Source organism: Salvelinus namaycush, chromosome 6 (assembly GCF_016432855.1).
Source record: "Salvelinus namaycush isolate Seneca chromosome 6, SaNama_1.0, whole genome shotgun sequence".
Lineage (NCBI taxonomy): Eukaryota > Metazoa > Chordata > Actinopteri > Salmoniformes > Salmonidae > Salvelinus > Salvelinus namaycush.
In genome coordinates, this window is record NC_052312.1 from 40089853 (window position 1) to 40149420 (window position 59568).

The following is a 59568-nucleotide window of genomic DNA, read 5'->3' on the forward strand; positions in this document are numbered from 1 at the left end:
TACTCTCCGTTTATAATCTATGCATAGTCACTTGAACTCTACCTGCATGTACATATTACCTCAATTACCTTGACTAATCGGTGCCCCCGCACATTGACTCTGTACCTTTGTATTTTACTGCTGCTGTTTAATTATTTGTTACTTTTATTTTCTATTTTCTACTTATCTATTTTTTACTTAACACTTTTTTACTTCTTAATTGCGGATCAGTGGGACGCTAGCGTCTCATTTCGAAAACTTCCGGTGAAATTGCAGAGCTCCAAATTCAAATTAAATTACTATAAATATTAAACTTTCATGAAATCACAAGTGCAATACATCAAAATAAGCTTAACTTGTTGTTAATCCAGCCGCCGTGTCAGATTTCAAAAAGGCTTTACGGCGAAAGCAAACCATGCGATTATCTGAGGACAGCGCCCAGGACACAAATGCAGAACAAATTATTTTCAACCAGGGAGTTGCGACACGAAAGTCAGAAATAGCGATATAATATATGCCTTTGAAGATCTTCTTCTGTTGGCACTCCAAAAGGTCCCAGTTACATTACAAATGGTCCCTTTGTTCGATAATGTCCTTCTTTATATCCATAAAAACTCAGTTTAGCTGGCACGCTTCAGTCAATAATCCACTCGGTTTCCCTCCTTCAAAATGCATACAAAATTAATCCCAAACGTTACCAATAAACTTATCCAAACAAGTCAATCAACGTTTATAATCAAACCTTAGGTACCCTAATACGTAAATAAACGATACAATTTAAGACGGAAAATCGTTATTGTCTTTACCGGAGAAAAATACCAAAGAACGCGCTCTCATTCACGTGCTTGGAAACACTACAGCCAAAATGGGAGCCACCTAGAAAAACTACAATTTCTGGCTCTTTTTTCCCAAAAACCAGCCTGAAACTCTTTCTAAAGACTGACATCTAGTGGAAGCCCTAGGAACTGCAATTGGGCACGATTTCGCCCTATTATAAAAGTGCCAGCCATTGAAATCAGTGGTAGGATGACATTTATTTTTGGGGGGATGGTTTGTCCTCGGGGTTTCGCCTGCCATTTCAGTTCTGTTAGACTCAGACATTATTTTAACAGTTTTAGAAACTTTAGAGTGTTTTCTATCCAAATCTACCAATTATATGCATATCCTAGCTTCTGGGCCTGAGTAGCAGGCAGTTTACTTTGGGCACGCTTTTCATCCGGACGTCAAAATACCGCCCCCTATCCCAAAGAAGTTAAAGCATTGTTGGTTAAGGGCTTGTAAGTAAGCATTTCACAGTAAGGTCTACTACACCTGTTGTATTTGGGGCATGTGACAAATAAAATTTGATTTGATTCCTCCACCAGGCTGAAGGGGACACTAGAGCGTGGAAAGGAGGAGCAGGGGGAGTCGGAGATCATAAAGGATTCTCCTGACTCGCCAGAGCCTCTCAACAAGAAGCCCCGTCTGGAAGAGATCCAACTACCTGAAAAAGCCAAAGGTGCATGCCCCCCCCCCCCTTCTGGTTGGCCTTGACCTTATTGTCCTCAGATCCATGGTGTGAACTGGCATATTTGTTGAATGCCAAGTTCATGGTTGTCATTGCAATGAGTAGTATTCTATTATTATTATTAGTTTTTTGTCTCATCACTGCATTAATTACCTTTTTTATTCAGAGACAATACATTGATAAGGTGTGCCATTACATGTATTTTTCCTTTTCATTGATTTCTCTGCCTCTGTGTGTGTTTTCGGCCTGTGGTTACAATGTAGGTCCGGTGTCCCTGCTCACCATGTGGACTAACAGAATCACTGTGGCCAACTCCAGGAAACACCAGGAGTTTGCCGGAAGGATCAGCTCTGTGAACAACAAGGCAGAGTTATACCAGCACCTTAAAGATGAGAATGGGTGTGTGATAATGTACTGTATATAACCATTCCCCACATCACAGTGTATTATAGCCTCTAGTTCTAATTAAGCAATAAGGCCCAAGGAGGTGTGTTATATGGCCAATATACTATAGCTAAGGGCTGTTCTTATGCACAATGCAACGCGAAGTGCCTGGATGCAGGCCCTTAGCTGTGGTATATTGGCCATATACCACAAACCCCTGAGGTGCCTTATTGCTATTTTAAACTGGTTACCAAAGTAATTAGAGCAGTAAAAATACATGTTTTGTCATACACGTGGGATACAGTCTGATGTACCACGTCTGTCAGCTAGTCAGTATTCAGGGCTCGAACCACCCAGTTTATAATGTTTGATAGAGATGTTGTAGTTTGTTTTCTTGACTGAAATCTGATTGTCCAGTGCCTGTTATGGAGTAGACGGTCTTATGATAAATAATCAGTTTACTTTTTTCCTATTGTTAACAGAATGGACCTCCACGAGAATGGGAAAGCCACCAGATGATGTGACCTGTCTCTATACAGGATGCACCCACTCCACCGAACACCTTACCACAGCAGGAATATGAGCTTGGACCAGACATCATGTCAATCTGAGGTGTATGGACTGTCCTCCCCTACTCTGTCCATACCAGGCATAGATTAAATGGGTAGCAGTCAGACTTTGTAATTTTTAGAGTGATTTTTGTTTTTCTACCCACGTTTGTATGGATAGGCTCACATATTGTGTGAAGCAATAAAGTTGTCAACAGGCAGTATTTTTTTTCTGTGCCGTTCTATTTTTCTCATGGTTAGGTTAATGGTACGGTGACCGCGAATGGTTGGCATCAAGTCTCATATATAACAAAATGCAGTTTTGTCAGTTTGGAAGGTTTTTGTCTGAAATATAGTAAAATCCAGCTATGATGGATATTGTATCTTAATTCTACTTTAAGATTCCTCAATGAAATGAAAAACGACAATTTTCATGCTTTATGTTGTACGTTTTGGTACATAGAAGTGCAAATGTGTGTAGATTATCACAGCAATACAACGTTCCATTATAAAAGGTACATTTATAATTGCCCTCCTAAGATCCATTAATACTTTGTCTTCCAAAACGGTTGTGCAACACATTTGTCTCAACAACCCTCGTAGTGACATGACTAGTGTGTGTATGAACATGTCACAACCTCACTTCCAAGAATGGATTCATTTGTTTGTATGCTTTTCTTCTTGGGATTTGTGTTCCCATGGTCTTTTATGTGGGTATTGTGGTGGGAACTGGTATTGTGGAGTTGGGTGAAAAGACACTTCTCTTTGATAAGGCTGTCTGCCCTGGAGATATGTGGGAGAGAGATGCTCTCTACTGGCTGGTGAGGCGTTACGCTACAACCTCGGGGGAAGTGGGGGTACTTTTGGTCGGAACAGCAGGGGCATCCTTGGCCTTATTGTCCTCAGATCCATGGTGTGACCTGGGACAACCCCCTCTGAGGGCCAAATCCTTACCCTCACACGGCTTCTATAGAAAACTGTAAATGTAAGGGTGACTGCCAGAAAGAGGCAGCAGACCACTAGCAAAGCTGTCAACACACTGGCCATCCAATGATAGGGGTCTGTCTGTCGCACTGATACACCAGTGGGATCCGAGGCTGAGATGGTGTTGACAGAAGTGGGATATGGAGTACTGGGGGAAAGAGTGGGACTAGAGGCTATAGTTGTGGCAGTATTTGGGGCTGGAGAAACAGTCACGTCTGAAGCTCACAGGGCCTACCTTGCTGATGGGGAACTCGGGGAGAATCGCCTGGCTGAACGCAGGGCTACTCTGTCTGGCCTCTGAACTAATTTCCTCCCACATACGCCAGACCCGACCCACAGGGCACTGTCCCTCGACACCATCACCCCCCCACCTGGCATAGGGTGAAGTTGTATCAAGACACAATAGTGGATCCAGGTGCCAGGGACAGCACGGCAAGGTGGTGGCTGCCAGAGTCATTGAAGAAGCGGGACAGCTTGTCCAGGAGAAGCTCCACCCTGTGGCGCTGGCTGAGGATGGAGTGAAGACTCCGGTGAGCCGTGAGGCTAAAGCTATGGCAGGGCTCCGCATGGCTGCGGTGGAGGTCCAAGGTGAGGGGGAGCCAGGCAGCCAGGCCCTGATTGTCCCGAGCAGCCAGCAGCAGCTGCAGAGGGGCAAACTGCAGGTCCATTTCCAGAGAGACACCGTGCAGCTCAAGTCCATCCAAGACCACCCAGGACCCCAGAGTCACAGGAGGGCCATCTATGAACGTCAGCTCCAGGGAGAGGGACTCTCTGGATCCAGAGGATGGAGAAGCAAAGGTCCTTGATGGTATTGTGTGGTGGAAAGGGAAGCCGACTGGCTTCCAGAAGTGGGATGGACTGCAACACTTTGGGAGGGAGATTGGAGGGCCCTGGAATAACATCAGTACGTATTTAGAAAGACCATTACATCATGCCAAAGTTCATACAGAGAGGAAGTTATGCATGAGAAATGTGATGTGAAAGTTAGTAGTAAACTAACCTGAGGAGGCAGCTGAAGGAGACATGGGCTGGGAAGATGCTCTAAGTACTCCAGTTGGAGCAAGGCCCAAAGAAACCTCGCGTCTCAATGACCTGATGAGAAGCTTGAAGTTGCGTCATACTCTCCAGCCTGGTGCTGAGAATGGTTTGATTCTCTGGACATACTAACAGTTGATACCGTCTCCGTTTTGGTGGCTGTGTGAAATGTAGGCCTCTTCAGTGATTGTGTGAAACATTCTGGGGTGAGTAGGGATGGTTTGAGAGGCATGGACAACAAATCGTCTCTCGTGCCAGATGGTGGTGATTGCAAAACACCCTCACAAGCAACAGGATGTTAGAGGGTAACTTGAGGCCTGTGTTAGTTCTAGGTTTGGGGTCCCAGTGTGTGTCTCCAGGATGGCTGTGGGGTATGACATCATCAAACTAGTAGAAGGCTCCAGAGCAGGTATGTGTGAAAGCTCCAGTCTGACTGACTCTGGCACCTGCGTTGGTGGTGGGAGAACTGCATTTGGGGTGGCTGTATGACTCAGAGGTTGCAGGCCCCTCCTGATCCTAGAAAGCAACCCCTTGCAGAGAACCCTCCACCCTAGTATGGGGACTCCCAACATGGTGGTCAGCAGACCTGAGGCAGTGCTATGCACCAAAATCAGGACTAAGTCTGATAACTGCTCCCCCACCCCACAACCGACCGGTAACAAGAGCTCGGCAGCCTGCCCTCTTCCCAAGGTCCCTTTCCCCGAGTAGCGCGGGCAGTCGGGATCCTGCTTACACACCCTGGTTTTCTCTCTTTGCAGTGCAGTGGGGCCCCTGAGCGAGAGGAGGTGTACGGAGCCAGGAGCCATTCGCAGATAGTCAGCCAGTCTGCTGGTCAGCTGTTCACGTTGGTCTGCGTCCAAGCTGCCAGGGTCCACTTGAAGCATTAGATCAGCCCAGACAACAGTCTCCCCCACAGGGCAGATGAGACTGGCCCTGTCAAACACACCACCAACCAGGATTAGGGGCAAAATAATTATTCAATTCAGTCAGTTTATGAAGTAAATTTAAATACCTAAATTGGAAATTAACAATTAAATTCATAAATTGAACAGATCAAATTTATTTAAAGCTGGAATCCTTAAATGCAACATCCATTTTTTTAAAATGTATAAATTAATTATACCTATTGAATCTTGAAGAATATAACTTATAAATACCTTATGGGCTTAGTTCAACTGTCGTACCCCATCAGAACCCAAAATACAAACATGTTTTACTCCAATGTTTGTAAACAATATAAATGTAAACAAAGTCTGTATAGCCTTAAAATATGGTTTAAACTCTCATTTTGATATAATGGATGGTCACTCCTTGCATCTATAGCTCTATGAATTTGAGAGTGGTTACATTTCTCCAGGCCCATCTCTCAGCTTTTTACCAGTTCAATTTAATCAATCGATACATACAATGCACATGATGAATATAAAATGATCAATGTCCTCTTTATGTGTGTAGAGCATATGCTCCCCTCTCCCGCTGTTCCATTAAGGACATGAAGATGAAAGTAGGTAATGGTTACACAGTAGCCTGCGACGGACACTTTAAGGGGGTACTGCCAAGCCAAATAGCTTGCCAGTCTTCTCAGTGAACGCCAACCACCTTGGTATTGCATCATCATTGGCCAAAGAGACCTGAAGGAGTGGATGAACTTTCATTCAGTAACCCTTTTCCTCCATGAGTTACTTAATTATTCTGCCAGGCCTATATGGCCATATTCCATTGTAGTTGTGTAGTCCATAACTCCCCAGCCAAATGAGTAAACAGTGTTCCCCACTTGTGTTTGAAATAAGCATTTGCTACCAAGCTATTGAAATATCAGCCTCTAGTTGACATTATTAATGGCCTTGGATTTACATGGCAACTTTCAGTACAGTCAGCTCACCTGATAGTGCTGTAAAGGTCCCCGGATGGCTGGCAGGGGGAGTGGAAAGTAGAAAGCTGTCCCAGCTTGGACTGCGGTTTGGGAGGCCCTGCTGCCGTCCCACTGGAGGACAAGAGTGCGGTTTCACCAAGCCCTGGGACTTCGACACACATCCCAGCAGCATCAAGATACAGAGGAGAGGGGAGAAAAGTTCAAAAAGCATGGACTCTACTTCCTCTGTACCTTCGTATCCAATAAGGAACGACACCCGTTGCACCAGGTATCCGTTTTGGAGGGTGAATACACCGTATCATGTCTCTTGGTCACCCCTCTCCCATTTCCCCCAGTCATCCAAACCGACAAATAAATACTTATTCCAATTGAAGTTGTGCGAGGATCCTCAGGCTTATGAATACATCTGGTTCAGAAGAAGACAGTAATCAAGGTCTAGGAGAGCAGTGGAATGTTCCTAGCAGGAAGCACCAGTTGAACATGATCCTTCAAGTCGTCCTCCGCGTTGCTGTCATACCATGTCATTATGTGTCCAATTACTAGGCTGCCTGGTTACTAGGAAACCAGAAATGCTACCAGGCAGGGACCCTCCAAAGGCTTCTATGACACATTCAAGGCTGGCTGAACACATTGCTTTCTATAGTTTTATATGTTCAGAGTTCCACTTTACTATCATATAGAAAATAATAGAAAATTGCATTACATTATAACTGTAACTCAAGTTATGTAGTCTACATATATGAAATGCACCTGTCAGCTCATTTATGTAGACAAAACCCTGTAGCAACATGCACAAGATACAGCCAGATCAAAAAGCAGCCCCATCCACCCCTGTTCTTCAGCCATGTCATATTTCATCCCCCTCTTACAGTTGTGATGGATACAGTGGGGGATGTTGACAAACCCAGGGGGTGACATCAACGAGAGACTTTCGAAAAAATAAACTATCACTGGGTTTCTCAATGCCGCTAGGCTTTAGTTGCGCTGTCCCTTATTCAGCTCTCCACTGTGAAAGAATGTGGTCATGCAACAGGACGTGGAGGACAGGACAGTGGAGAGCTGAATAAGAGACAGGGCAACTAAAGCCTAGCGGCATTGAGAAACCCAGTGATAGTTTATTTTTTCCGAAAGTCTCTCGTTGATGTCACCCCCTGGGTTTGTCAACATCCCCCACTGGTCAGTTGTTGCTCAAAGTCTCTCAACATTTCCCTTTTGCCTTTTTCTTTACTTATGGAGTTGAGTAACAGAGTGTTACTTAGCTTAGATTTTAATTGACCCAGTTTCCCTGCAGTGAAAGAATGCTTGGCTTGAGTTGCAAGCTGACCCTTGACAAAGTGACCACCTGGTCCCGCTGGGTTTCAGTTTATGCTGTGGGGTCACACCTGAACTAACTTGTATTGGGGGCCACCATGTCTCAGCAGGGTGTCTGTTCAGATAGCTACCTGGATATGGGCCAGGCAGTTTAAGGATTAACATGAGGAAATTGGCGCACTGGAATCCCAGACCATAATGATTCCTTATAAAGGGATGTAACTGACGATGACAGAATACAGATCAGTGTAGTAGTGCAAAGCTAAAATAAATCATAAATTCCACTAATATATTTTTCACAGTGTGGTCAACACATTGCACATTTTGCATTTTAGTCCACATGAGTGTACTGTAATGATCAATTGTTAACTTGTTATATTGACTACACTAATAAACTCTTAGGACTAGAGGGAGGAGGGAAGATATTCTCAAAGTACATTTAGGTTTTTCCTCAGAGGATCAAGGAAATTGCACATCGAGGTAAGTTTAAACAGTTCTTAGCATCTTATATTTGTTTTGTCATATTAATCGTACTTGGGAGTACACTTTGGTATGTCTCAATGCTGAAACATCAATCAAATAAGTATCTACTGAACTTGAAGAGAAATACTACAAAGTATATAAAACCAATTAAATATGTGATAGTATCTATTGAATATTGGAACATTAAAATAGGATTAAATGTATTTTAAAATGTTATACTGTACTTGCATAATTGACTGACATTTAGAAATATAATAACATTTGAAGGGTGTACTGTACTGTCTGGTCTGTTTTATGAAAATATTGCGAAGACATATTACAGAATTGTACAAGATCCGTTTATTTACATAAAAATATGATTGTCTCATAGTTTCCATATATGAAACCACAATGAATTTGAATGCAGAATGATATAACAACTTTTGTGTGTAGTAATTATAGTGTAATGCTACATTTATGACAAGTCAGAAACTCGGGAACCTCTGAGTTAAAATTAACGTAAGTTGTTTGCGTAGAGCTTCCTATTGGTTGATTCTGATACTTTCCAAGTGTGAAACTTGGGTATCATCTTTCTACAACAAGTTTCCAAGTTTGACATTTCCGAGTTTCCTAGTTCTGACTCAATCAGCCTGACTAACCGGTGTCTGTATGTAGCCTCGCTACTTTTATAGCCTCGTTACTGTATATAGCCTGTCTTTTTACTGTTGTTTTATTTCTTTACTTACCTATTGCTCACCTAATACCTTTTTTGCACTATTGGTTAAAGCCTGTAAGTAAGCATTTCACTGTAAGGTCTACACCTGTTGTATTCGGCGCACGTGACAAATAAACTTGGATTTTATTTGACATGCAGCATAACTATTTTGTAATTATACAGTAAATACATTACCATTTTCTTATGTGCAAGACCATCCACATATTTCCATCCACCTCTAGTATGTGGTTCCAGTGTAATGCCTTTGTAAAGAGATTTTTTGGGTATTGGATGCGTGTGTGTGAGTGAGTTCAGCATGTTAATGAAACCGACTGACTGCATATCTGCTCTCTCTTTACTGGTTGCCTTGGTGACTTCTTGGGCTAAGGTGAAGATGAAGATCTACGGCAACATCTCTGACCACAAATCTCTCCTAGCTTTACCCTTATTTGGGTTTCACGTTCATTTCTCCCATATATTCCATGTGGTGAAGACTCCTGTGGAGTGGACTCCTTTCTGTTGTTCTAAATGCTGGTGTTATGCAAATTAGGTTGGAGTTCACCCTAACAGTATATTTATACTGGGCATTACTTTGAGAAATCAAACAACCAGAAATAAGTCATTTCCAATTTTTCCCATTATTTTACCAGGTAAGTTGACTGAGAACACATTCTCATTTACAGCAACAACCTGGGGAATAGTTACAGGGGAGAGGAGGGGGATGAAACGACCTCCACTCATCACTGTCAAACGCTCCCTGAAACACTTCAGCGAGCAGGCCTTTCTAATCGACCTGGCCGAGGTATCCTGGAAGGATATTGATCTCATCCCGTCAGTAGAGGATGCCTGGATATTTTTTAAAAATGCCTTCCTCACCATCTTGAATAAGCATGCCCCATTCAAGAAATTTAGAACCAGGAACAGATATAGCCCTTGGTTCTCTCCTGACCTGACTGCCCTTAACCAACAGAAAAACATCCTATGGCGTTCTGCATTAGCATCGAACAGCCCCCGTGATATGCAACTTTTCAGGGAAGCTAGAAACCAGTATACACAGGCAGTTAGAAAAGCCAAGGCTAGCTTTTTCAAGCAGAAATTTGCTTCCTGCAACACAAACTCAAAAAAGTTCTGGGACACTGTAAAGTCCATGGAGAATAAGAACACCTCCTCCCAGCTTCCAACTGCACTGAAGATAGGAAATACTGTCACCACCGACAAATCCATTATAATTGAGAATTTCAATAAGCATTTTTCTACGGCTGGCCATGCTTTCCACCTGGCTACCCCTACCCCGGTCAACAGCACTGCCCTCCCCTCTGCTACTCGCCCAAGCCTTCCCCATTTCTCTTTCTCCCAAATACAGTCAGCTGATGTTCTGAAAGAGCTGCAAAATCTGGACCCTTACAAATCAGCCGGGCTAGATAATCTGGACCCTTTCTTTCTAAAACTATCTGCTGAAATTGTTGCCACCCCTATTACCAGCCTTTTCAACCTCTCTTTCGTGTCGTCTGAGATTCCCAAAGATTGGAAAGCAGCTGCGGTTATCCCCCTCTTCAAAGGGGGAGACACTCTAGACCCAAACTGCTACAGACCTATATCTATCCTACCCTGCCTTTCTAAGGTCTTCGAAAGCCAAGTCAACAAACAGATTACCGATCATCTCGAATCCCACCATACCTTCTCCGCTATGCAATCTGGTTTCAGAGCTGGTCATGGGTGCACCTCAGCCACGCTCAAGGTCATAAACGATATCCTAACCGCTATCGATAGGAAACAGTACTGTGCAGCCATATTCATTGACCTGGCCAAGGCTTTTGACTCTGTCAATCACCACATCCTCATCGGCAGACTCGACAGCCTTGGTTTCTCTAATGATTGCCTCGCCTGGTTCACCAACTACTTCTCTGATCGAGTTCAGTGTGTCAAATCGGAGGGTCTGTTGTCCGGACCTCTGGCAGTCTCTATGGGGGTGCCACAGGGTTCAATTCTTGGACCGACTCTCTTCTCTGTATACATCAATGATGTCGCTCTTGCTGCTGGTGAGTCTCTGATCCACCTCTACGCAGACGACACTATTCTGTATACTTCTGGCCCTTCTCTTGACACTGTGTTAACAACCCTCCAGGCGAGCTTCAATGCCATACAACTCTCCTTCCGTGGCCTCCAATTGCTCTTAAATACAAGTAAAACTAAATGCATGCTCTTCAACCGATCGCTGCCTGCACCTGCCCGCCTGTCCAGCATCACTACTCTGGACGGCTCTGACTTAGAATATGTGGACAACTACAAATACCTAGGTGTCTGGTTAGACTGTAAACTCTCCTTCCAGACTCACATCAAGCATCTCCAATCCAAAGTTAAATCTAGAATCGGCTTCCTATTCCGCAACAAAGCATCCTTCACTCATGCTGCCAAACATACCCTTGTAAAACTGACCATCCTACCAATCCTCGACTTCGGTGATGTCATTTACAAAATAGCCTCCAAAACCCTACTCAATAAATTGGATGCAGTCTATCACAGTGCCATCCGTTTTGTCACCAAAGCCCCATATACTACCCACCACTGCGACCTGTACGCTCTCGTTGGCTGGCCCTCGCTTCACACTCGTCGCCAAACCCACTGGCTCCAGGTCATCTACAAGACCCTGCTAGGTAAAGTCCCCCCTTATCTCAGCTCGTTGGTCACCATAGCAACGCCCACCCGTAGCACGCGCTCCAGCAGGTATATCTCTCTGGTCACCCCCAAAACCAATTCTTCCTTTGGCCGCCTCTCCTTCCAGTTCTCTGCTGCCAATGACTGGAACGAACTACAAAAATCTCTGAAACTGGAAACACTTATCTCCCTCACTAGCTTTAAGCACCAGCTGTCAGAGCAGCTCATAGATTACTGCACCTGTACATAGCCCATCTATAATTTAGCCCAAACAACTACCTCTTTACCTACTGTATTTATTTATTTTGCTCCTTTGCACCCCATTATTTCTATCTCTACTTTGCACCTTCTTCCACTGCAAACCAACCATTCCAGTGTTATTTTTTTACTTGCTATATTGTATTTACTTCGCCACCATGGCCTTTTTATATTTTTATTTATTTATATATATATTTTGTTTGCCTTCACCTCCCTTATCTCACCTCACTTGCTCATATTGTATATAGACTTATTTTTCACTGTATTATTGACTGTATGTTTGTTTTACTCCATGTGTAACTATGTGTTGTTGTATGTGTCGAACTGCTTTGCTTTATCTTGGCCAGGTCGCAATTGTAAATGAGAACGTGTTCTCAATTTGCCTACCTGGTTAAATAAAGGTGAAATAAATAAATAAAATGAATGAGCCAATTGTAAACTTGGGATTATTAGGTGACCGTGATGGTTTGAGGTCCAGATTGGGAATTTAGCCAGGACACCAGGGTTAACACCCCTACGATAAGTGCCATGGGATCTTTAATGACCTAAGAGAGTCAGGACACCCATTTAACATCCCATCCGAAAGACTGCACCCTACACAGGGAAGTGTCCCCAATCATTGCCCTGGGGCATTGGGATATTTTTTAGACCAGAGGAAAGAGTGCCTCCTACTGGCCCCCCAACACCACTTCCAGCAGCATCTGCTCTCCCATCCAGGGACTGACCAGGACCAACCCTGCTTAGCTTCAGAATCAAGCCAGCAGTGGTATGCAGGGTGGTATGCTGCTGGCCGCAATGGGAGGAAAAGACACAAGGAGACATTGTCAGAGGTTGTCCACTATATGCGACAAATTGCAGAAGTCATTATTTTTCAAAGGAAGGAAACACCTTCTGTTAACCCTCTTATTATGTTGGGGATCAACTTGACCCCTAAAATACTAGTTAACCTCTCTTTTTCTCCATGAAATGAAATACCTTGTCCTCGTTTAGCGTCATGAACCCAACTCAAAATGTGGACACACTGATGTGTTGTAGAATGTCTGTAGATTTTGTGTACAAACATGATGTTGTTTGTCATTTTGACCCAGAGGCTTTCATGTGTATAGATATTTGCACAGGTCCAAAATAAACAAATGTGTGATGTATTTTGTTTTGACTGGTTGTGGTTGCACTTTTATCATTCTGTTTGGTTGAAAAGGAGCATTCCCAAGCTTCTCAGCGTGAGAGCAGCCGATCTCTGACAGACACTCCAAAATGAGCTCCAACAGAAAATGCTTGTTTGTGAGAAAGAAAATATGTTTAACAAATAGTACTTAAATATAGAGTTCTTTAAATCAAATGTTCTTGCATTTCTTCTTTCTGAAAGGTCTGACAAGACAAAATAAAGTTTTGGTTGTTTTTACGTGATTCTTTGACTGTCTTGAGTGTATTTAAACTATACGGGTCAATCTGACTCATACCACAATGGCCGTACATTGTTTTCAGCAAAGCACCAGGGTTAAATGAGTGATGCAAACCAATTCTGGTGAACAGAAAGAGGCAAAAAGTTAGGCTGAACTTTATGAAAATCACAGAAGAAAACCACTGTGCGATTAACCAATCGGGGGAGGGAAGGTCTCGCTAGCTTGAACACCGGGCTAGATTGGCTATTGATAAATTCCCTACCTGTGTGAATGTTGTTTGATACCACAAGCTACATTTCTTTGGAAATAGCAAACTGAAGTGATCCGTCACTTACCGGGCATGTCCACTAGCAAGAGATGCCTCCGACAAAAGTTACGGAGCCCATTCATTTTCAGTGTAAGGAAGTAAGTTAGCAAGGCAAGAGAAGCTCGCTGAACAGACCCTGAACAGGGCAGAACTTAAGTTGGGGAAAGCTTGATATATGTAAATTATTGCCAATATTGCACAACCAATTAAAGCTTAAAATAGCTTTCAGCCCCTACTGGATTGGCAGTACCTATCATGTTGTTGGCTTGCTAGCACCCACATGGCAAGCTACTCAGGGCGAAGCTAGCGTGGCTAGGTGAAGCATTACTTGCTGGTGGATATTGGCCATTTATAGTAGACAGCCTCTGAGCGATTTAACAGTTTGCATCAAGAGGCAACCAAAGTTTTGCTAAACATTATGCAAATTATAATTAGATGTACATAAAAAGTAAGAATTAGTTGAACTTTTGATGGACAAAATGGACAAAACTATATAAACTCAGCAAAAAACGAAACGTCCCTTTTTCAGGACCCTGTCTTTCAAAGATAATTAGTAAAAATCCAAATAACTTCATTATCTTCATTGTAAAGGGTTTAAACACTGTTTCCCATGCTTGTTTAATGAACCATAAACAATTAATGAACATGCACCTGTGGAACGGTCATTAAGACACTAACAGCTTACAGACGATAGGCAATTAAGGTCACAGTTATAAAAAATTAGGACACTAGAGGCCTTTCTACTGACTCCGAAAACACCAAAAGAAAGATGCCCAGGGTCCCTGCTCATCTGCGTGAATGTGCCTTGGGAATGCTGCAAGGAGGCATGAGGATTGCAGATGTGGCCAGAGCAATAAATTGCAATTTCCGTACTGTGAAACGTCTAAGACAGCGCTACAAGGAGACAGGACGGACAGCTGATCGTCCTCGCAGTGGCAGACCACGTGTAACAACACTTGCACAGGATCGTTACATCCGAACATCACACCTGCGGGACAGGTACAGGATGGCAACAACAACTCCCTGACTTACACCAGGAACGCACAATCCCTCCATCAGTGCTCAGACTGTCCGCAATAGACTGAGAGAGGCTGGACTGAGGGCTTGTAGGCCTGTTGTAAGGCAGGTCCTCACCAGACATCACCGGCAACAACGTCGCCTATTGGCACAAACCCACCGTCGCTGGACCAGACAGGACTGGCAAAAAGTGCTCTTCACTGACGAGTCGCGGTTTTGTCTCACCAGGGGTGATGGTCGGATTCACGTTTATCGTCGAAGGAATGAGCGTTACACCAAGGCCTGTTCTCGGGAAAGGGATCGATTTGGAGGTGGAGGGTCCGTCATGGTCTGGACTGAGCTTGTTGTCATTGCAGGCAATCTCAGCGCTGTGCATTACAGGGAAGACATCCTCCTTCCTCATGTGGTACCCTTCCTGCAGGTTCATCCTGACATGACCCTCCAGCATGACAATGCCACCAGCCATACTGCTCGTTCTGTGCGTGATTTCCTGCAAGACAGGAATGTCAGTGTTCTGCCATGGCCAGTGAAGAGCCCGGATCTCAATCCCATTGAGCATGTCTGGGACCTACCTGTTGGATTGGAGGGTGGGGGCTAGGGCCATTCCTCCTAGAAATGACCAGGAACTTGCAGGTGCCTTGGTGGAAGAGTGGGGTAACATCTCACAGCAAGAACTGGCAAATCTGGTGCAATCCATGAGGAGGAGATGCACTGCAGTACTTAATGCAGCTGGTGGCCACACCAGATACCAACTGTTACTTCTGATTTTGACCCCCCCTTTGTTCAGGGACACATTATTCAATTTCTGTTAGTCACATGTCTGTGGAACTTGTTCAGTTTATGTCTCAGTTGTTGAATCTTGTTATGTTCACACAAATACTTACACATGTTAAGTTTGCTAAAAAATAAATACAGTTGACAGTGAGAGAACGTTTCCTTTTTTGCGTTTACGTTTTCGTCCATCTCTGTGTGACATTGGCCTAAGTCTCGATGGTCTGTCGTCAATATTCATGTATCTTATAGAAATTCCCTCTCCTCCCTGAAGATGGCGCTTAACTGGCCCGGCCTGCTGTCGATCGGGGTGTTCTACCTTATCGTCCTCGTGACAGGCGTCTGGGCGTCCAGGAAGTCCAAACACGAGGAGAGGAAGTGCACTGGAAACCTTAGTGAGGTTGCCATGGTTGGAGGGCGGAACCTCAACATCTGGGTCAGCATCTTCACTACCACAGGTGTGCAGTCAACCTAACTAACGTGTAACATAAGATCACCCAGATTTGAAAGTCATTGAGTCTCTTTCAAAGTACTTTAGTGTTTTTCAATGCTTAGTGGTTGTTCTGTGTTACCACCCACTCTCTACAGCTACATGGGTGGGAGGAGGTTTCATCTTAGGCAATGCTGAGGTGGTCTACGACCCTAAAAGGGGCCTGGCTTGGGCCATCGGACCAATAGGCTTCACCCTTAGCCTGGTTGTAGGTATGTATGGTTATGTTATCATAATAATTGGGCTGTGGAGGCTGCTGAGTGGAGGATGGCTCATAATAATGACTGGAATGGAGCGAATGGAATGGCATCAAACACATGGCAACCATGCGGTGTAAGGTAAGTAATTCACAGTAAATGGATTTGTGACTGCAGGTGCGTTGTTCTTTGTGAAACCGGTCCGAGAGAAGAATTACGTCACCATAATGGATCCGTTCCAGGAGAAGTATGGAAACACGTTAACTGCTATTCTCTTTGTCCCATCACTCCTTGCTGACATCTTCTGGATAGCCTGTGTGCTCGCTGCATTGGGTAAGTCAGTTGTTCTGTCAGCAAAATAGCCATCACAGCACCTTTTAGCACGTACCATGACTAGAGCCACATTTACCTGGTTATGTCACGTGGAAAAACTGTCTCTAGCTTAGATTTCTCTGAATGATTCTTTGATGTAATTTATTGAAGAATAAGCATTTGTTTTCCACCACCACATTATCTGGAAGCATGAGAATGAGTCTAAACTCTTACATTATTAGCTGGTGATGTTGGCCAACTTCCTGATGCATGAATGAGTGCCTGAACCTGCATGGCATGTCTGTAAGTTATACATTGGGTGAATGGTTGAGGCCTTCTAGCGACATCATGACACTAGATCTCAGGGATGTTGTTGGCTATAGGCTACACACAGAAGCTTGCAAGCTACTACGCTAGCTAGAATGTGTGAACAATCTGTACAATGCTTTGCTCTAGGGGGAACGGTGAGTGTGATCATGGATATCCCATCACCCTTGGCTGTGGCCCTGTCTGCTGCCGTGGCAATTCTCTACACATTGCTGGGAGGGCTGTACTCGGTGGCCTACACTGATGTCATCCAGCTCATCTTCATGTTCCTCAGCCTGGTGATAAAACTTTGTCCTGCACTCTTAGAAAAAATGGTTTCAAAAGGGTTCTTTGTCTGTCCCCATAGGAGAACCCTTCATTTAACCCAAAAGGGTTCTACTTGGAACCAAAAATTGTTCTTCAAAGGTTTCTCCTATGGGGACAGCCCGAAGAACCCTTATTGGTTCTAGGGTCAACGTGTTATAGTGAGTGAGGCACGTGTGGTCTACTGTATATATACACGCTAAGATTCACTTTATTTACGTGTCAGAGTTTCTGTATGGGAATTGCTTCAACTTTTTTTTCCTCTTCCCTTTCAATGGTTTTGTGGTTTAGTTTTTTTTCCTTTCAGTGATTTTGTGGTTTTGTTTTTTTCCTTCCAGTGGTTCTGTGTGCCCTTCATACTGATGAGCCCCGCCTCAACAGACATTACAGTCACAGCGGTGACAAAACTGTATCAGGAGCCATGGACCGGCAGGCTGAAGTTGGCAGATGCAGGGCGCTGGCTGGATGACCTGCTACTGGTGGTAATGTCAACTTAAAGTCACATTTCACTCCAATTTCACAGTTTGTCAGAGGTGTTCAGACCTCAAACATGGTCTAATATCTAGTTGATTCCACATCACAGACCATCTGTTGTATAGATCTATATCTAAATGTCTCAATCCCAAACAAAGACCCTATAATTTTCATTGTATTGTGTTACCTTTCTATTTTCTGTGCTGGTTGTTTTCTCATTTAGGTCCTGTCACTTTTTTGATTTCAACATTTTTACGGTCCATTTCAATGTCTCGCTCTCTCAGACTCTAGGTGGAATCTGTTACCAGTCCTTCTACCAGAGAGTCCTGGCCACAGCCACTGTGGCTCAGGCTCAGTTCACCTGCTATGCTGCCTCTGTCTTCTGCTTCATCCTCGCCATACCACCTCTTCTCATTGGTGCTGTGGCAGCATCCACAGGTACAGCAGTGTGTTCATCAAAATGGAGGAGTAGGCTTCATGGGAGGAGCCGACTCTGTCCCAATAATGTCAATCACTGGGAGTTCTGTAAATCTCATATGCTTGCTTTTTTCTCTCTCCCTCACTTAGATTGGAACCAGACCAGTTTTGGTCTACCTACTCCCTATGAGCAGGGCAAGGCGGGTATGATTCTGCCCATCTCCCTGCACCACCTGTGTCCACCTTTCGTCTCTCTTGCTGGAATCGGCGCCATTGCTGCTGCTGTGATGTCATCGATTGACTCTGCCCTGCTGTCTTCTGCGTCCCTTTTTGCCCGAAACATCTACAAAAACATTTTCAGCAAAAGGGTGAGAGAAAGTTTGAGAATCTACTTACAAACATCTTAGTTTATTCTATGTAACTATTTATTTGTAAATGTTTCCCACAAATTGACTGAATAGGGCACTGCGATTGATTTTTGTTCTTCATTTTAGGCCTCTGAGAAACAGATTCTACTGGTTGTAAAGGTGTCCATCCTACTGTTTGGTTTGATGGGGGCGGGCTTGGCAATGACGACCTCCTCTGTGTATGTCTTCTGGATTCTCAGTGGAGATGTGATGTACACGGTGGTGTGTGCACAGTTGATCTGCGTCCTCTTTCTGCCTGGGAAGGTCAATGGGTATGGTGCCTTGGCAGGCCTTGTGGTAGGGCTACTGCTGCGGTTCCTAGTAGGAGAGCCCCTGCTTGGTGTGCCTGGACTCATGCCCCTTCCCTGGGACAGCCTACACGAGGACGGGCGTCTGCTGCATGTCTTCCCGTACCGCACCGGCATCATGTTGGTCTCTCTGGCCACCATCCTGATTGTGTCACGTTTCGCAGCCTGCCTTTTCCTTAAAGGGCTACTGCCTGACAACTGGGATGTATATGAACTTGGTCAAAAAAGGAGGATTTTGATTAAGGATATGGTAGCTAAGGATCTGACTGAGAAGATTGGACTGAACACAAGGCAGATGGACCCATCTCCTCATGCTAGCACAGAAGATATGAGATCTTTACAATGACCTGGGGTCCCATCATGTAGATAGTTACATACAAAGGCCAGGAACAGGCAGGACTCAAACACCACAGCACAGTCAAGACTCTTAATCTTATGGGAAGGTGGGACAGTAGCGTCCCACCTGGCCAACATCCGGTGAAATTGCAGAGCGCGAAATTCAAAAATACCAAATTCAAATATTTAACATTCTTGAAAATATATGTGTTATACATCAAAATAAAGCTTAACTTCTTGTTAATCCAGCCACTGTGTCAGATTTCAAAAAACCATGCGATTATCTGAGGACAGCACCCCGCATACAAACGCATGAAAATCATATTTCAACCAGGCAGATGTGCCACAAAAGTCAGAAATAGCGATATAATTAATGCCTTACCTTTGAAGATCTTCTTCTGTTGGCACTCCAAAATGTCCCAGAAACATCACAAATGGTCCTTTTGTTCGATAATGTCCTTCTTTATGTCCCAAAAATGTCAATTTATTTGCCGCATTTGATTCAGAAATACACCGGTTTCAACTCGCCCAACATGCCTACAAAGTATCTAATAAGTTACTTGTAAACTTGGTCCAAACATTTCAAACAACGTTCCTAATCCAACCTCAGGTACCCTAAAATGTAAATAATCAATAAAATTTAAGACTGAATAAACTGTTTCTAATACCGGATAAAAACAACATAAAGCGTGCTCCAGTTTACGCGCACCAAAACAGTAGTCCACCTGGAGTGACACTTACAATGAATAGGACTACTTCTTCATTTCTCAAAAGAAAAAGATCGAACAATTTATAAAGACTGTTGACATCTATGGAAGCCATAGGAACTGCAGCCAGGTTCCTAATAATAAGGGTATAATATAATAAGGGTATCACAGGGTACCCAGGGTATCACATAAAAAACAACTGGAAAATCCTATGACCTCAATTTTTTCCCCCCCTGGATGGTTTGTCCTTGGGGTTTCGCCTGCCATATCAGTTCTGTTATACTCACAGACATTATTTTAACAGTTTTAGAAACTTTTGAGTGTTTTCTATCCAAATCGACCAATTATATGCATATCCTGAGTAACAGGCAGTTTACTTTGGGCACGCTTTTCATCCGGAGGTGAAAATACTGCCCCCTACCCAAGAGAGGTTAATTCAATAAACAATGTTACTTTTTCAAAGAAATGAAGCTTGTGGAAAGTACTGTTTCCTTGTTCTTGTTACTTGTATGTCATCTTCATGTTTATGGTACATTTGTATGAATATCCTTCAAAGTCTGTTTGTTTAGAAATAAATAAAAATACAAGCTAAATAACGAGTGATCATGCATGAATAACACCACCCTAGTTAGATGGAAAAACAAGGTAAAACGGTGAACTGTCACTTTAAGAGTTTGTCTCCCAGACACATATTATCCCAGTTCTGGACTAAGTAACATTTTCAATTGAGATTATTTGTGTGCACATTCTGGATCCTGAGTGTCTATAATATCATATACACAGTGGTGTTAGCCCAGTTAGCTATCCTATTTCTGTCTGACAGGTCAATGAATATGGAGTGTGTTTGGGATAGGGCTTTTCCTCTATGGCCTGTTTGATGTGCCCACACACACATACCTCTTCTTTGCTCTTTCCCTTACTTCTCTCCTCAGCCACAATCCTTCTTGTGTCACGTTTGGCAGGCCACCTTTTCCTTACTGGCTACTGCCCCATAGATGGGATGTGTTAATTAGGTCTGTCAGAAGGTGATCTTTAACGGCTGTGGCTGCTAAGGATCAGACTGAGGAGAAAGGACTGAATACTGTCAAAGAAAATCTAAGGCCTTTCTTCTGCCTGTATCTCATTTACAGTTGAATTAATTTGGTATTAATGAACTGATCATATTAGTTGTCAATTAATCAATCCATTATTTATTTAAATGGTATTCAATTCAATACACATGTTTATGTTTTTGTTAGTTACTTCCACCTCATAAAAAAAAGAAACAGCTTCATGAATGATGTAAAGTAAGTTACTTCATGATCAAAACACGTGCAGCGAAAAGGACTTTTATTTTGACAATTTTGTGGACGTTCCCACCCGGAAGTAGCTAAATACTCGAGGACACGTTTTTTTCCTTCTGTTTTGTTCATGCATTTTAGAACAACATCTAATAATAATACTGCTGTTTTACAGCAGAATGCTGTAAACAGTTTTCAGCATTGATACAGTCATTTAGCAGACTTATAACACAGCAAAAGATGGATGCTATGGGTATGTAGCAAACAGCCTCCTGTAGCTAGCCTAGTTATATATGTCTTCAAACTTGCTGTAGCTATTTTAGCACACAGTTTATTTTTGTATGAGGGATTTATATGTCTATATGGCCCCAGCTAGCTAGTTTTGCAACCTGGTGTCAGAGCATGTCGTATTATTCTGTATGTAAATCAGTAACCTGCCGTTAACTATGATATGTTAAGTTTCGTATGGTATGTAATAATTTGTGGACGTCCATCAGCCATTTTGTATGATATGTAACGAAGTACAATATTCGCTTACAATGAATAGGACTACTTCTTCATTTCTCAAAAGAAAAAGATCGAACAATTTATAAAGACTGTTGACATCTATGGAAGCCATAGGAACTGCAGCCAGGTTCCTAATAATAAGGGTATAATATAATAAGGGTATCACAGGGTACCCAGGGTATCACATAAAAAACAACTGGAAAATCCTATGACCTCAATTTTTTCCCCCCCTGGATGGTTTGTCCTTGGGGTTTCGCCTGCCATATCAGTTCTGTTATACTCACAGACATTATTTTAACAGTTTTAGAAACTTTTGAGTGTTTTCTATCCAAATCGACCAATTATATGCATATCCTGAGTAACAGGCAGTTTACTTTGGGCACGCTTTTCATCCGGAGGTGAAAATACTGCCCCCTACCCAAGAGAGGTTAATTCAATAAACAATGTTACTTTTTCAAAGAAATGAAGCTTGTGGAAAGTACTGTTTCCTTGTTCTTGTTACTTGTATGTCATCTTCATGTTTATGGTACATTTGTATGAATATCCTTCAAAGTCTGTTTGTTTAGAAATAAATAAAAATACAAGCTAAATAACGAGTGATCATGCATGAATAACACCACCCTAGTTAGATGGAAAAACAAGGTAAAACGGTGAACTGTCACTTTAAGAGTTTGTCTCCCAGACACATATTATCCCAGTTCTGGACTAAGTAACATTTTCAATTGAGATTATTTGTGTGCACATTCTGGATCCTGAGTGTCTATAATATCATATACACAGTGGTGTTAGCCCAGTTAGCTATCCTATTTCTGTCTGACAGGTCAATGAATATGGAGTGTGTTTGGGATAGGGCTTTTCCTCTATGGCCTGTTTGATGTGCCCACACACACATACCTCTTCTTTGCTCTTTCCCTTACTTCTCTCCTCAGCCACAATCCTTCTTGTGTCACGTTTGGCAGGCCACCTTTTCCTTACTGGCTACTGCCCCATAGATGGGATGTGTTAATTAGGTCTGTCAGAAGGTGATCTTTAACGGCTGTGGCTGCTAAGGATCAGACTGAGGAGAAAGGACTGAATACTGTCAAAGAAAATCTAAGGCCTTTCTTCTGCCTGTATCTCATTTACAGTTGAATTAATTTGGTATTAATGAACTGATCATATTAGTTGTCAATTAATCAATCCATTATTTATTTAAATGGTATTCAATTCAATACACATGTTTATGTTTTTGTTAGTTACTTCCACCTCATAAAAAAAAGAAACAGCTTCATGAATGATGTAAAGTAAGTTACTTCATGATCAAAACACGTGCAGCGAAAAGGACTTTTATTTTGACAATTTTGTGGACGTTCCCACCCGGAAGTAGCTAAATACTCGAGGACACGTTTTTTTCCTTCTGTTTTGTTCATGCATTTTAGAACAACATCTAATAATAATACTGCTGTTTTACAGCAGAATGCTGTAAACAGTTTTCAGCATTGATACAGTCATTTAGCAGACTTATAACACAGCAAAAGATGGATGCTATGGGTATGTAGCAAACAGCCTCCTGTAGCTAGCCTAGTTATATATGTCTTCAAACTTGCTGTAGCTATTTTAGCACACAGTTTATTTTTGTATGAGGGATTTATATGTCTATATGGCCCCAGCTAGCTAGTTTTGCAACCTGGTGTCAGAGCATGTCGTATTATTCTGTATGTAAATCAGTAACCTGCCGTTAACTATGATATGTTAAGTTTCGTATGGTATGTAATAATTTGTGGACGTCCATCAGCCATTTTGTATGATATGTAACGAAGTACAATATTCGCTTACAATGAATAGGACTACTTCTTCATTTCTCAAAAGAAAAAGATCGAACAATTTATAAAGACTGTTGACATCTATGGAAGCCATAGGAACTGCAGCCAGGTTCCTAATAATAAGGGTATAATATAATAAGGGTATCACAGGGTACCCAGGGTATCACATAAAAAACAACTGGAAAATCCTATGACCTCAATTTTTTCCCCCCCTGGATGGTTTGTCCTTGGGGTTTCGCCTGCCATATCAGTTCTGTTATACTCACAGACATTATTTTAACAGTTTTAGAAACTTTTGAGTGTTTTCTATCCAAATCGACCAATTATATGCATATCCTGAGTAACAGGCAGTTTACTTTGGGCACGCTTTTCATCCGGAGGTGAAAATACTGCCCCCTACCCAAGAGAGGTTAATTCAATAAACAATGTTACTTTTTCAAAGAAATGAAGCTTGTGGAAAGTACTGTTTCCTTGTTCTTGTTACTTGTATGTCATCTTCATGTTTATGGTACATTTGTATGAATATCCTTCAAAGTCTGTTTGTTTAGAAATAAATAAAAATACAAGCTAAATAACGAGTGATCATGCATGAATAACACCACCCTAGTTAGATGGAAAAACAAGGTAAAACGGTGAACTGTCACTTTAAGAGTTTGTCTCCCAGACACATATTATCCCAGTTCTGGACTAAGTAACATTTTCAATTGAGATTATTTGTGTGCACATTCTGGATCCTGAGTGTCTATAATATCATATACACAGTGGTGTTAGCCCAGTTAGCTATCCTATTTCTGTCTGACAGGTCAATGAATATGGAGTGTGTTTGGGATAGGGCTTTTCCTCTATGGCCTGTTTGATGTGCCCACACACACATACCTCTTCTTTGCTCTTTCCCTTACTTCTCTCCTCAGCCACAATCCTTCTTGTGTCACGTTTGGCAGGCCACCTTTTCCTTACTGGCTACTGCCCCATAGATGGGATGTGTTAATTAGGTCTGTCAGAAGGTGATCTTTAACGGCTGTGGCTGCTAAGGATCAGACTGAGGAGAAAGGACTGAATACTGTCAAAGAAAATCTAAGGCCTTTCTTCTGCCTGTATCTCATTTACAGTTGAATTAATTTGGTATTAATGAACTGATCATATTAGTTGTCAATTAATCAATCCATTATTTATTTAAATGGTATTCAATTCAATACACATGTTTATGTTTTTGTTAGTTACTTCCACCTCATAAAAAAAAGAAACAGCTTCATGAATGATGTAAAGTAAGTTACTTCATGATCAAAACACGTGCAGCGAAAAGGACTTTTATTTTGACAATTTTGTGGACGTTCCCACCCGGAAGTAGCTAAATACTCGAGGACACGTTTTTTTCCTTCTGTTTTGTTCATGCATTTTAGAACAACATCTAATAATAATACTGCTGTTTTACAGCAGAATGCTGTAAACAGTTTTCAGCATTGATACAGTCATTTAGCAGACTTATAACACAGCAAAAGATGGATGCTATGGGTATGTAGCAAACAGCCTCCTGTAGCTAGCCTAGTTATATATGTCTTCAAACTTGCTGTAGCTATTTTAGCACACAGTTTATTTTTGTATGAGGGATTTATATGTCTATATGGCCCCAGCTAGCTAGTTTTGCAACCTGGTGTCAGAGCATGTCGTATTATTCTGTATGTAAATCAGTAACCTGCCGTTAACTATGATATGTTAAGTTTCGTATGGTATGTAATAATTTGTGGACGTCCATCAGCCATTTTGTATGATATGTAACGAAGTACAATATTACGTATTATATTATATTACGTCTTATATGTTACACATTTTCAAACGTACAATATGTTACGAATTTGCCAACGTAGGATATGTTACGAATTCTAGCTTGGTGGCTAACGTTAGGGTTAAGTTTAGGAGTTAGGTTAAAGGGTTTGGGGAAAGGTTAGCTAATATACTAAGTAATTGCAAAGTAGCTAAAAAGTAGTAAGTAGTTGAAAAGTTGATAAAATGCTAGTTGTCCTTAATGAGATTCGAATTAGCAACCTTTGGTTGCTAGACATTCGCAGTTCGGCACGAGACCGCCGTTAGACGAAGACTTGTTTCTGCGCGTGAGCTTAGCTATCTCCTACAAGCAAGATCAGGGATTTATTTTGGAGAAGCAGTTATCTTTATACTGTACTGTCTTTGATATTACTGTACATCCTTCTCTACACAATAGATTACCCCCTCCCTTTCTCCTCCCTGCGCCTTTTGGTTCCACCTCTACGGCTATTGTCTGCATTTATGTGGCAGGTAGCGCAACAGAGGGCCATCAAGCACTATGGAAAGTTAGAGGAGTTTGTGACGGTGGTTACACAAACTGTCCCAGAACTTATAACTGACAGACAGAGGACATTGCTTCTTCTGGCATTAAGGGCAAGGGTAAGTAAATTCTGAAACTTACCCTGGCTGTAGAAATGTGTTTAACAATGTGCCAGGTGTATGAAGGGCTGCGTCTAGCCCAAGATACACTCTTAAGGAGCCTACCGTTACTCCTTAAGGTCCATGGACCTTATGCTATTTTCAGAGGTAGATTGGCTCTGGCAGCCAAACCAGCCAAATACTCCCATCTAAACGTGAATCGATTTCAATTGTTACGTGATACGGTTCTAGAAACAAAAAACCCTCTACTTTTATATCACATCAAAATAATTTCACAAATGCAAAAATGTTCACTTACTGTACACTGTTTTAACCGGCTTTATCACAGTTGCAGCAAACAGTATTTTTCAGTGACAACACGATTCTGCCGGCCTTCTTCGGTTACACACAGGTATGCTATATAGATAATTAGCGCAACTGGTCCCTCTGTCTTCCGTAAACATGCGCTGTAACGAGATAAGGCCGTGTGGGAACCATAATTATCCCTAGAAAGGTGTGTATCAATTAAACTTTTTTAAAGTTATTATTTCTTGCTAATATGAAAGAAGGTCCTTATGTTTCCAAAACCGTACCGCAAGCGATGCGTGTTAATGTTCAGATTGAGCATAGGGGCTCTTAACAAAACTCTGTTCAGAAGACGTCTTCATCCAATGACTCTTATGTGTAATGTACTAAAAGTTAAATTAATAAAGGTTAAATAAATAAAAAATAATGGAGCTGAGAGTCATGATCAAGGGCTAGGCCATGTAGACTTGACAGTTAATGCAGTTTTTGTATTCTGATCATGGAAATCCGAACACATCATGTGTCTACACCTACATTTAAATGTGTTCCGATTCCCTTTTCCTGCGCTATATTCAAATGCCAGTATGCATTCTGCAAACGGTGGAATAAGCCAAATATGATAACACGACAACACCTTGATGGCAGTAGCTAACCTCTGTAGCTAGCCAGCAAGCAAAGTTAAAGGGATTGCAAATAACTCTAGCTAAAAAAAAGTGCATTCTTTTTCAAAATATTAGCTAGCTGGCTAGCAATTATGAGGCCAGCCAACATGTTCCCCACATCAGATCAGCTCTGCAAAAGATCTGTGAAAAGATCTGATGTGATTGATCAAAAGACCAATTTGTGGAAAAATATCAGAATTGGTCTGTCTGTGTAAAAACAGCCTTTACCTATATTTTCAATGCTTTTTATTATTACATTTTATATATATATATATTTTTAATTATTTAAAAAAAAAAATATATTATTAATTAAACAGTAACATGCAAAACACAAACAGAACAGCCAGAGGGATTCCACAAAGAAATAAGAGAAGAAAAAAAAAATAATACAAATCCACATTATATCAATTCAAATACAGAGTATTGTAGCGAATACATTTTTTAGACATTTTGTTTTGTATACGTTTTAATGACTCTAAATAGTTTTCCAAATCAGATTAAAAAAATTAAGAAAAGGGGATTTTTCTTCATAAATTATTTGTGTATGAAACATTTTCCTAATAAAATTGAGATTTATGACATACTCAAGTTAAATTGTGGAATCAGTATAGTAAAATAATGTCAAACCTAGATATTTCAATTGTTGTATGCATTTTGTTGCCAAGATATATAGTTTTACATCAGTCCAGAACACTTCACTATGTGAACAATGACAGAATAAGTGTTCAATAGATTCAGTTTCTAGTTCACAAAAACTGCATTCACTGGTAACATCAGGTATATATTTAGAAATCAAGCTATTAAACGGATAGAATCTATGGATAATCTTAAAGGAGATCTCCTTTACTTTATTGGTCACCATAAATTTGTGTGGAGTGAGCCAAGCATGGCGCCAGTTTACATCAAACGATGAAGCCCAACAAAATATCGCAGAGGGAATAGACTTCCTGTAGAAAATATCCCTTAATAAACGATTGTTGAATTTCTTATCTAGTAAACCTATGCCATTCACCTGGATATCGCTTACAATAGATATTCCAAAATATGCATTATTCTGAAGTAAATATTTTATCCCACTAGGTATAGCTTTTATAACAGTGTCATATTCTTTGCTTGAAACCCCAAAGTTGTATCTTTCCATAAATTCTCTCAGCGTACATAGATTCCCACAATACTAACTAATTGGCTGACAAGGACAATGTTTTTCGAGAACCAGTTACGGTAAAATAACATCTTGTTTCTATGTAATATCGACCCATTATTCCATATAAAACATTTATGAGGTGAAAAGTTTATACAGCAAAGCCCAGCACATTAAAGCCTGCTTGTGAAAAGCTGCCAATTTCACTGGAAGTTTACCCACAATATATGGACATTGTAGTAAAAACTAAGCGCTCCGAGCTTCAGAAAAACAAAATGAGGTATAATATTCCAGAAACTGAAGATTTTTTATGTACCAGTTGACTTTTGATATCTGATTGAAGTGAGTGAAGTCTAAGACATTTAGACGGCCAACCCTGTTGGTGATAACATCTATTTTTATTTTATGTGGCTTGTTTTTCCATATGAAGTTGTACAAAAGCCTATCTAAGGTACAGCAAGTGGATTTGGGAATGTCAATAGATGGAAAAAGATAGCCCCTCAGCTTTGGATAAAAGCACGCTTCCTTGAAGACTTAAATCCCTCCCTAACCATGAGGATATTTTTTGTTGTTGGCAGATTCAGTTACAGGGTTCAAATTAAGATCATTCACAGCCTTAACATTTTTGGTGATCTTTACACCGAGGTAGGTTACAGTATCTTTTTCAGAGATGTTACAATCTGCTAGATTGACAGCTCCTTTCAGAACAAACATCTCACATTTGGAAAGATTAAATACCAAACCTGAGATTTTGGAGAACTGCTTCACAATATCCAATGCTAATCTAGCTTGTTACACATTTTTCAAAAAAAGTGATGTGTCATCTGCCAGTTGGGATATCTTGATCTCTCTGGCCTGGAATCGAATGCCTTCAAATTGACTTTGATGAACTAATGAGCATAAGATGTGAGATACTAACAAAAATTAAAAAGGTGAGATTGGACAACCTTGTCATATTCCTTTGTAAATGTTAAACCTTGAGGATGTTCCATGACAGAGTTTGATACAGCTATTGCCACAGTTATATAGAGTTCTAATAGCATCAACAAAAAAATGACCAAACTTCAAATGCTTAAGATAATCAAAGATAAAATTGTGATTTACGGCATCAAATGCTTTCTGAAGATCCAAAAATAAGATAACAGGGAAGTCATCCAATAGATTAAAATACTCAACCAAGTCTAACACCAGCCTCAGATTATTAGATATATGGCGCCCTTTCATAAACCCTGATTGACATTCATCAATCAGATCATTCAAGCAAGACTTTAACCTTTTCGCAAAGATTAAGGCTATAATTTTGTAGTCTTTATTTAGGAGTGTGATTGGATGCCAATTATCAATATTTAAGAGATCCTTGTGTGGTGTAGGTATAATAGTAATAACCCCTTGCTTCAGAGAGGCAGGGAGTTCTCCCTTCTTTATAGCTTCCTTAAAGGTTTCAAGTAAAAATTGTGCTGTTGAGAGGGATAAAAGTTAAGGTTACTCAGAGCAAGCTAAAATCTCATCTGCACTCGCCGCCATCGTCCTGGAACCTCAATGCGATCTTTGTGTTCTCATAGCAAAGTCACATGTACAGTTGAAGTCGGAAGTTTACATACACCTTAGCCAAATACATTTAAACTCAGTTTTTCACAATTCCTAAAATATTTAATCCTAGTAATAATTCCCTGTCTTAGGTCAGTTAGGATAACCACTTTATTTTAAGAATGTGAAATGTCAGAATAATAGTAGAGATAATGATTTATTTCAGCTTTTATTTCTTTCATCACATTCCCAGTTGGTCAGATGTTTACATACACTCAATTAGTATTTGGTAGAATTGCCTTTACATTTTTTAACTTAGGTCAAATGTTTCGGGTAGCCTTCAACAAGATTTCCACAATAAGTTGGGTGAATTTTGACCCATTCCTCCCGACAGAGCTGGTGTAACTGGGTCAGGTTTGTAGGCCTCCTTGCCCGCACACGCTTTTTCAGTTCTGTCAACAAATTTTCTATAGGATTGAGATCATGGCTTTGTGATTGCCACTCCAATAGCTTGACTTTGTTGTCCTTAAGCCATTTTGCCACAACTTTGGAAGTATGCTTGGGGTCATTGTCCATTTGGAAGACCCATTTGCGACCAAGCTTTAACTTCCTGACTGATGTCTTGAGATGTTGCTTCAATATATCCACATAATTTTCCATCCTCATGATGCCATCTATTTTGTGAAGTGCACCAGCCCCTCCTGCAGCAAAGCACCCCCACAACACGATGCTGCCACCCCCGTGCTTCACGGTTGGGATGGTGTTCTTCGGCTTGCAAGCGTCCCATTTTTTCCTCCAAACATAATGATGGTCATTATGGCCAAACAGGTCTATTTTTGTTTCATCAGACCAGAGGACATTTCTCCAAAAAGTACAATCTTTCTCCCCATGCGCAGTTGCAAACCATAGTCTGTTTTTTATGGCGGTTTTGGAGCAATGGCTTTTTCCTTGCTGAGCGGCCTTTCAAGTTATGTCGATATAGGACTTGTTTTACTGTAGATACAGATAATTTTGTACCTGTTTCCTCCAGCACCTTCACAAGGTCCTTTGCTGTTGTTCTGGGATTGATTTGCACTTTTCACACCAAAGTACGTTAATCTCTAGGAGACAGAACGCGTCTCCTTCCTGAGCGGTATGACGGCTGCGTGGTCCCATGGTGTTTATACTTGCGTACTATTGTTTGTACAGATGAATGTGGTACCTTCAGGCATTTGGAAATTGCTCCCAAGGACTTGTGGAGGTCTACAATTGTTTTTCTGAGGTCTTGGCTGATTTCTTTTGATTTTCCCATGATGTCAAGCAACGAGGCACAGCGTTTGAAGGTAGGCCTTGAAGTACATCCACAGGTACACGTCCAATTGACTCAAATTATGTCAATTAGCCTATCAGAAGCTTCTAAAGCCATGACATCATTTTCTGGAATTTTCCAAGCTGTTTAAAGGCACAGTCAATTTAGTGTATGTAAACTTCTGACCCACTGGAATTGTGATACAGTGAGTTATAATTGAAATAATCTGCCTGTTAACAATTGTTGGAAAAATTACTTTTGTCATGCACAAAGTAGATGTCCTAACCGACTTGCCAAAATTATAGTTTGTTAACAAGAAATTTGTGGAGTTGTTGAAAAACGAGTTTTAAGGACTCCAACCTAAGTGTATGTAAACTTCCAACTTAAACTGTAAGTGTCAAGTGTAGACACGGCCATGGATACAGTTAATATTTTTCAGGTAACTCTTCAGCTGTTTCAAGGTGAGCATCCAGAGGACCTCAACAAAATTAAGATCCATCTTGACAGATTCTCATCCTGTGGTCTGTCACAGGTGAGTTGGTATGGTATGTTCTTGCACTTTTCTGTATATAGGGTAAAATGTATCACATTTTCTGGTTGCCCTGCTTTTTGTATCATTGTGTTGGGTTTATGTTACAGAATAATGATGCACAGATGGATGCGTTGGAAGCAAACTTCCTCAAGCTCACCAAAAACCTTCTCGAAGACCCAGTCGAGAGGATCCAATTCTTCAAGGTATGGAACTGTTTATTCCCAGCTGGCTTAAATCTTAATTGTGAATAACAACATTTCGTCACTGAATAGCAGACATTATTAACCAGTTGAATTATCAAAAAAAGTTTATGGTTTATAGTTAACGAATTGTCAGTCTGCCCTTCTGCTTTAGCAACTGTGCCAAGGGCAGCAACATCAATATTATCTATCCTTGGTTTGCGGACGTACTTGTCTGTCATACAAATTGTGGGACTCCTTTCACTTGCTCTCTCTATCTCCCTCTCAGGCAGATTTCCCTGTGGTGTATGGCTGTGATTTTGACACAGCTTTGCAGGCACTCGTTTGTCAGTTCCTCTCCAGACTAGAAGATCTGCTACCAGTGCCAGACCTTAAGCAGGTAGAGAGAAAACCAAGGGAGATGTAAATATCACTGATATTCAATGCAGTCTTTATGAGCTCCATTTTGGCTCTATGTTTGTCGTTATATCATCATCTTTAAAATGTTGCATTTAACACATTGAGAGTGATGTTTGAGATATAAATGGATTTCTATGCTTTTGTTACACTCTCATTTTCGGTGTACTGTCTTCATAGACTGCATCTTGGCTCAGCGCTGTGCCCTCTGCCTCGGATGAGTGTCTGCAGTCTCTTTCTCACACAGAGGACCTGCAATACCTGCTTCAGCACCACGCATGCTGTGGAAAGTTAGACAAACGTGATAATCGAAGCTCCTTTATCACAAGAAACACATTGTGACAGGCCACTAACTTTTCTGACATACTGACTTAAAACTTTACTGTCCTCTACCCTTGTGTCTGTCAGCATTTCCCTCCTCGGCAGAAGACTGCATCGTCGCTTCACTGTCCCTCCCTACCACAGTGGGAGTGGCATTTGCCTTTTACAGAAAATTAGATGTCTTGCCTAACTTGGAAGGCTCTACCCATGTAAGCAGAGAGATGGAGACTTTGTCAGACAGCAGAGATTATCAACAGGCAGAATCAAGAGCACGTTTAGATGGAAACCAGAACAGTAAAGAAGACAGAGTGTCTACCATGGGTAGTGATGATGATGAATTCAGAGAGAGAGGTGTGGAAGAGGAGAATGAAAACATAAGTGCTGTGGGAAGGGTTATTACCGAACCAAAGGACCAGAGGAGATGTGAAGGGGCTGTTGGGGACCTGTGTGCTGCTGGAGAACCAGACCTCGCAGCCAACTCTCCAATGGTCTCCAGTGTGGCTCAAAAACCCTCAATATTTCCTGCCCGACTTCCACTCAAAAGTAAAGGGGACCACAGAGTCAAATCCTCCAAGAGATCTAGAAAGAGCCCAGAAGGGAGGATGGCTGAGTCCAGTGTGAACTCTGATACACCTCTGCTTGAATCCTCACAGGAAACGTAAGAGCAAAGTGTGTTGGAATTGTGCTTGTGAATTAGGTTTTTATTTTATTTATTTATTTTTATTTCATTTTTATTTAACCAGGTAGGCCAGTTGAGAATAAGTTCTCATTTACAACTGCGACCTGGCCAAGATAAAGCATAGCAGTGCGACAAAAACAACAACACAGAGTTACACATGAACAAACGTACAGTCAATAACACAAAAGAAAAATAGAAAGATCTATGTACAGTGTGTGCAAATGTAGAAGAGTAGGGAGGTAGGCAATAAATTGGCCCTAGAGGCAAAAATAATTACAATTTAGCATTAATACTGGAGTGATTGATGTGCAAGTAGAGATACTAGGGTGCAAAAGAGCAAGAGGGTAAGTAATAATATGGGGATGAGGTAGTCAGGTGTGCTATTTACAGATTGGCTGTGTACAGGTACAGTGATCGGTAAGCTGCTCTGACAGCTGATGCTTAAAGTTCGAGAGGGAGATATAAGACTCCAGCTTCAGAGATATTTGCAATTCGTTCCAGTCATTGGCAGCAGAGAACTGGAAGGAAAGGCAGCCAAAGGAAGTGTTGGGGATGACCAGTGCAATATACCTGCTGGACCGCGTGCTACGGGTGGATGTTGCTATGGTGATCAGTGAGATGAGATAAGGTGGGGCTTTACCTAGCAAAGACTTATAGATGACCTGGAGCCAGTGGGTTTGGCGACGGATATGTAGTGAGGGCCAGCCAACGAGAGCATAGAGGTTGCAGTGGTGGGTAATGTATGGGGCTTTGGTGATAACACGGATGACACTGTGATAGACTACATCCAGTTTGCTGAGTAGAGTGTTGGGGGCTATTTTGTAAATGACATCGCCGAAGTCAAGGATCGGTAGGATAGTCAGTTTTACGAGGGTATGTTTGGCGGCATGAGTGAAGGAGGCTTTGTTTGCGAAATAGGAAGCCGATTCTAGATTTAATTTTGGATTGGAGATGCTTAATGTGAGTCTGGAAGGAGAGTTTACAGTCTAACCAGACAACTAGGTATTTGTAGCTGTCCACATTTTTTAGGTCAGAACCGTCCAGAGTAGTGATGCTAGTCGGGCGGGAGGGTGCGGGCAGCAATCGGTTGAAGAGCATGCACTTAGTTTTACTATCATTTAAAAGCAATTAGAGGCCATGGAAGGAGTTTTGTATGGTGTTGAAGCTCGTTTGGAGGTTTGTTAGCACAGTGTCCAAAGAAGGGCCAGATGTACACAGAATGGTGTTGTCTGCGTAGAGGTGGATCAGAGAATCACCAGCAGCAAGAGCGACATCATTGATGTATATAGAGAAGAGAGTCGGCCTAAGAATTGAACCCTGTGGCACCCCCATAGAGACTGCCAGAGGTCCGGAAAACATGCCCTCCGATTTGACACACTGAACTCTATCAGAGAAGTAGTTGGTGAACCAGGCGAGGCAGTCATTTGAGAAGCCAAGGCTATTGAGTCTGCCGATAAGAATGCGGTGATTGACAGAGTCGAAAGCCTTGGCCAGGTCGATGAAGACAGCTGCACAGTACTGTTTTTTATCGATGGCGGTTATGATATCGTTTAGGACCTTGAGCGTGGCTGAGGTGCACCCATGGCCAGCTCAGAAACTAGATTGCATAGTGGAGAAGGTATGGTGGGATTCGAAATGGTCGGTGATCTGTTTATTAACTTTGCTTTTGAAGGTTTTCGAAAGGCAGGGCAGGATGGATATAGGTCTATAACATTTTGGGTCTAAGGTGTCTCTACCTATGAAGAGGGGGATGACCGCGGCAGCTTTCCAATCTTTGGGGATCTCAGACGATATGAAAGAGAGGTTGAATAGGCTAGTGCGGTTGATTTTAGAAAGAGAGGTTCCCGATTGTCTAGCCCAGCTGATTTGTAGGGATCCAGATTTTGCACCTCTTTCAGAACATCAGCTGTTTGGATTTGGGTGATGGAGAAGGGGGGGGGGGGGGGGGTTGGGCGAGTTGCTGCAGGGGGTGCTGAGGTGTTGGCCGGGGTAGGGGTAGCCAGGTGGAAAGCACGGCCAGCCGTGAAAAGATGCTTATTGAAATTATCGATTATCGTAGATTTATCGGTGGTGACAGTGTTTCCTATCCTCAGTGCAGTGGGCAGCTGGGAGGAGGTGCTCTTATTCTCCATGGACTTTACAGTGTCCCAAAACTTTTGTGAATTAGTGCTACAGGAACACATTTCTGTTTGAAAAAGCTAGCCTTAGGAAAGCTAACTGACTGAGTATATTGGTTCCTGACTTCGCTGAAGAGTTGCATATCGCGGGGGCTATTCGATGCTAATGCAGAAAGCCACAGGATGTTTTTGTGCTGGTCAAGGGCAGTCAAGTCTGGGGTGAACCAAGGGCTATATCTGTTCTTAGTTCTACATGTTTTGAATGGTGCATGCTTATTTAAGATGGAGAGGAAATTACTTTTGACGAGCAACCAGGCATCCTCTACTCACGGGATGAGGTCAATATCCTTCCAGGATACCCGGGCCAGATCGGTTAGAAAGGCCTGCTCACTGAAGTGTTTTAGGGAGCGTTTGACAGTGATGAGGGGTGGTCATTTGACCGCGGACCCATTGCGGACACAGGCAATGATCGCTGAGATTCTGGTTGAAGACAGCAGAGGTGTATTTAGAGGGCAAGTTGGTCAGGATGATATCTAAGAGGGTGCCCCTGGTTACAGATTTTGGGTTGTACCTGGTAGGTTCCTTGATAATTTGTGTGAGATTGAGGACATCTAGCTTAGATTGTAGGACGGCCGGGGTGTTAAGCAAGTCCTAGTTTAGGTCACCTAACAGTTCGAATTCTGAAGATAGATGGGGGGTGATCAATTCACATATGGTGTCCAGGGCACAGCTGGGGGCTGAAGGTGGTCTATAACAAGCGGCAACGGTGAGAGACTTGTTTCTGAAAAGGTGGATTTTTAAAAGAAGAAGCTCGAATTGTTTGGGCACAGACCTGGATTGTATGATAGAACTCTGCAGGCTATCTCTGCAGTAGATTGCAACTCCACCCCCTTTGGCAGTTCTATCTTGTCGGAAAATGTTATAGTTAGGTTTGTTTGACATACACCACCAACACCATGCATCTTTACATTTGAATCCATTATATTAAACTACTGTTATCTACTACTGTGGTGCATTAGTATTTAACTGAACATGCGCTGTGGATCCTCCAGTAACAGGACTGGTGCTGAAGAATCAAGACCATTTTCTCCAGACCATGATGACACAGAAGAGGAAAACAACGGTAAGACTTTTGAAACTTACTTATAAACGGGGCCCCAAGGATTCCATAGTTGTGCAAAGACAATGGCATTTATTTTCTTATTTTATTCTCCACAGAACCTGCTTCAAGGGAGTCTTCTCGGCTGTCTAGCTGCGCTCAACCACCACCTGGTGACGTATCACCATCCTCTGAGACCCTTTTCAAAGCATTGTCCACTGCACGGCGTATTGCCAACAAGTGCTCCCAGTGTGGAAGGTGTTTTATCTATCCATCTCAACTGGTTCAGCATCAGCGAATTCACACTGGAGATCGACCCTACAAATGCACCCAGTGCGGAAAGACTTTCAGTAATTCAACTGGGCTTTCAAAACACCACCAAAAACACTGTCTAGACGCGACCTTCGATTGCCCCAAGTGCGGAGAGAGTTTCAGATCTCTCCGTGAGCGGTTCAAACACCTATCTACTCACAAGTCCCTCAAATGTCTGTTGTGTGGAAAGAGTTGCCAGACGACTTCTGATTTGCGAAAGCACCAGCAAACACATAGTGTGACGCCGTCGTTCAACTGCTCTCTGTGAAAAACGTTTCAAGTTCCTGTCGAGCCTAACCAGGCACAACAGGACCCATTCAGTGGAGGGGGGGTATGCTTGTTCCAAGTGTGGGAAAACATTTGGATCTTTAAGTGAACGGCTCCAACATAAGAGGACACATAGGGCACAGCTCAACTGTACGGAGTGCGGACGGAGTTGCAGTTCCCGCTCCGAACTAAAGAGTCACCAGCAAACTCACTCTCGTGAACCTCTCTTCAACTGTCGACACTGAAGACAAATTCTTTGGGTCAGTTGAGCTGAAGATCCACCAAAAAACTCCTGCAGTGGACAAACCCCATCAGTGTGATGCGTGTGGAAAGTGCTTTGGGGCCTTAGCCACCCTTGTACTCCACCAACGGACACACACGGGGGAGAAACCCCACACATGTCCTCGCTGTAATAAGCAGTATATCTCTAAAAGTCAGCTGACATCACACATGCGGACTCACACGGGCGAGCGTCCATACAGCTGCTCTTACTGTGGGAAGTGTTTCTCTCAGTTGGCTAATCTTACTGTGCACACAAGGATTCACACGGGGGAGAGACCTCACATCTGCTCTGTGCAAGAAAGGGTTTTGCTCAGTCAGTGACCTGCAGAAGCATGAGCGCTCTCACACCAAAGAGAAACCTTACAGGTGCACAGTTTGTGGAAAGGCCTTCACAGTGTCAAGTCATTTGACGGTTCACATACGCATTCACACAGGAGAGCGCCCCTACACCTGCCCTGAGTGTGGAAAGAGTTTTGCGCAGAGCTCTGTCTTAACTAAACATCAATTCACCCATACGGGAGAGAGGCCATACCCATGCCATCAGTGTGTAAAAAGTTACACCCGTCTCACACACTTGAAGAGACACCTACAAACACACACTTGAGGAAGTCCGGTGTGTTTTCCTGTTTTGGTTTCATTCTGAAAAGCGTTACCATGGATTGCTGTTTCACTGTCTGTCAATGTGTTATGCTGAATAACGTCAATGTATAACTGAAAACCATGCTCACCATGCCTTTTTCTCAAACTGTAGTTTGTGTACATTACTGCCAACATGGATGGAAAATAAACAATAAACATTTCAAAATATAAAATAACCTCTTTCAAGTTACAGTATGTGTCATATAAATGAGGCATTGTATGATACTTTCTAGCTTGGGCCTGCTTCTCTCTGGAAGTTTGTGGTTTGAGTCAGTTTATTTTGAATGTAACAAATGTCAGCATAAAGACCAATACAAAAACTGAGAAGACAATACTTTGAAATACAACTGTATTTTTTTTCTTTCTTCTATGCAAATGAAAACTGTTACAGTAGGCTTAATTTATTATATTCTACCTTACCTATTCTATATATAATAAGCATTTGGCTTAATTAAAAATAATACACAAACAGGTGTGTACGTAAATGTAAATATTGTTTATTAAACTTTTATATATTACCGTTTATAGATTATAATTTGTACACTTAAACTGCTACAAATGTCATCTACATTTCCACATGGAGGTAGTAGGTACTTTAGCAATTACGAGTGTTTTGTATTGTTATACGTAAACTTGTATTCAGGTGTGTGAGGTGTAATTATGGCTTATGGTCATGTGTATGCAGGGCCACTTTCAGTTGCCAAACTTTGCAGTGTGCGGGTTTCTTTTTTCTAATTTTATTCAACTGTTACCATGCACCCGCAAAAAAGTTAGCTCAGATGGGCGAGTGCCTTTTGAATTTTAAAACTTTGCATATGTAACGGATGTGAAATGGCTAGCTAGTTAGCGGGTACGCGCTACTAGCGTTTCAATCAGTTACGTCACTTGCTCTGAAACCTATTAGTAGTGTTGCCCCTTGCTCTGCAAGGGCCGCGGCTTTTGTGGAGCGATGGGTAACGACGCTTCGTGGGTGTCAGTTGTTGATGTGTGCAGAGGGTCCCTGGTTCGCGCCCGAGGTCGGGGCGAGGGGACGGTTTAAAGTTATACTGTTACACATATAGAAATAGAGCCGACATGATTCCTTGTCAGAGCGGCATGTTTGTTTTACATTACGTATTTATATCTGAACGTTCCAAAACTAACTTGTGACCTACTGAACGTGCCCCTAGTATGAGAGGTAGTTGTGTCATGGTGACGGGCCTATGCCCATATATGGAGTTCCTGCTGCAAAGGCTGAGATGACACAGACAGCCCAATTCTGATACGTTTTCCACTAACTGGTATTTTGACCAATCCGATCAGCTCTGAAAAAGATCTGATGTGATTGGTCAAAAGACCAGTTAGTGGAAAAAATAGCCAAATATTAATATCAAATCAAATACAACATGTGTAGGTAGACCTTACAGTGAAATGCTTACTTATGAGCCCCTAATCAACAATGCAGTAAAAATAAATAAGTACGAATAAGAATAAAAAATAAAATGAACAAGTAATTAAAGAGCAGTAGTAAAATAACAATAGCGAGAATATATACAGGGGGGTACCGGTACAGAGTCAATGTGCGGGGGCACCAGTTAATTGAGGTAATATATACACATGTGGGTAGAGTTAAAGTGACTATGCATAGATGATAACAGAGAGTAGCTGCTGTGTAAAAGAGGGGGAAGGTGGGGGCAATGCAAATAGTCTGGGTAGCCATTTAATTAGGTTCAGGAGTCTTATGGCTTGGGGGTAGAATCTGTTTAGAAGCCTCTTGGACCTAGACTTTGCGCTCCGGTATAGCTTGCTGTGCGGTAGCAGAGAGAACAGTCTATGACTAGGGTGGCTGGAGTCTTTGACAATTTTTAGGGCCTTCCTCTGACACCACCTGGTATAGAGGTCCTGGATGGCAGGGAGCTCGGCCCCAGTGATGTACTGGGCCGTTCGCACTACTTTCTGTAGTGCCTTGCGGTCGGAGGCCGAGCAGTTGCCATACCAGGCAGTGATGCAACCAGTCAGGATGCTCTCGATGGCACAGCTGTAGAACCTTTTGAGGATCTGAGGACCCATGCCAAATCTTTTCAGTCTCTTGAGGGTGAATAGGTTTTGTCGTGCCCTCTTCACGACTGTCTTGGTGTGCTTGGACCATGATAGTTTGTTGGTGATGTGGACACCAAGGAACTTGAAACTCTCAATCTGCTCCACTGCAGCCCCGTCGATGAGAATGGGGCGTGCTCGGTCCTCTTTTTCCTGTAGTCCACAATCATCTCCTTTGTCTTGATCACGTTGAGGGAGAGGTTGTTGTCCTGGCACCACACGGCCAGGTCTCTGACCTCTCTATAGGCTGTCTCGTCGTTGTTGGTGATCAGGCCTACCACTGTTGTGTCATCGGGAAACTTAATGGTGTTGGAGTCGTGCCTGCCCGTGCAGTCATGATTGAACAGGGAGTACAGGAGTGGACTGAGCACACACCCCCGAGGGGCCCCTGTGCTGAGGATCAGCGTGGCAGATGTGTTGTTACCTACCCTTACCACTTGGGGGCAGCCCGTCAGGAAGTCCAGGATCCAGTTGCAGTGGGAGGTGTTTAGTCCCAGGGTCCTTAGCTTATTGATGAGCTTTGAGGGCACTATGGTGTTGAACACTGAGCTGTAGTCAATGAATAGCATTCTCACATAGGTGTTCCTTTTGTTCAGGTGGGAAAGGGCAGTGTGGAGTGCAATAGAGATTGCATCATCAGGTGGGAAAGGGCAGTGTGGAGTGCAATAGAGATTGCATCATCTGTGGATCTGTTGGGGCGGTATGCACATTAGAGTGGGTCTAGGGTTTCTGGGATAATGGTGTTAATGTGAGCAATGACCAGCCTTTCAAAGCACTTCATGGCTACAGACGTGAGTGCTACGGGTCGGTAGTCATTTAGGCAGGTTACCTTCGTGTTCTTGGGCACAGGCACTATGGTGGTCTGCTTAAACCATGTTGGTATTACAGACTCGGACAGGGAGAGGTTGAAAATGTCAGTGAAGACACTTGTGTTGTGCACATGGCCAGTCCGTGGTGAGTAATTGCAGTCCTGATGTCCAGAAGTTATTTTCAGTCATAAGAGACGGTAGCGGCAACATTATGTACACAATAAGTAAAAAAATAAGTTACAAAAAACGTAAATAAACGAACAAAAAAACACAATCGGTTGGGGACATGTAAAATTTCTATGCCTTATTATTAAAATGCCTGCCAAACGGCCACATTCCCCATTGACTGTGGATTGAAAGTGTCTGATTGCTTGGGAATGTCCTCCCAAGCCCACTTTATCATGTTTGATTGAGATGTCTAGAAAATATTGTTTTTGTAGGCTCTGATGATATCTGATTGGATTTTTGTTATTTTGTTTGTGGGTCATTACCAGTATGTCACCCCTGGGCCCAGTTTTTAAAAAATCTATATGGATTTCATAGAAATATAATGAACAGAACGGGAGTCCCTATCCAAGTCAATGATTAGTCCGTTCTATTCATTATATTTCTATGCATTTCAACCTATAGAATAGATAACATTTGAAAAACTGGGTTCTGTTGATTCAGAACTGTAATTGTTAGTGAAAACAGATTTGATATAATACACAACCAACTCTTACAGTGCAACTGCAAAGGTATTCAAGTCTGCAAGTTTTTATTTTTATCATATGACCAGGTAAGCTTTCTGAAGGTTAGAAAATGCCCCCACCACTTTGTGTATATTGTTTCATTTGCATCAGTCACTTCAATGAGACCATTTGCAAGATTGACACACAGCAAAGAACGTCAGGAATAACAAACATTCTGTAGCAGAGTAGCAATGCATCTCATACCTTTACCTTTCTGGGTGTTCAATACAATCACCAGCATTACTTTAGCATCGTGAAGAATTGTATTTATTTTATCCACAGAAGATATCACCTTTCTTCTAGGAAACTGGTCCTGAGGTCCATAGTGTCAGGTCTGGATGAGACACTACCCCCCAGCTGGAGGACTCAGTCCCAACTTGAAGCTCGTCTGCATGTGATGTAGTGGTAAAACAAATAGATGGGTAAACTCTGATCGCCGGACGTGGTGAAAAAAGTAATACGTTCAATAAATGTTTCCTCAAAGGTGGGTAAACTGTCAAAAGACCACTTCCGCTGTAGTAAACAACTTGGAAGAACCCTGTGAAACCTGTATGTCTGCATTTACACAGGCAGACAAATTAATATTTTTTTCACTAATGAGTCTTTTGACCAATCAGATCAGCTCTGAAAAGGATTGGTGATTGGTCAAAAGACCAATTAGTGGGAAAAATATCAGAATTGGGCTGCCTGTGTCTACACAGCCTATGTGAACTGTGCTGATTGAATCATGTTTCTGGATGTCTGTTTCAGCTCATGTTTTACCCACTGCAAAGTGAGAACATGTTACTGATAGAAGCAAAGGAAGATATAGGTAACTTCCTAAAACCAACATAGTGTCTTAATAGGGCTTTGGGGTTGCTAGCACAGCTTCAATGCCCCATGGCATAGATTCTACAAGTGTCTGGAATTCTATTGGAAGAATGTGACACCATTCTTGCTCAAGAAATTCCACAATTTGGGTTTTTGTTGACGGTGGTGGAAACGCCTGTCTCAGTGTTCAATTGGGTTGAGATCTGGTGAGACACCCTTTAAACCCCCTATGCTTCTTTGAGACCCGTTTCAAAGTCACAGATCTCTTCTAGCCATTGTAGCCAAAATAATGAGCAACTGGGTATTTTTATACATGACCCTAAGCATGATGGGATGTGAATTGCTTAAATTAACTCAGGAACCACACCTGTGTGGAAGCAACAGCTTTCAATATACTTTGTATCCCTCATTTAACTCAAGTGTTTCCTGTATGTTGGCAGTTACCCATCATTCTGAGCTTTGGCTTGTTTGATTGCACGAGGCCCAGTCGGGGGCCCTCTGGTCCACCCAGGACATCTTGGGCAGTCCTGTCCCAGTTCTGAACAGTCACCTGTACGATAACCCTGTAAGCCAGTGCCAGATGGGAGTACACCAGCATGTAATGATTATGAAAATGCTTGACTCAATCATTCATATACTTTAATGTTTTGGAATGGCACAACGTTTACACAAAGGCTAAACGGTTGGCATTTTTAGATGGATATGTTTATTGATATATTAATGCATAACTCAATTACAGATGAGTAGATTCTGCCGATTATACTGCATTCAACAGAACACTAAATCACTATGGAAATAAATCCAGGTGCTGAACATTTAAACAGTTTCACCAAAACTCCATATAACATTACGTAAACAAACAGATGGAACAGTGTGATTTTTAAAAAGGGCAAGTTAACTATTTAACAACTTATTGTTAGATCGTTCATCACCTTGAAAGTAGTCTATGGGCCAGGAAAACCTGTAATCTATGGTTCAGTCTTCTTTAAGCAGCCACTACAAACTTAAGCTAATTTTAAACACCTCTAACTATAAATCAAAGGGAGTGATAGGGTCAATTATGTAATTGTTCTAAATGTAATAGCCAAATCAACTGAAATAAATCCAATATTTGGTTTTACATTAGCAAAAGGTAATTTAGCAATTTAAAAAACGTTTTGTTTTTTTCATTTCATGGATGCCCCATATCACTTCCATTGATTATCAGCTAGTGAAGGCTCACGTTAGCTTGTTAGTTTGTAGTGTCTGTTGTAGTGTCTGAAGCGCAGATTAGTGTCTCCTGGCCCATAGACTACTTAAAGGATGAGGAATCGTCAAGCTGTAAATTACTGAACTTACCCTTCAACTGGGAAACAAGGCTTTAAAGTGTTGAGGATATGATAAATTAGTTTGGTACTGGGTGTACTTCCTGCATCTCCACTAATGCCACTATTACAAAAGCTCTACCAAAAAAAGCATATTGTAAATACACTACAACATTCAATGATTTTTCTTCATGTGATAGTTCAGGTGTGAACTGCGTTTGTAAGTATTCGGGCAACGAAGACATGAATATGGCCTCTCCCCTGAATGAACTAGCAAATGTTTTTTTAAGCAAGTTCTCCGGATAAAACCCCTTCCACATTCATTACAAGTGTAGGGACGCTCTCCCCTATGCCCACGCATGTGGACGACTAAATGGCTCGACTTAAAAAAACGTTTGTCACACTCTTTGCATTGGTAAGGTCTCTCCCCAGTGTGAAAGCGCTGGTGTACCTGCAGATCCCCTCCTGATGGAAACGCCTTCCCACACACAGAGCACATGTACGGTCTCTCCCCTGTGTGGAGCCTTATGTGCACAGTGAGATTACCTTTCTGAGTGAAACATTTTCCACAGTAGGAGCAGGAAAAGGGACGATAATTCATATGAGTGCGCATGTGATCCTTGAGGCGACGGTTTGTTACGAAGGACTTTCCACATTGGTGACAATGGTGTGTTCTCGGAAGTTGCAATCCTTTCTTCTTTGGAAGGTGCGACGATGGCCTCAGATCCGACCTCTTATGGGCTTCCACGTGGTGCACTAGACTGGGCAAGTTGCTGAAGGTAATTCCACATTTGTGACAGTCAAGCGTTTGGACGACACTGTGACTTTTTTCGTGGGTGTCCAGTTGATTCGATTCGGGAAAGCTCCTTGCACAGTGACGGCACTGGAATGGATATTGCGGTGATGTCTTAAAACTCTTCCCGCTCTGTGGACAGATGTACATGGCTTCGTTGTGTGGACACTGGTGTCTCAATTTCTCCCGCAGAGAACCAAACTCTCTCCAGCACTTGGGACAGCTGAAGGCAGTGCCCACACATTGCATCCTCTTATGATTTGACAGACTTGTAAAGAATTTGAATCTATTCCCGCAGTTGGAGCACTTGTATGGATTGTCCCCACAGTGAATTTGCTGGTGTTGGACAAGTTGAGACTGATAATTAAAGCATTTCCCACACTGGGGACACTGGTGGAAAATGTTCATGTGTGATGAACTGGAAGTAGATGGGGCACACTCATTTGAAGCTGAAGAAAGAGGAGTCAACACCTGAAACGATACCCCTGCAACAGTGTCTGTGGAAAAATGAATACAAATATTGAACTCATGAGGAAGTTTCCCCTACCATTGCCCCACAATGGTCAACTGAGGCTTTCCAAAGGGTAAATGTACTCAACTAAAAGTTAGTGAGGTCTCACCTGTATCACCACCTTGCATGACACTGGTAGGAGAAAGACCAGAACCAGCCCTGTGAACAGCACAAAACAGAAATGCAAATTGATGACCATTACTAAGTCAAGTGGTAAAGTTGTTTGATGCACTGTTTCAAACAACAAAATTGTATAAATTAATTATCACATACAGTGTCTCAAAGTATTCACACCACTTGACTTATTCCACATTTTGTTGTTACAGCCTGAATTCAAAATGGATTAAATAAAAAATATTCTCACCCATCTACACACAATACCCCATAATGACAAAGTGAAAACATGTTTTTAGAAATGTTTGCAAATGTATTAAATTATATACAGAAATAATTAATTTACATACGTATTCACACCCCTGAGTCAAGACCTGGTAGAAGCACCTTTAGCAGCGATTACAGCTGTAAGTCAAAACTGTAACTCTGCCACTCCGGAACATTCACGGTCTTCTTGGTAAGCAACTTCAGTGTGGATTTCGTCTTGTGTTTTAGGTTATTGTCCTGCATCTCCAAGTGTCTGGTGGAAAGCAGACTGAACCTGGTTTTCCTCTAGAATGTTGCCTGTGCTTAGCTCCATTCCGTTTACTTTTTATCCTGAAAAACTCCCCAGTCCCCAATGATTACAAGCATACCTATAACATGATTCAGCTACCAGTATGCTTGAAAATATGGAGAGTGGTACTGAGTATTATTTTAGTGCCTTGTATTTTAATGTTTTATTTAACCTTTATTCAACTAGGCAAGTCAGTAAAGAACAAATTCTCATTTACAATGACGGCCTACTTGTAAAGCACCCCTGGCCAAACCCTTCCCTAACCCGGATGACGCTGGGCCAATTGTGCGCCGTCCTATGGGATTCCCCCGATCACGGCCGATTGTGATACAGGCCGGGATCGAACCCGGGTCTCTAGTGACGCCTCTATCACTGCGATGCATTGCCTTAGACTGCTGCGCCATTCGGTAGGCCAAGCATAATGCATGTTTTGGAATATTTGTTATTCTGTACAGGCTTCCTTCTTTTCACTCTGTCAATTAGGTTAGTATTGTAGAGTAACTACACTGCTCAAAAAAATAAAGGGAACACTAAAATAACACATCCTAGATCTGAATGAATGAAATATTCTTATTAAATACTTTTTTCTTTACATAGTTGAATGTGCTGACAACAAAATCACACAAAAATGATCAATGGAAATCAAATTTATCAACCCATGGAGGTCTGGATTTGGAGTCACACTCAAAATTAAAGTGGAAAACCACACTACAGGCTGATCCAACTTTGATGTAATGTCCTTAAAACAAGTCAAATTGAGGCTCAGTAGTGTGTGTGGCCTCCACGTGCCTGTATGACCTCCCTACAATGCCTGGGCATGCTCCTGATGAGGTGGCGGATGGTCTCCTGAGGGATCTCCTCCCAGACCTGGACTAAAGCATCCGCCAACTCCTGGACAGTCTGTGGTGCAACGTGGCGTTGGTGGATGGAGCAAGACATGATGTCCCAGATGTGCTCAATTGGATTCAGGTCTGGGGAACGGGCGGGCCAGTCCATAGCATCAATGCCTTCCTCTTGCAGGAACTGCTGACACACTCCAGCCACATGAGGTCTAGCATTGTCTTGCATTAGGAGGAACCCAGGGCCAACCGCACCAGCATATGGTCTCACAAGGGGTCTGAGGATCTCATCTCGGTACCTAATGGCAGTCAGGCTACCTCTGGCGAGCACATGGAGGGCTGTGCGGCCCCCCAAAGAAATGCCACCCCACACCATGACTGACCCACCGCCAAACCGGTCATGCTGGAGGATGTTGCAGGCAGCAGAACGTTCTCCACGGCGTCTCCAGACTCTGTCACGTCTGTCACATGTGCTCAGTGTGAACCTGCTTTCATCTGTGAAGAGCACAGGGCGCCAGTGGCGAATTTGCCAATCTTGGTGTTCTCTGGCAAATGCCAAACGTCCTGCACGGTGTTGGGCTGTAAGCACAACCCCCACCTGTGGACGTCGGGCCCTCATACCACCCTCATGGAGTCTGTTTCTGACCGTTTGAGCAGACACATGCACATTTGTGGCCTGCTAGAGGTCATTTTGCAGGGCTCTGGCAGTGCTCCACCTGCTCCTACTTGCACAAAGGCGGACGTAGCGGTCTTGCTGCTGGGTTGTTGCCCTCCTAAGGCGTCCTCCACGTCTCCTGATGTACTGGCCTGTCTCCTGGTAGCGCCTCCATGCTCTGGACACTACGCTGACAGACACAGCAAACCTTCTTGCCACAGCTCGCATTGATGTGCCATCCTGGATGAGCTGCACTACCTGAGCCACTTGTGTGGGTTGTAGACTCCGTCTCATGCTACTACTAGAGTGAAAGCACCGCCAGCATTCAAAAGTGACCAAAACATCAGCCAGGAAGCATAGGAACTGAGAAGTGGTCTGTGGTCACCACCTGCAGAACCACTCCTTTATTGGGGGTGTCTTGCTAATTGCCTATAATTTCCACCTTTTGTCTATTCCATTTGCACAACAGCATGTGAAATTTATTGTCAATCAGTGTTGCTTCCTAAGTGGACAGTTTGATTTCACAGAAGTGTGATTGACTTGGAGTTACATTGTGTTGTTTAAGTGTTCCCTTTATTTTTTTGAGCAGTGTACAATGTTGTTGTCCATCCCCAGTTTTCTCCTATCACAGCCATTAAACTCTGCAACTGTTTTATATTCACCATTGGCGGTTTTCTTCCTCTCCAGCAACTGAGTGGACGCTAGTATCTTTGTACTGACTGGGTGTATTGATACACGATCCAAAGTATAATTAGTAACTTCACCATGCTCAAAGTGCTATTCAAAGTCTGCTTTTTTAATTTTATTTAGACCCATCTACCAATAGTTGCCTTTCTTTGCGAAGCATTAGAAAACCTCCCTGGTCTTAGTGGTTGAATCTGTGTTTGAAATTAACTGAGGGACCTAATAAATAATTGTATGTGTGGGGTACAGAGATGAGGTAGTCATTGAAAAATAATGTTCAACACTTATTGCACACAGAGTGAGTCCATGCAACTTCTTATGTGACTTGTTAAGCAAATATTTACTCCTGAACTTATTTAGGCTTGCCATAAAAAAGGAGTTGAATACTTATTGATTCAAGACATTTCAGCTTTTCATTTGTAAAAATGTCTAAAAACATAATTTAACATTGACATTGTGGGGTATTGTCTGTAGAACAGTGACAAAACATCTTAATTTAATCTTAATTTTAAATTCAGGCTGTAACACAACAACATTTGGAAAAAGTCAAGGGGTGTGAATACTTTCTGAAGGCACTGTACCTTTTCTGTGCTGACTCGTCCTCTACATCTATGTCATCTTCATTCGCTTCATCACAGGTTTCATCGCAGCCTATAATATCTCTTGTGCTCCCCATTGCCACTAAATGTGCTGTCCTCATAGCCACACCAGAGTCCAGATTGGTACGGTTTAACTGGTCAGGGAAGGCATCGGATTCAATATCTGATTCCTGAGGAATGTCAGAGGAGGAAACTGCACAGACAAAAACAAATACGTTAAATAAATTGAATATCTGCCAGGCTGTTCTGAATACTTCTCATATCCCTAATTTACATTTTAATCTGTCAAATTGTTTATTATTTGGCTAATCCATCCAAGTTTAAATCCCTTTAAAATGAACAAGAAAGGTAAGGAACATGGTGAGAGGAAGTTCCTGCACATAAATCAGATCATTTTTTATGGAATGGTCTGCCTATCCATGTGAGAGATGCAGACTCGGTCTCAACCTTTAAGTCTTTATTGAAGACTCATCTCATCAGTAGGTCCTATGATTGAGTGTAGTCTGGCCCAGGAGTGTGAAGGTGAACGGAAAGGCACTGGAGCAACGAACCGCCCTTGCTGTCTCTGCCTGGCCGGTTCCCCTCTCTCCACTGCGATTCTCTGCCTCTAACCCTATTACAGGGGCTGTGTCACTGGCTTACTGGTGCTCTTCCATGCCGTCCCTAGGAGGGGTGCGTCACTTGAGTGGGTTGAGTCACTGACATGATCTTCCTGTCCGGGTTGGCGCCCCCCTTGGGTTTGTGCTGTGGGGGAGATCTTTGTGGGCTATACTCGGCCTTGTCTCAGGGTGGTAAGTTGGTGGTTGAAGATATCCCTCTAATGGTGTGGGGGCTGTGCTTTGGCAAAGTGGGTGGGGTTATATCCTGCCTGTTTGGCCCTGTCCGGGGGTATCGTCAGTGTCTCCCAACCCCTCCTGTCTCAACCTCCAGTATTTATGCTGCAATAGTTTGTGTCGGGGGGCTAGGGTCAGTCTGTTATATCTGGAGAATTTCTCCAGTCTTATCCGGTGTCCTGTGTGAATTTAAGTATGCTCTCTCTAATTCTCTCTCACTTTTTCTTTCTCTCTTTCTTTCTTTCTTTCTTTCTTTCTCTTTCTCTCTCTCGGAGGACCTGAGTCCTAGGACCATGCCTCAGGACTACCTGGCCTGATTACTCCTTGCTGTCCCCAGTCCACCTGGTCATGCTGCTGCTTCAGTTTCAACTGTTCTGCCTGCGGCTATGGAACCCTGACCTGTTCACCGGACGTGCTACCTGTCCCAGACCTGCTGTTTTCAACTCTCTAGACACAGCAGGAGCGGCAGAGATACTCTGAATGATCGGCTATGAAAAGCCAACTGACATTTACTCCTGAGGTGCTGACCTGTTGCACCCTCTACAACCACTGTGATTATTATTATTTGACCCTGCTGGTCATCTATGAACATTTGAACAACTTGGCCATGTTCTGCTATAATCTCCAACCGGCACAGCCAGAAGAGGACTGGCCACCCCTCATAGCCTGGTTCCTCTCTAGGTTTCTTCCTAGGTTCCGGCCTTTCTAGGCAGTTTTTTGTAGTCACTGTGCTTCTACACCTGCATTGCTTGCTGTTTGGGGTTTTAGGCTGGGTTTCTGTACAGCACTTTGTGACATCAGCTGATGTAAGAAGGGCTTTATAAATACATTTGATTGATTGATCCTCAGATGCAGTTGTTACATCAATAAACCTTATCTGACCATGTGGCGCTAAAATGATTGGTATAAAAAATGAGTAATTTTCTATGAACTTACTGTTTGTGTACAATGTTCTGCATTGTTTGTAATTCTGGAGCAGAAACTGGAGATCTTCTGAGTGAGAGAAAGATTGCAGGCATTCATCCAGGCCAGAGGAGCCAGCACTCAGCAACAATGCAGTCTAGGGAAAAGAGGGACACAAAATGCCAAAATAGATTCCAGGCCAACTACAGTTATTAATTTGAATGCTGTTGTCTCAAGACTGTCTTACAAAGGTGATTTCTGCACCTGCTTAAAGTCTGGTAGTGTAAGCAGCTCTTCCAACCTAGTGAGGAAGTCACAGACCAGTTCCTGAAGCGCTTTGTCAAAATCAGGTCTGAATTCCTCAAGGAACACCACCTAAAAAGATGGAGTCAGTGAGATAATGCAAAAGGAAACCGGTTAGCCTACTTAATGATTGGTTGGAAGACCCTGCATGATCCTACTTTGGGTGCCAAGTCTTTTTCTTCTCTCTTGCCAGGGTCTACTAGTTATGACTTATCATACAACAAAATGCAATTTTTAAAGGACATTATTACTAGGTTCTCCCTGGCTGTACCATCGATCCAGTCAAGCCATATGGCAGAGACTGCCTTTCCAAACTGCCTCAACTATCTGAAGCTGACTAGACACCATTCACTTTCCATTTTGATTATTTGCTGTGCCGGTTTGTTTTGCTTTTGAAGTGTTTTGAGATTATATTTTGTAATGAGAAGCGCTATATAAGCAAAATAAATTATTATTAGGTTGAGTCAGGCTAAAGAAAATGTTAAACTAAAACAGGTTCAAGACAAGCTTGACATGAACAGCTACTTACTTGAACGAAGTGTTCACGCTCAACTGGGTCTGTAATCAAGCTTTGGGTGAGCTTGGCGAAGTTAGCTTCAGGTGATTCCATGCCTGCATCATAGGACTGTAAAACAATGTGGAAAACACACTGAAACCGGACGGTCATTTTTACACTTTGTGTTAAAGGGGGTGACAAATGGCACACAACTGTCCATACCAACAAACTTAAGCTCTTGATTTTAATGTGGCTGAATTATCAGGGTGTTAATTCTCATTTAAGTGTCCAGCAGGGGGAAAAAAAGTTCAAATATTGGCATTGTACTATGACATTTGATTTACCAACCTGAACCTGTGCAAGTTGAGAAGACTTTATAGAATAAAGGAGGGTTTGGAGGCTAACAGGGTGTTCAGCAGAAAATCGCCCCAAAGTTACCTGCAAGAAAAGTGGTGATGGAGTCTGATACTTTGCATAAAACTATTCTCTGCACTTCACCAATTGAAGTGATCCTGTATGAAAGATTAGACAGAATTTCTTACCCTTGCTCTCAGCCCCAAAATAAGAAGGGTCCTCTGTCTGTCAGTCATAAGTTCTGGGACAGTTTGTGTTACCACGGTCACAAACTCCTCTAATTTTCCATAGTGCTTAATGGCCCTCTGTTGTGATACCTGCCACATAAATGCAGACATCAGTCGTAGAGGTGGGACCAAAAGGCGCAGGGAGGAGAGAGGGATGGGGGAATCTATAATGTGAAAAGCACAGTGTGTTACTGTTAGATGGCTAGTTAAATCAATTACGTTTAGCTATGCATATCTTAGCTACCATTATGTCATAATAACATTGTCATAACAAATTTCATAACAATCCCAGCAGACATGTGCATGTGGACGTGGAATGTGCATGTGGACACTCAATAACATAATAATAGCGAGCTAGCTAGTCAATAACATATTATAAACTTGGTGGATGGAACCCTGTAATGCTGATTGGCTGACAGCCGTGGTATATCAGACCGTATACCACAGGTATGACAAAATATGTATTTTTACTGCTCTAATTACCTTGGAAACCAGTTTATAATAGCAATAAGGCACCTCAGGGGTTTGTGGTATATTGCCAATATACAACGGCTAAGGGCTGTATCCAGGCACTCCGCGTTGCGTCGTGATGAAAAACAGCCCTTAGCCGTGGTATATTGGCCATATACCACAACCCCTCGGTCTTATTGCTTTAAAATAACGAAAGGCACAGCTAGCTAACGTTAGATATACAAGAGGTTTTGCTAGAAACCGCACAATAGCTAGCTAGATATCCAGCTACTACCTTGACGTCAGGGTCGTTTTCACTAGACACCAAGTGCTAGAAAACTGACCGAAACGTGGAGCGACGACCCGAATTTGTCCAATTAGAAACGCTCGTTTACATGTTCCGTTGCAAAACGTTTAGCTACGGGTTGTTCTTATACGACGCTGGTCATAGCTAGCTAGCGAACTGGTTATTACGCCCACCTAGGTTAGAAAGCTAGCTAGCAAACACACAATATTGTTTTCTATCTTGCAAGTTACCACCAATACCGTATACATACCCATTATGGCCCATGTGCCAATCAATATCTTAGCTACCTTAGCTAGTGAGCGCCGCATGAGACGGTAGAAAGTAAATCTAGCTAGCTAATGTTACCACCATAAAAGAGGATGTGAAACCTTTGCCACCAAGTACAATTTTAACGTCAGTGTCCAAAAAGTCTTCAAAATAAAAGTCATCAATTATGCTAAATGTGTAATATTTAACTATCAAGCTATTCAATATATGTATTTATGAACTTGATTATTGCCAATACAATCTGCATTTTAGTTATTACTAACTGTATTTCCATGTAACCATTAACTTCATCATTAGTATAATAAGAAGTCTAAGACATCTGTAAGAAGGGCATTGTAGACTAACATAAGACATCTACATCATCATACCATTATAGACCATATCTGTCTAAAATAGTATGCCTACTAATCACTTCCTCGTGCTGTGATTGTGAATTGAATAGTCATAATCAATGGCAGCCTAAGATGTGTCCCTATCAAAGAAAACTATGTAAGGGTAGGGCTTACATCCGTCATATACTTATATGCTTTATTATGCGAGCCACTTGACGTACTGAAGCTTCATGGGAGTGGAGTCATAATTCTCTGTGACATGTCAGACCAAGGGACCATAGGGAATTTGGTAATTTCTGATAGTTGAAAAGGTATCCACAAATGTGTTTACCTGTGTTGTTCATGATGCCTCTCCATTGATAATCACTTTGTGCCAAAATAGAGCACGGCAGTCACACACACTAAACCCTGTTCATATAATTCACTGTACAATATTCAGGAAGTAAATGCTGATTGTACCCACAATTCTATGAAACTGTATGGAAGAGGGTGAATGTTTTCAGAAACCGTGTGTTGTGAGTAGGGTTGCACATTTTGGGGAATATTCAGAGGTGGAAACTTTCCGTGGGAATTAACGGAATATATGCAAAGTAATATTAATACCACTTAATTGTAGATGTTTTTTGCATTGGATATATTTACCATATATGGAGACAGAAACATAAACCTTTTACCTTATCATTGTAACGGCTGTCAATGTCGTTCTCCTCCTCAGACGAGGAGGAGCATGGATCGGACCAAGATGCGGATTGGTAAGTGTTCATTATTTAATGGCAAACCAACAAACACTACAAATTAACAAAACAACAAACGTGACTAACCTGCAACAGTCCTGTGTGGCCCAAACGCTGACACAGGAACAAACACCCACAAACCACCAGTGAAACCCTGGCTGCCTTAGTATGACTCTCAATCAGAGACAAACGATACACACCTGTCTCTGATTGAGAATCATACCAGGCCGAACACAAAACCCCACATAGAAATAGAAACCTAGACCAACCCACCCAATTCACGCCCTGACCAACTAAAACAAATACATAACAAAGGAAAACAGGTCAGGAACGTGACAGAACCCCCCCCCTTAAGGTGCGAACTCCGGGCGCACCAGCACAAAGTCTAGGGGAGGGTCTGGGTGGGCGTCTGTCCACGGTGGCGGCTCTGGCGCTGGTCGTGGTCCCCACCCCACCATAGTCAACCCCCGCTTCCGTGGCCTCCTCCCAATATTCACCCTCCATGTCAATCCCGCTATTCCAAAAGGCAGTAACAGACTGAGGGGTAGCAGTTGACTGAGGGGCAGCACCAGGATAAGGGGCAGCACCAGGATAAGGGGCAGCACCAGGATAAGGGGCAGCACCAGGATAAGGGGCAGCACCAGGATAAGGGGCAGCTCCGGACTGAGTGGCAGCTCCGGACTGAGTGGCAGCTCATGACTGGAGGGCAGCTCATGACTGGAGGGCAGCTCATGACTGGAGGGCAGCTCATGACTGGAGGGCAGCTCATGACTGGAGGGCAGCTCATGACTGGAGGGCAGCTCCTGACTGGAGGGCAGCTCCTGACTGGCTGGCGTCTCTGGCAGCTCCTGACTGGCTGGCGTCTCTGGCAGCTCCTGACTGGCTGGCGTCTCTGGCAGCTCCTGACTGGCTGGCGTCTCTGGCAGCTCCTGACTGGCTGGCGTCTCTGGCAGCTCCTGACTGGCTGGCGTCTCTGGCAGCTCCTGACTGGCTGGCGTCTCTGGCAGCTCCTGACTGGCTGGCGTCTCTGGCAGCTCCTGACTGGCTGGCGTCTCTGGCAGCTCCTGACTGGCTGGCGTCTCTGGCAGCTCCTGACTGGCTGGCGTCTCTGGCAGCTCCTGACTGGCTGGCGTCTCTGGCAGCTCCTGACTGGCTGGCGTCTCTGGCAGCTCCTGACTGGCTGGCGTCTCTGGCAGCTCCTGACTGGCTGGCGTCTCTGGCAGCTCCTGACTGGCTGGCGTCTCTGGCAGCTCCTGACTGGCTGGCGTCTCTGGCAGCTCCTGACTGGCTGGCGTCTCTGGCAGCTCCTGACTGGCTGGCGTCTCTGGCAGCTCCTGACTGGCTGGCGTCTCTGGCAGCTCCTGACTGGCTGGCGTCTCTGGCAGCTCCTGACTGGCTGGCGTCTCTGGCAGCTCCTGACTGGCTGGCGTCTCTGGCAGCTCCTGACTGGCTGGCGTCTCTGGCAGCTCCTGACTGGCTGGCGTCTCTGGCAGCTCCTGACTGGCTGGCGTCTCTGGCAGCTCCTGACTGGCTGGCGTCTCTGGCAGCTCCTGACTGGCTGGCGTCTCTGGCAGCTCCTGACTGGCTGGCGTCTCTGGCAGCTCCTGACTGGCTGGCGTCTCTGGCAGCTCCTGACTGGCTGGCGTCTCTGGCAGCTCCTGACTGGCTGGCGTCTCTGGCAGCTCCTGACTGGCTGGCGTCTCTGGCAGCTCCTGACTGGCTGGCGTCTCTGGCAGCTCCTGACTGGCTGGCGTCTCTGGCAGCTCCTGACTGGCTGGCGTCTCTGGCAGCTCCTGACTGGCTGGCGTCTCTGGCAGCTCCTGACTGGCTGGCGTCTCTGGCGGCTCCTGACTGGCTGGCGTCTCTGGCGGCTCCTGACTGGCTGGCGTCTCTGGCGGCTCCTGACTGGCTGGCGTCTCTGGCGGCTCCTGACTGGCTGGCGTCTCTGGCGGCTCCTGACTGGCTGGCGTCTCTGGCGGCTCCTGACTGGCTGGCGTCTCTGGCGGCTCCTGACTGGCTGGCGTCTCTGGCGGCTCCTGACTGGCTGGCGTCTCTGGCGGCTCCTGACTGGCTGGCGTCTCTGGCGGCTCCTGACTGGCTGGCGTCTCTGGCGGCTCCTGACTGGCTGGCGTCTCTGGCGGCTCCTGACTGGCTGGCGTCTCTGGCGGCTCCTGACTGGCTGGCGTCTCTGGCGGCTCCTGACTGGCTGGCGTCTCTGGCGGCTCCTGACTGGCTGGCGTCTCTGGCGGCTCCTGACTGGCTGGCGTCTCTGGCGGCTCCTGACTGGCTGGCGTCTCTGGCGGCTCCTGACTGGCTGGCGTCTCTGGCGGCTCCTGACTGGCTGGCGTCTCTGGCGGCTCCTGACTGACGGACGGCTCTAGCGGCTCCTGACTGACGGGCGGCTCAGACGGCGCTGGGCAGACGGGCGGCTCAGACGGCGCTGGGCAGACGGATGGCTCAGACGGCGCTGGGCAGACGGATGGCTCAGACGGCGCTGGGCAGACGGCTGGCTCAGACGGCGCTGGGCAGACGGATGGCTCAGACGGCGCTGGGCAGACGGATGGCTCAGACGGCGCTGGGCAGACGGATGGCTCAGACGGCGCTGGGCAGACGGACGGCTCAGACGGCGCTGGGCAGACGGACAGTTCAGACGGCGTTGGGCAGACGGGCAGTTCAGGCGCCGCTGGGCAGACGGGCAGTTCAGGCGCCGCTGGGCAGACGGGCAGTTCAGGCACCGCTGGGCAGACGGGCAGTTCAGGCACCGCTGGGCAGACGGCAGACTCTGGCCGGCTGAGACGCACTATAGGCCTGATGCGTGGTGCCGGAACTGGAGGTACCGGGCTGAGGGCACGCACCTCAGGGCGAGTGCGGGGAGGAGGAACAGGGCTCTGGAGATGCACTGGAAGCCTGGTGCGTGGTGTAGGCACTGGTGGTACTGAGCTGGGGTGGGAAGGTGGCGCCGGATATGCCGGACCGTGAAGGAGGACACGCGCTCTTGAGCACCAAGCCTCCCCAACCTTACCAGGTTGAGTGGTCCCCGTAGCCCTGCCAGTGCGGCGAGGTGGAATAACCCGCACTGAGCTATGCAGGCGAACCGGGGACACCACCTGTAAGGCTGGTGCCATGTACGCCGGCCCGAGGAGACGTACTGGAGGCCAGATACGTTGGGCCGGCTTCATGGCATCCGGCTCGATGCCCAACCTAGCCCTACCAGTGCGGCAAGGTGGAATAGCCCGCACTGGGCTAAGCACGCGTACTGGGGACACCGTGCGCTTTACCGCATAACACGGTGTCTGACCAGTACGACGCCCTCTCACTCCACGGTAAGCCCGGGGAGTTGGCTCAGGTAACCAACCCGGCTTCGCCACACTCCCCTTTAGCCCCCCCCCCCCCAAGAAATTTTTGGGTGAGCCTCTCGGGCTTCCAGCCTCTCTTACGTGCTGCCTCCTCATACCAGCGCTCCTGGGCTGTGGCTGCCTCCTTCTCCTCCCGAGAGCGGCAATTCTCTCCCACCTTAGCCCAGGGTCCTTCTCCGTTGAATATTTGCTCCCATGTCCATTCCTCTTCTCTCCATTGCTTTTGTTCTTGCCGTCCTTCTCCAATCCGCTTGGTCCTGGTTTGGTGGGTGTTTCTGTAACGGCTGTCAATGTCGTTCTCCTCCTCAGACGAGGAGGAGCATGGATCGGACCAAGATGCGGATTGGTAAGTGTTCATTATTTAATGGCAAACCAACAAACACTACAAATTAACAAAACAACAAACGTGACTAACCTGCAACAGTCCTGTGTGGCCCAAACGCTGACACAGGAACAAACACCCACAAACCACCAGTGAAACCCTGGCTGCCTTAGTATGACTCTCAATCAGAGACAAACGATACACACCTGTCTCTGATTGAGAATCATACCAGGCCGAACACAAAACCCCACATAGAAATAGAAACCTAGACCAACCCACCCAATTCACGCCCTGACCAACTAAAACAAATACATAACAAAGGAAAACAGGTCAGGAACGTGACAATCATAAGTAGACATAATTGCAAATGATTAAATCCTTCCAATAGAAAAATACAAAAACAATTTAGTTACAACTTGAACTTTAATTAAATTAGTTGACTCTTCACATGGGATGATTTCACTGAACAACAAAAGAAAGGGAATATTGAATGATCCCCAATGATCCATCGCATCTCCCAAAAATGTTTTCAACATACATCTGTAAAATTATAGTCTAGAAACTAAATCTTTGGTTCCTCTCAGATTAAATCTGGTTCCTCTCAGATTAAATCCTCTTCCTCTCAGGCTTCCTCCTCAGACTCTGAGGCCTCATCTTCACTGTCACTTTCCAACCTTGTTGAGGATGGCTCGTTGTCAGGCTCAAAAAGCCTAAAATTTGCAGGATGGCCACCAATTTTTCAACCCTTGTATTGGTCAGTCTGTTGCGTGCTTTGGTGTGTGTGTGTTCCCAAACAAGGACCAGTTGCGCTCTGAGGCGGCTGATGTTGGTGGGATTTGGAGGATGATGGAGGCAACAGGGGAAAGAGCCTCAGAAACACAAAGTCCCTTCCAGTAGGTGGCTGATGAGATATGTTGGCACGACTGCCATATTGCATCTCCATCCCGAAGCCCTTGCTTGGAAGTGTACTTTGCCAGACTGCCAAGAACCTTGCCCTTATCCAGGCCAAGGTGGCGAGACATGGTAGTGATGACACCATAGGCCTTGTTGATCTCTGCACCAGACAGGATGCTCTTGCCAGCATACTTAGGGTCCAACATGTAAGCTGTGGCGTGTATGGGCTTCAGGCAGAAGTCTTCACGCTTTTTGATGTATTTCAGACCTGCCATTTCCTCTGCTTGGATTTACAGTGAAGTGGGCAGGGCAGTACGGACTTCTTCTCTTACATCTGCAAGCAGAGTCTGAACATCAGACAGCATGGTATTGTCTCCCATAATCCGTGCCATGGCTACTGCTATAGTTTTCAGGAGTTTCAGGCTGCTTACCACTCTCTCCCAAAATACATAATCCAGGAGGATCCTGTTGATGGGGCTGTCCATATCGGCAGACTGTGATGACCATTTCTTGGAGACTCCTTCCCCTCCAGGAAGACTGTCAAACATGATGACACCACCCCAACGGGTGTTGCTGGGCAGCTTCAATGTGGTGCTCTTATTCTTCTCACTTTGCTTGGTGAGGTAGATTGCTGTTATAACTTGATGACCCTTCACATACCTAACCAGTTCCTTGGCTCTCGTAGTGTATCCGTTTTCAGTGCCATGATGTCCTCGAGGAGCAGATTCAATGCATGAGCAGCACAGCCAGTGGGTGTGATGCGAGGGTAGGATTCCTCCACTTTAGACCAAACAGCCTTCATGTTCGCAGCATTGTCTGTCACCAGTGCAAATACCTTCTGTGGTCCAAGGTCATTGATGACTGCCTTCAGCTCATCTGCAATGTAGAGTCCGGTGTGTTGTCCCTAGTGTCTGTGCTCTTGTAGAATACTGGTCGAGGGGTGGAGATTATGTAGTTAATTATTACTTGCCCACAAACATTCGATCACCCATCAGAGATGATTGCAATACAGTCTGCTTTCTCTATGATTTGCTTAACCTTTACTTGAACTCTGTTGAACTCTGCATCCAGCAAATGAGTAGATAAAGTATATCTGGTTGGACAGGTGTTTGCTGGGCGAAGAATATTCAGAAATCTCTTCCAATACACATTGCCTGTGAGCATCAGAGGTGAACCAGTTGCATACACAGCTTGAGCAAGACATTCATCAGCCTTTCTTTGACTACGTTCCTCCATTGAGTCAAAAAAACTTCGGATTCCAGGAGGACCATGAGCTGTTGCTATCGATAAGGTGTCTGATTCATCATTTTCACATCAAATAGAAGTAGAGGGACTTTTGTCAGAGGTTGCTTGTTGTGAGTGCTGAGGGAACTTTATGCACTTGGCCAGATTATTCTGCATCTTTGTTGCATTCTTCACATATGATTTGGCACAGTATTTGCAAATGTACACAGCTTTTCCTTCTACATTAGCTGCAGTGAAATGTCTCCACACATTAGACAGTGACATTTTCCTGTAAAGATTAGAAAAAAAGAGTAAAAAAAACAACAAATACAATTCCATGTACAGATATAGTTAAGCAGTTAGATTAAACAACTCCTTTGTAAGATAAATGTTTTAAAATGAAATATGTATGGAAACAGGTGAATTAACACTCCTCAGTTAGCAGGCTCAAATAAGCTAACACCCACATGGTAGCAAAAACTAACTAGCATAAATTGTTAACAAGTTAGAAATGATTTAAACACACTTTGCTGTAGGCTACTGTTCACTAGTTAACAAAAAATATTTTATGTCATAAAATATATTCACCCCACCCAGTATTGTAATGAAAACTTACCAGAAAGCATGTAGTCCTTGGCTCAGACAGTGTAGTAGTGTGGGTTCAATAGAATCTCATTAGTGTGCAAGACCTTGAGAATCAGCTGTACATGTGATGGAAGAATGCACTGTGCATGCAGAGGGTTGCAATTCCATTGAATTGGGGATAGTTTAACCAAAATATGCCACAAGACCTAGAATTGCCGTATGTGTTTCCCACAAAAAAGGTTAACTTTTATGAGCC

General features: G+C 43.6%; 4 protein-coding genes across 11 annotated transcripts in view; 3 read left to right on the forward strand and 1 right to left on the reverse strand.

The window, feature by feature from the left end:
• Positions 1-2646, forward strand: part of LOC120049992 (integrator complex subunit 13-like) — a 13353-nt gene extending 10707 nt beyond the window's left edge. For 4 of the 5 annotated variants that reach the window (XM_038996558.1, XM_038996556.1, XM_038996560.1 and 1 more), the window contains 3 exons: positions 1344-1477; positions 1750-1885; positions 2353-2642. In XM_038996558.1, the coding sequence (XP_038852486.1) occupies positions 1344-1477; positions 1750-1885; positions 2353-2389 (307 nt within the window). In that variant the 3' untranslated portion in view covers positions 2390-2642. Of the gene's footprint in view, positions 1-1343; positions 1478-1749; positions 1886-2352 lie in introns of all 5 variants that reach the window. The other variant, XM_038996559.1, reaches the window with a different exon arrangement.
• A 12837-nt stretch (positions 2647-15483) lies between these two features.
• LOC120049125 (high-affinity choline transporter 1-like) lies at positions 15484-18790 on the forward strand. The gene is made up of 8 exons (XM_038995366.1): positions 15484-15667; positions 15798-15911; positions 16074-16229; positions 16665-16813; positions 17177-17320; positions 17597-17750; positions 17880-18097; positions 18224-18790. The coding sequence occupies exons 1-8, from the start codon at positions 15484-15486 to the stop codon at positions 18788-18790; spliced, it is 1686 nt and encodes a 561-aa protein (XP_038851294.1).
• Positions 18791-24429: 5639 nt separating this feature from the next.
• On the forward strand, positions 24430-37659 carry LOC120049999 (oocyte zinc finger protein XlCOF8.4-like). 4 transcript variants are annotated; one of them, XM_038996571.1, is made up of 8 exons: positions 24430-24588; positions 25295-25497; positions 30840-30932; positions 31040-31135; positions 31401-31511; positions 31709-32507; positions 35698-35768; positions 35864-37659. In XM_038996571.1, the coding sequence occupies exons 6-8, from the start codon at positions 32071-32073 to the stop codon at positions 36322-36324; spliced, it is 969 nt and encodes a 322-aa protein (XP_038852499.1). In that variant the 5' UTR covers positions 24430-24588; positions 25295-25497; positions 30840-30932; positions 31040-31135; positions 31401-31511; positions 31709-32070; the 3' UTR covers positions 36325-37659. The 4 variants fall into 3 exon arrangements, with proteins under 4 accessions (XP_038852499.1, XP_038852500.1, XP_038852501.1 ...); XM_038996573.1 differs by lacking the exon at positions 31709-32507; XM_038996570.1 differs by lacking the exon at positions 25295-25497.
• A 4628-nt stretch (positions 37660-42287) lies between these two features.
• On the reverse strand, positions 42288-51953 carry LOC120050005 (zinc finger protein 835-like). The gene is made up of 9 exons (XM_038996578.1): positions 51849-51953; positions 50803-51005; positions 50609-50698; positions 50294-50389; positions 49726-49836; positions 49495-49618; positions 47708-47918; positions 44388-44437; positions 42288-44264 (listed from the first exon to the last, which is right to left on the reverse strand). The coding sequence occupies exons 1-9, from the start codon at positions 51904-51906 to the stop codon at positions 43150-43152; spliced, it is 2058 nt and encodes a 685-aa protein (XP_038852506.1). The 5' UTR covers positions 51907-51953; the 3' UTR covers positions 42288-43149.
• Between the last annotated feature and the right edge of the window lie 7615 nt (positions 51954-59568).

What these genes read in the sequence shown, in the direction of transcription:
- LOC120049999 (XM_038996571.1), top strand. Translation starts at nt 32,071, where the DNA reads ATGGAGACTTTGTCAGACAGCAGAGATTATCAACAGGCAGAATCAAGA. An exon ending in CTTGAATCCTCACAGGAAAC is followed by an intron (nt 32,508 to 35,697) that starts GTAAGAGCAAAG and finishes TGGATCCTCCAG; the next exon opens with TAACAGGACTGGTGCTGAAG. An exon ending in CACAGAAGAGGAAAACAACG is followed by an intron (nt 35,769 to 35,863) that starts GTAAGACTTTTG and finishes TATTCTCCACAG; the next exon opens with AACCTGCTTCAAGGGAGTCT.
- LOC120049125 (XM_038995366.1), top strand. Translation starts at nt 15,484, where the DNA reads ATGGCGCTTAACTGGCCCGGCCTGCTGTCGATCGGGGTGTTCTACCTT. An exon ending in CAGCATCTTCACTACCACAG is followed by an intron (nt 15,668 to 15,797) that starts GTGTGCAGTCAA and finishes CACTCTCTACAG; the next exon opens with CTACATGGGTGGGAGGAGGT. An exon ending in CACCCTTAGCCTGGTTGTAG is followed by an intron (nt 15,912 to 16,073) that starts GTATGTATGGTT and finishes TTGTGACTGCAG; the next exon opens with GTGCGTTGTTCTTTGTGAAA.
- LOC120050005 (XM_038996578.1), bottom strand. Translation starts at nt 51,906, where the DNA reads ATGCGGCGCTCACTAGCTAAGGTAGCTAAGATATTGATTGGCACATGG. An exon ending in CTCAACTTGCACAGGTTCAG is followed by an intron (nt 50,390 to 50,608) that starts GTTGGTAAATCA and finishes ATTGTTTTACAG; the next exon opens with TCCTATGATGCAGGCATGGA. An exon ending in AGCGTGAACACTTCGTTCAA is followed by an intron (nt 49,837 to 50,293) that starts GTAAGTAGCTGT and finishes CCATCTTTTTAG; the next exon opens with GTGGTGTTCCTTGAGGAATT.